Source organism: Somniosus microcephalus, chromosome 26 (genome assembly GCF_052327205.1).
Source record: "Somniosus microcephalus isolate GS21.2 chromosome 26, FLI_Smic_1.0, whole genome shotgun sequence".
Lineage (NCBI taxonomy): Eukaryota > Metazoa > Chordata > Chondrichthyes > Squaliformes > Somniosidae > Somniosus > Somniosus microcephalus.
Genome location: NC_141012.1, coordinates 41468818 through 41540906, shown reverse-complemented (window position 1 = coordinate 41540906; position 72089 = coordinate 41468818). Strand labels below are relative to the sequence as shown.

Sequence of the window (72089 nt, the reverse complement as noted above, 5' to 3'; positions counted from 1 at the left end):
CAACCAGGAGCTTCAAGATAGGGCAACCAGTCTTGGCCCGCGACTACCAAACAGAAAAATGGCAGCCAGGCACGATATGCACACAGCAGGGACCACTAATGTACACAGGGGACGTTGGAGAGAGCATCATGAGACGCCATGCTGACCAGATTCTAGAGTCACAGGAACAAGCCAAACCTGTACCACAAGCATGTGCACCTGATAATGAGCCCGAAGTACAGATTGCGTCTACCTCAGAAGCAGGGGTATTGGAAGCTGACGAACCAACCACTAACAATGAGCCAGAATTGACTCCACCGCCAGAACAGGATACTCGAGAAAGGCACTATCCAGTCCGGATCAGGAAGCCTCCTCAAAGACTGAACTTATAAATGACTATTTCAGTTGATGTATATATTACTGAGAAAATTGTAATTGTAATTGTAATTAGTTATTATTTAGTTGTTAAATGAATGTTATGCACTGTTTATCTAAAAGGGGAGGAATTGTTGTGTATGTACCTTTAAGGGAATAGCTGGTCTTAGACTGCAGTACCGGCAGTGACCACCCCTGTATAAAAGGCCCTAGCAGGCTTCTGTAGTTTCAGTTTCAAGCTGCCTCTTGTTCAGTAAAGTACCTGTTAAACTGTTCTCCCGAAGTCCGTGTATTATTGAGGCACGGACTTTATACATGCGCTGGCGCCTTCTGGCCTGTGCAGCTTCAGGTGGGTGAGCAGCAGTTTGGAGCTCCTGCTGTTGCTCCTGCAGTTGTTGCTGCTGTTGTTCAGGGTTCTGCTGCTGCCGCAGCAGGTCTTCATCTGAATCTGGTGTCCAGGAGGAAAGGAAATAAATGTTTCCCATTCTTCTGGCATATACCTCAGTTGAGGAAGCACTCATTCAAGACGGGGAGAGGGGTTTCCCAGGAGGTCACACTGGAGATGGGTGTCAGGCTCCAAACTTCCAGAACAATGAGTAGGCCTGGTAAAAGTTCCCCCAGACCTGAGACAACAAAGTTCTGCCACCTGCAAATGATGATTTCTGAAAACCCCTTTTTAATGGTGGAGCTGCAGCTGCTAGTAAGCAATCCACTTGTGATGCCGCCAGGATTCATTGGCGTGTTCCAGAGTAGACGTGCAGCATGTGGGAAAAGTGTTAAAATCAGAAAGGCCTCTCAAAATGGGATTATAGAGGCAATTAAGTGGCTGTTAAGGGCCTAAAGGGCCTATCCCGCCTCCAAGAGGAAACAGGGTCAGAAAACATGCATGTGGGAAAATTGCTCGGAGGCAGGATGGGGCCCGCCCGCCTTTTTTTGCGATTTTACCACCTCACATGCCTCCAATCCCGCCTCCTCGGGCCTGGCAAAATCGAGCCCAATGGCTTCGATCTTCCCAATATTTAGTCGGATGAAATTTCTGCTCATCCAGGACTAGATTAAAGGAAGGAGCACAACTTCAAAACGACTTGACAACTATTGGATCTACAGGCGGGGAAGTGGAAGTTGGTGGGTGTTGGGTGATGGCTGGATTGGGATATGGAATGCACCCTCCTGACCATCCAATAACCCACTGACACTCACTGCCTATGCTCGCACATAATGATTAGCTACTTAGGGGGTATTGGTGGCCAGCCTATGCCCTTGGGACCATGACAACAACAACAAAAGCTTATTATATTTATATAGCGCTTTTAACATAATAAAATGTCCCAAGGTGCTTCACAGGCGTGTTGGCAAAAAAAAGCTAAATTTGACACCGAGCCATATAAAGAGAGGAAGTAAGGTCCGGTGGGCTAGGGGAAGGAAGGGAATTGAAAGTGATGTAAGCCCCCAAAGTGTGGACTAAGTGATATACAAAGTCGACAACACTGGCTTGATGTAAGAAAGACAGACCCAATAATTGAAGTAAAAACGGTTTATTCAGGCCTGGGGAGCTATGGCTCTTGCGTCCCAACACAAGGCTCCAACTCCACCGAATCTCTTGAGGTTCACACAGTTATACAAAAATTAAGGCCCTGCCCTAAAGGCGGGGATAAGCTTATTAGCATATACAGAATTATAGTTAAATTGTAATTATAAAACCGTGACATTCCATTCTTCCAGTCGCTTACAAATCTCACATTTTGTTATCAGTTGGTCCTGTTACTTTCTCATGACCCAGGGGCCTCAACTTTATTACTTTACGATCGTCCATTTGCTGTTGTCAGATGGCTTGGTCTTTTTAAGTATTTCTCTAAGATAGTAGATCTTTCCAAAGCGGGCAATCCGCAGACTTTCTGTCTCTCTCTCTTGAATTATTTCTACAGAGCAAAAACACTTTAGTTAGTTAAAAGAATAGAACCCTGTTGAGCTTCACACTTAACAAACCCTTAAGTGCAAAGGTGTCGACTCGCGTGGCCGAACCCATATATCTCTCCCTCTTTCTAAGGGGTTGTTTTGACAGTTTTAATCTCTCAGCAGTTAACCCGTAGTCCTGTTTAAACCTTATCTGGGTTTATACAACTTTTACAGACTTCTATTGTTCAACTCGGAGCACGAATTAACCTATTCCCTCCATTTGGTATATTGGTGTTACAGATGAATCCTGGTTTGTTTTACCTTATTAAATCCAATTTTTAATATCTTACTTCAGTCCCCCCTTTTGACCTTTGGACAATTGCTCCAAACAGGTCAACATGTATTTCCACTTCCTGGTGTCTGCCAGAGCGTGCACTCCCTGGCCTTCTACCAGTTTAGGTTATACATGTATATATATCTTATCAATTTGGAGGCCGACTTCCCCCTCTGTGGTATGGTGGTCTTTCCTTTACGGTGGGCTTTCCTTTATGCACTCCGTCCGGTGTAACCATTCCCGGGGCCCCTTAGACCCTGCACTAATGGTTGAGGCTTTTCTGCTCAAGCCTGTCCCTCATTCCCACGTGGGGTGTGTGACGTGCCAATTCGAGACTGTCATCACACACCAATCCTCATTCACCACCCTCCTTCTGCCACCATCCTTCTGCCACCTCCATCTTACGGTTGGCCGGCCCGGTCTTTATTTACCATGCCCAATTAATCCCATATAATTTCAGGGCTTCCCATCACGCCTTACAATATTTGCCTTGGAGAGGCGGGGGAGTTGTCCATTCTTAACATCGCTACCTGCCCCTCCTCAGGCTCGACTTATTTCACCGCACCAATATCGGCCTTACTCATTCTGTTACAGAGGCACTGGAGAAATAAAAATACACAATATATCAGAATAACAATCAAGAGGAATATCATTATGCCTTGTATCACTGAGGCGCCCACAGTCCCCGACCATCCTGGTCCCCAATTATCAAAATATGAGGAAGTGGGTGAGTTTCCTCTAATGTTGTACTAATGTCTTTCTGTTGTCTTCTTTAAGTCTTCTATTTTGTGATAATACTTTAAAACTTCCTTCGTTTCCTGCCGTAACTTCTGCCAAGCTTCCTCTAACTTAGGAATTGCCTTGGGCTCTGGTATGACATAAGTTTAAGTCTCATATTATCAAATGACCAGGTTTTCCTATCTGTGTAGGTATCTTTAGACCAATACAACGGTTTGGTTGGGGAATGGTATAAGCCATATCTTGATATTCATATTTCTGTTCAATTGTGGTGACACAACAGGTCCCATTGTTCCTTGATGCTACCCAGGTCCGGTGTATCCCCTTGGGTGAACCTCGAGGGTGCAATTGGTAATTTTCGTAAATCCGTACTCGGATGTGTCTCCCTCGGTGGGGCGTGAGTGCACACCCATGCCCTTCCCTTGTGGTGGCACCCGTCCACTACCACCCTCCTTTAGGTTTCATTCTTCTGTTTATTATCTTCATCCCTTTCCCAAAGCGCCTTGGTAGGGACATCATGATATTTAATCCACTTTCCCTTTGTACTTCTCCTATATTAATCACATCGTATCGGAGTTGTCCCCCTTCTGGGAATTGTGGGATGGCCAGTACAAAGCCAATCATCTTAGTCCATGGGGTCAGACAATCACCTGCCCGGTATACTTGTCCCATTTTACATTCCTTACATAGGCTTTTATTTGTGTCAATCCAAGGTTCCAGATCCTTATTAGTAATCCAATCAGGGATCTGTTCATTATTTATTTGCCTCATGTTATGCTGAGCATTCGACAATAGCCATGAGCCCTACGTGGCACATATTAGTTCCTTATCGGTTTGGTGAGAAGCATTATTAAGTCTATCAATAATTGTATTGATTGTTTCTGCATGGGGGGCTACTATCTCTTCCACCCCCGACAATTGCATTATTGTTTGGTTTCCCTGCCAGTGTCAATTGCTGGCTATTTCCAGTAGCTTGTTTTAGTAACTTCTCTATTTTTGCTTGTAATTCTTCTACTCCTTCGTTTACTCCTTCTATGTCCAAGCTATTAACTGTTGCTAACCCGGCCGCATACCCTGCTCCGGTCGTTTCCAATTCTCCCCGTTTCTTACATCTTTGTAAGATAGATTTTTTCTCCTGTGGATCCTCTAATTGTTTTACCCACAGGGAGTTCCAGGTTTGTTTTGTATCTCAAAAGTACTCCTATTAATGGCAAGCTTAGTAACTCTCTGTGCTACACTAAAATACACCTCATCCTGTGTTCTCCTTATTACTAATCCCCCTCGATAATGGCAATACTTATATTTATCCCTAGAATCAAGGCGAGGACGCTCCATCTCATTCCGGACGTCCAATGTTCCTGTAATTACAAAAAGGGGGCTGGTCGTCACCAGCCAGTTAGAATTATTCTGCTCTTATCCATTTTATCAGTTCAAAATGCTGTACATCTGCTGCATTTCTTGTTCTGTGGCTCTGTCCCCAGACATACCTGAAGATGCAAACTATGGCATATAATATTATCATCATACACAGCCTATTATCATCATATATGTAGTAACTCCCCTTCCCATTCTTTATATCTTCTAGTATACTCCTCACTCTGTCAAAAAGGGCACCATCTCTGGTTTACTCATTGTCTTTCTTACATATTTTTAACTGAGTCCAGTGTTTCCACCATCCTTTACCCGTTCCAGACCCATCTACATGAGCACATGTGTCATTATTCATTAATACTTCATAAGGTCCTGACCATCTGGGTGCTAGCCCTGATTTGGCTGGTATTATTTCTGCTATCACTTTGCTGTCTATTGCTAAGACCTCCTTCTGGTCGTCCCGTGTATCCTGTTCTCGATCCCGTATGATCTGTTGGTCTTTGGCCTCATGTCTCTAACTATCTGTCCAGATTTATCTTTGGGTAACAGGACAGCTTCCCAAGCAGTCTCCCTGCCGTTTGAGATGGTGCTGCAATTAGTTTATAAGATAACTTCCATTTATCAAATCCTAATTTTCCTTCTATCACTGTGGGGAAATATTAACTCAACATTAAGAAATTTACATTTATTAATGTCCAATATCTTTAAATTCTATTCAGTAATACTGAAGTTGTTGCTTGGTGAACTCAAACAGCTGTCAGTGGAAAGGGTTAACTCCTTCGCAGGCTTTTGAAGGTGGAGCTAAACATTATTGCGTCACTTCACGCAACCCAAAAAAAATCCCTGACTGAGAGACAGTTGTGGTTTCACACTTTGACTCAACATGAACATTTGGGCTTCATTGGTCAGATTCCCTCTCTCAATTGCTCGTTTAGCTGCCCATCCTCTTGTGTGCTTTAATTTATTATTACGGACTCTTTGGGTAGGAGAGAGGTTCCTACTCATTCCTTGATTATATTCTTGTCTCTTACGGGTCTTCTCCTGGTGTCATATATCCCTGCCTACTCCCGCTATCATGTAATCAGACACCACCCCAAAGGCATTCCGACTATCTATATAGGTTTACACATTTTCCTTTGGCTACCCCCCTTTGATCAAATCCTGTATAGGCTGGGCCATTTCTACTTTGTTTCCCGGGCCTGCCTGTTTGTTTGACTTATAATCTGGGGGCCAGTACACTTCATTTGCTTTAGGGTCGACTAAAGCTCCTACTTCTCGCAGTATATCTATCCCTAGGATTGTTCCTTCGGTGCTCTCGCATACCCACAACTGTGTAGGTATTATTATACATCCAATTTCTAGTAAGACTGTTTCGCTCTTATAAGCCCTGATTCTTCGTCCACCGATTCCTGCTATACTAACTGAAAGTTTCGTTCGGGGCAAGGGTAAGTCTGTCAATGAGATTGTGGCTCCTGTGTCTATTAACATTTTGCACTGTCGGCCCCCTACCAATGCATCAACAAACATCCTCGGATCCCCCTCCCCTCTCTGGCGCGGTCCCTTCCTGCTGCCATCCCTAGAAGCTTGCGAGCAATCAAAGCACGCAGCCAGTCCTAATGCCCCTCCCATCTGTTTTTGGGCATTTGTCTCTTCCCTTGTGTCACTATGTATCCTAGGTCGACTACTTCATCCTTCCCTACCTATACCTTTCTAAGGTTTAACTCTAGTCCCGCCTTCTATAAGGCTTCCAGTACCATAGTCAATTAAATATTGTAGAGGGACCTGCCACTATCAGATATTCTTGCGGAGTGGAGTTATCTTATTCAATTCGGACGACACCAATTTACATCAACCAGAATTTCACTGTGGCCACAATGAAAGTCTGGTTTTAATAGGTTAATTTACCTCATAACTCCAAGGTTAGATCTTAGACTGAAACTTAATCTTTCATTAAACAAACTTTTTGTTGCTCTTCTCAGTTTTTACACTTCAGCTTAACTTAAATTGTAATAGGTTTTTTTCATTCTGAGGGCACAATCTTATTTGCACATTCTTAAACTTCCAAAATCCCCGACAAGACAAAGGGGTTAAATGCTTTTACTTTAACACAGAGAAGTGGGTGGAGCTACAACACACAGCAGACATTTCTTTTTCTTAACGGACAGATTTTCAGACAAAGGAATATTGTAACTGTGATGAAATATTCCATTCATCACTGCCTGTGACTGTGGTTGGTTTCAGGTTCCCCCTTACCATTGTATTGCCTGTGACTGTGGTTGGTTTCAGGTTTCTCCTCACCATTGTATTGTGTATTGGAATGTATGGAATGTGTTGTGTGCAGGGCTCCGCCCATACCTGGCCTCTATGTAAGCCAGCTCAGTCTGGCCTCACAGCCAGTACTGCAGACCTCCAGGGAAGATACCTCTCTCCACTGCGTGTTATCTTCTAAGTTAATAAAAGCCTTGTTTTGTTTCGCTAACATCGAGTCTCGGGATTATTGAGGCACATCAATTTTATTAACTTATTTTTCAACACAATGGATCAACTCCTGAAACTCGAACGTTTGGATTTGGATCAGCATGCTCCGGACGCATCAGCACGCTTCGGACACTGGTTTATGTGTATGGAATTCTTCCTGGACAATTCCGCAGCCGTCAAAGACGCTACGGACGCTGCGAGTATGAAACTCGGAATTCTGCGGAATTGGGTAAGCCACCGGGTTTACCCCCTCATCCAAGACGCCGACACGTACCTGGCCGCCTGTGACATCTTAAAGGCGCATTACCAGCAGCCTACGAATGAGGTGTATGCTAGGCATCTGCTCGCCACTCGCGCACAGCGACCTGGGGAATCGGTGGAGGAGTTCCTAGGCACCCTGAAAATGCTTGGCAAAGACTGCAAGTGCCGAGATGTAAAAGCCGCAGTGTACACCGACGAGCTTGTTCGCGATGCCTTTATCACAGGCCTCAGCTCCACTTACATCCGGCAAAGACTGCTGGAAAAAACGGGATTGGACCTGAAACAGGCTGCGGACACCGCGCGATCCCTGGATGTGGCCCAGAGAAACTCGGACGCCTACTCTTCAGCCCGCGCCGTCCACGCCGCCACGTGTGCACCAAGGGCGCCGCCATCTTGGAAGGCTTCTTCCCCGCCCGGCAGCCCGACACCGTCGGGGCCCCGCTCTCCCCCCAGAAGCCCTACGACAGCCACGACGCGTCGGGGACCCAACTGCTACATCTGCGGGCAGCCAAAGCACACCAGAAACCTGTGCCCGGCGAAAGGCACCACCTGCTTTAAGTGCGGTAAGAAGGGGCACTTTGGGAAGGTGTGCAGAGGGAACCCCGCTGGAAAACCAAAACCCGCCACCGCCGCGTGTGCGCCGTGGGAGCAGCCATCTTGGACGCCATCTTGCCCGACCTCGTGGGGTCCGCCATCTTGTGAGCAGACAGCGCGGACGCCATCTTGTCTCGATCAGGGCCCTACAGTGGCATCGGTCACAGTGGACCAGACCAGGCCCCACCCGCTATCCAAATCAATGGTGGACATCGAGGTAAACGGGTGCGGGGTTAAATGTTTAATTGACAGTGGAAGCACGGAGAGTTTTATCCACCCGGAACTGGCACGACAACTCTCCCTAAAGGTGGTCCCTACTCGGGGTACCATCTCTATGGCTGATAAAACCCAGACATCGACCATTCTGGGTTACTGCACGGTACAATTGTCCGTTAACGGGACTGTATACGATAATTTTAAAGTATTAATCATGAAGAATCTATGCGCGAGCGTGATCTTGGGCCTGGATTTCCAGTGCAACCACCAAAGCATCACGCTCAAGTACGGTGGGTCCCAGCCGCCCCTCACAGTGTGCGGCCTGGCTACCCTGAAGGTAAAGCCGCCTTCGCTATTCGCGAACCTTACCCCTAACTGCCGGCCAATAGCGACCAAAAGCAGGAGGTACAGCTGGGAGGACAGGCGGTTTATCGCAACCGAGGTAGACAGGCTCCTGAAAGAGCGCATTATTGAATGCAGCAATAGCCCGTGGCGCGCCCAAGTGGTGGTGGTAAGGGGTAGCGAGAAGAAACGGATGGTGATCGACTATAGCCAAACGATCAACAGGTACACCCAACTAGACGCCTACCCGCTACCCCGCATATCAGAAATGGTGAACCAAATCACCCAATACTGGGTGTTCTCCACCATCGACCTCAAGTCAGCGTACCACCAGCTCCCTATCAGACCAGAGGACCGCCCGTACACCGCCTTCGAGGCGAACGGACGCCTCTACCAATTCCTCAGAGTCCCCTTTGGGGTGACGAATGGGGTCTCGGTCTTCCAGAGGGAGATGGATCGCATGGTCGATGACCACCACTTGCAGGCAACCTTCCCCTACCTCGACAACGTCACCATCTGCGGTCACAACCAGCAGGATCACGACTCGAACCTCGAGAGGTTCCTGAAAACCGCACAAAAACTCAACCTCACCTACAACGAGGACAAGTGCGTTTTCAACACCACGCGCCTCTGCATACTAGGCAGCGTGGTGGAGAATGGGGAAATCGGACCAGACCCCGACCGATTGCACCCCCTACGGGAGCTGCCCCTGCCCAACACTCCCAAAGCCCTGAAAAGGTGCCTGGGGTTATTTTCTTATTATTCCCAATGGGTCCCCAACTACTCCGACAAAGCCCGCCCCCTCTTGAAAGCATCCTCTTTTCCGCTCTCTGCTGAGGCCCACGCCGCCTTCAAAAGCATTAAGCAGGATATTGAGCGGGCCACGCTACAGGCAGTGGACGAGAACACTCCATTTCAAGTGGAAAGTGATGCGTCTGACTTTGCCTTGGCGGCCACCCTCAACCAGGCGGGGCGGCCCGTAGCTTTCTTCTCGAGGACCCTCCAAGGGCCCGAGATCAGACACTCCTCCGTGGAAAAGGAGGCCCAAGCCATCGTGGAGGCAGTGCGCCACTGGCGCCACTACCTAGCCGGCAAACGCTTCACCCTACTTACCGACCAGCGGTCGGTAGCGTTTATGTTCAATAATAAACAGAGGGGGAAGATCAAAAATGATAAGATTCTTAGGTGGCGGATCGAGCTCTCCACCTTCGAGTATGACATCATTTACCGGCCAGGGGCCCTTAACGAATCCCCAGATGCCCTCTCACGAGGGATGTGTGCCAGCGCCACCGGGGATCGGCTACAGACCCTCCACAACGACCTCTGCCACCCAGGGGTCACGCGGCTGTTCCACTTCATAAAGTCCCGCAACTTACCCTACTCGATTGAAGAAGTTCGGTCTCTGACCAGGAACTGCCGCACTTGCGCTGAGTGCAAGCCTCGGTTCTACCACCCTGATAGAGCCCACTTAATCAAAGCTACACGGCCCTTTGAGCGGCTCAGCTTAGATTTCAAGGGCCCCCTCCCGTCCGTCGACCGCATTGTTTGCTTCCTGAACATTGTGGACGAATACTCCCGGTTCCCATTCGCCTTCCCCTGCCCAGACATGACCAGCGCCACGGTCATTAAATGCCTCAACAGCTTGTTCTGCCTGTTCGGTATGCCGAGCTACATCCACACGGATAGGGGGGCGTCCTTCATGAGTGAAGAGCTACGCCAGTACATGCTGTCCAGGGGTATCGCCACGAGCCGTACCACCAGCTACAACCCCCAGGGTAACGGTCAAGTGGAGCGAGAGAACGGGACAGTATGGAAAGCAGTCACTCTAGCTCTAAGGACCAAGGGCCTCCCTATCTCCCGCTGGCAGGAAGTCCTCTCAGATGTGCTCCATTCGATACGGTCGCTATTGTGTACTGCCACTAATGCCACGCCTCATGAACGAATGTTTAGCTTCCCCCGGAAATCCACCTCAGGCGTATCCATGCCGTCATGGCTCTCCACCCCGGGTCCGGTATTCGTGCGAAGGCATGTGAGGGGCCATAAGACGGACCCTCTCGTGGAGCCAGTGCACCTGCTCCACGCCAACCCCCAATACGCGTATGTCCGGCATGCCGACGGAAGGGAGGACACCGTGTCAATAAAAGACGTCGCCCCAGCCGGTAACGACAACAACCACGGCAATAGCAGCAACAACGACCACAGCAACTCTTACCCACCCACTACTCTTTCATCACCCCCGGAAGAACATCGACCAATGGCACCCCCACCAACTACCCCTTCAACAACCCTGGCGGCACCCCCGGCAGAGACCCAGGAGGCCACCGGGGACACCCAGCCGACACCCGCGACACCACAACAGCCACGCCGGTCGCAGAGGACTACCAAACCCCCGAACAGACTAAATCTATAGAAGGGGTGAATGTGATGAAATATTCCATTCATCACTGCCTGTGACTGTGGTTGGTTTCAGGTTCCCCCTTACCATTGTATTGCCTGTGACTGTGGTTGGTTTCAGGTTTCTCCTCACCATTGTATTGTGTATTGGAATGTATGGAATGTGTTGTGTGTAGGGCTCCGCCCATACCTGGCCTCTATGTAAGCCAGCTCAGTCTGGCCTCACAGCCAGTACTGCAGACCTCCAGGGAAGATACCTCTCTCCACTGCGTGTTATCTTCTAAGTTAATAAAAGCCTTGTTTTGTTTCGCTAACATCGAGTCTCGGGATTATTGAGGCACATCAGTAACCTCTTAAACATTCCTAATCAGGAAAACATCCACACTCTCACATTTTTATACAAACTGTAATTTCAGCATATGCCTAAGGTTCCTTTCACTCAGCAAATCTCGTGTTTTACTTGTCTTGGTACAGGTGCTAATAACTTCCATGTTGGTAAAGCTTTAAGTTTATCTTTTCCTTCCTTTTTAAATCTGTGACTCAACAGCTTTCCCTAGTTTCCAAATCCCTGTTTGTTTGTTTTTTTTTTGCTGGGGTTTCGCCTGCAAATTAGATCTTTTTCCTTCTTTATCTCTCCCTTCTGTTTCAATTCCTTACATTATCTGTTGCCTCTTTATCTTTAGCTCCTCCCCACCAAGCCTTTGGCTCTCTGCACTGTTTCTTTTTATTTTCCAGGAGTCGGGTTATAGAATCCAGGTCCCTTGAGGATTCTTCTTCCACCCTCTTAGTCATAACTAACTGCTATGTTTAATGCTTAATTCACGGTATTGGTGAATTAGGTTTGTACGCTACGTTGTTCGCCCCTATAGTGTCACCTTAGTTAGTTTCTTGCTTTCTGTTAGTCACTTCGTTTCGTTAGACACACACCAACCCTTTAGTTCCGAGGTTTCGGTACTGTGGGGTCTGTAGCTCCCGGCGTCCTACTTGATCCTGGCCGTCACGTGGGACTACTGTCCTCTTAATTCAGGCTCAGGCTAGGTGCTGGGGACAGACCTCACCCTTGTCCGTTCTAACCTCTTTATGACCGTAGGGTTTTATCTCATTCACTCACCACGGTGCACCCATTCATTCAATTGTTGAGATTTCGCCTTCTCACGGATTTTAGGGAACTACCTGCCCCTAACTGAGGTATCACCACCTCACGGTCCTTAGGGAACTACCTGCCCCAAAGGTTGGTAGGGAACTACCTGCCCCTACTGAGGTTTTCCCGCCTCACGGTCCTTAGGGAACTACCTGCCCCAAAGGTTGGTAGGGAACTACCTGCCCCTACCGAGGTTTTCCCGCCTCACGGTCCTTAGGGAACTACCTGCCCCAAAGGTTGGTAGGGAACTACCTGCCCCTACTGAGGTTTTCCTGCCTCACGGTCCTTAGGGAACTACCTGCCCCAAAGGTTGGTAGGGAACTACCTGCCCCTACCCCTACTGCAGTTTACTTTTTAACCGCCTTCAATTAAAGGTGTCTTTCTTTTTATAGTTCTTTTATACGTCGATTCTGACTCAATGTCTCGCCAGCGATTAACCCCTAATTTTACAGGTGGTAATTAAAACATACTCACCCGTCTTAGGTTAACGCTGTCCGAGAGTCTGGTTCAGAACGCACATCCCATCCTCGTCGCCAATTGATGTAAGCCCCCAAAGTGTGGACTAAGTGATATACAAAGTCGACAACACTGGCTTGATGTAAGAAAGACAGACCCAATAATTGAAGTAAAAACGGTTTATTCAGGCCTGGGGAGCTATGGCTCTTGCGTCCCAACACAAGGCTCCAACTCCACCGAATCTCTTGAGGTTCACACAGTTATACAAAAATTAAGGCCCTGCCCTAAAGGCGGGGATAAGCTTATTAGCATATACAGAATTATAGTTAAATTGTAATTATAAAACCGTGACATTCCATTCTTCCAGTCGCTTACAAATCTCACATTTTGTTATCAGTTGGTCCTGTTACTTTCTCATGACCCAGGGGCCTCAACTTTATTACTTTACGATCGTCCATTTGCTGTTGTCAGATGGCTTGGTCTTTTTAAGTATTTCTCTAAGATAGTAGATCTTTCCAAAGCGGGCAATCCGCAGACTTTCTGTCTCTCTCTCTTGAATTATTTCTACAGAGCAAAAACACTTTAGTTAGTTAAAAGAATAGAACCCTGTTGAGCTTCACACTTAACAAACCCTTAAGTGCAAAGGTGTCGACTCGCGTGGCTGAACCCATATATCTCTCCCTCTTTCTAAGGGGTTGTTTTGACAGTTTTAATCTCTCAGCAGTTAACCCGTAGTCCTGTTTAAACCTTATCTGGGTTTATACAACTTTTACAGACTTCTATTGTTCAACTCGGAGCACGAATTAACCTATTCCCTCCATTTGGTATATTGGTGTTACAGATGAATCCTGGTTTGTTTTACCTTATTAAATCCAATTTTTAATATCTTACTTCAAAAGCAGAAGCAGTTCAACAGATGTTGTTGATCTTTTTATCAAAGAAGTCCATGAGCTCCTCACATTTATTGTTGTGGGTGAGGGAGGAGGGGGCAGGGGTGGTGAGGGAGGAGGAGGCAGGGGAGGTGAGGGAGGAGGAGGCAGGGGAGGGATGGTTTGGGAAGATGGTTCGTGGTGGAGAAGAGAAGCCTGGTGTTATTTTTTTCGTCCTGAGTATTAGAATAGTGGGTGGTTTTAGTGATGGACAGCAGGGCCAGGTAGTGCTTTATATGATCTAGCCAAATCTGGTGGTGGATGATTAGACCAGTTGTCCGTCAAAGACATTCAAGTCTGCGTCCATTGGACTTAAGAAAGCGGAGATGAGGGGTATATCAGGAGAAGGACTTTTAAAAAATGGGAAGTGGGCGTCGCTGGCAAGGCCAGCATTTATTGCCCAAAGTGATTATCTGCACGAACATTGTGGTGTCCTTCTGTGCATGCGCACAGTCGGCCCCGCCCCTTTTTGTGCATATGCACCCAATTCTCTTCGGCGCTTGTGCACTGCCACCGGGGCCGCACATGCGCAGTACCCCACAGTTGCGGGAATCGGAGGTGGAGAGAGAGAGAATTGGAGGGGGGAGAGAGAGAAGGTCAGGAACTCAGCGGGGGGGGGCGGATAAAGAGTACAGAGAGCACAGTGGGGATGGGGGAAGAACGTGATCTAGGTCTAAAGAGGTGGGGATGAGAGCAAGAACATGATCCAGATGGTAAGACGGATCATGTTCTTCCAACCCCACCACCTTTACACCCGCACCACGTTCTCCCTCTCCTCCCCCTAGACCTTGGTTGATTTCTCGGAAAGCTCGGTGCGGGTGTGGCAAGTGACATCATTGGACTGGACAAAATCTGGAAGTCATAACACTGCCACTATTCACTTCATCTATATCTATATATATAAAACAGTACGTCTCTCTGTCTGTCTGTCTGTCTCTCTGTCTCTCTGTCTGTCTGTCTGTCTTTCTGTCTGTCTATCCGGCTATACAATCAAAAGTTATAGAGCGTATGTTATATAAAAAAAAAGCTTATCATTAGGGGACTCTCGTAGGCGTATTTACTTTTTCGTCACACAAAAATTGTTATGACAATATACATAAAAGGCTCAAAAATCCTACCTGTCATTAGCGTTGACTGATGTGCTGCTTGACCAATCCTACAGTTCACTCACCTGATGGTTGACCAATCAGTGCGTCACAGGCAGGTCCTAATCCTCCAGTCTCCCTAAACTTTGCCGCCATTTTTTCCATCCCCACAGGGACAGCAACACCAAAACAAACCTCCACATTCCGGCTCCCGATCCCGCTCCCGCCCCGCCGGAGCGGCAGGTAAGTTGGGCTCACTCAGGCCGTGCCTCGCAACCGCTCGGCCCGACACACACAGCGGTCGGGGGAGCGGCAGCGGCCGGCCGTTAGCCACGCGATCCGCGGGGGAGCTCAGCTCGGGTCCGTCTCAGCCCGACAGCCCGGCCGCGCCTCAACCGCTAGGCCCCGCACGGCCGCTATCACAATGGCACCGGGCCGCAGGTGCTAGGCAGGGAGAGGGGAGGGAGGGAGAGGACAGCACAGGGAGACGAGGAGAGGGACAGAGAGGGGGGACACACAGGGGCACAGAGACCGCAAACGGTTTGTCTTTCCGTCTGTCTTTCTGTCTGTCTGTCCGGCTATACAATCAAAAGTTATAGAGCGTACCTACACATATCTTATATCAAAAGAAAGCTTATCATTAGGGGACTCTCATAGGCATATTTACTTTTGGGTCACATAAAAATTGTTCGGACAGTATACAAAAATCCTTCAAAAATCCTCAAAACTCCGCTCATTAGCGGTTGACCAATCCTACCTCTCAGTAGCGTTGAGTGACGTGCTGCTTGACCAATCCTACAGTTCAGTGACCTGATGGTTCACCAATTGGTGTGTCATGGGCGGGACCTAATCCTCCAGTCTCCCTAAACTTCGCCGCCATTTTTTTCATCCCCACAGGGACAGCACCAGCCAAACAAACCCCCACATTGCGACTCCGGGAGCGGCAGGTAAGTTTACACACAGCGGGCAGGCCATCGGCAGCGGCCGGCCGTCAACTGCGTGATCCACGGGGGAGCTCAGCTGGGGTCTGTCTCGGCCCCAGAGCCCGGCCGGGCCTGAAGCGCTAGGCCCTGCACCGCCGGTATCACAACGGCACCGGGCCTCACAGAGGGGACAGACAGGGACAGGGAGATCGTGCACCCCAAAATTGCCCTGGCAACGCCGGGCACCCCCTGCTAGTACCCAATAAACCTGTTAACAATCTGTGACCCATGCACAGTGCCCCATCTATTGGGGGGGTGGGGGCGGAGGGAAGGTCAGGAAATTGGGATTGGAGAAGGTCATGAATCTGAGGGGAAGGAACTTGGATAAGGGGAAGAGGGGAGGAGCTTGGGCAGAAGAAGAAGGAGGAACTTGGGCAAGGGGAGAAGGTCAGAAAGTCGGCGAGTGTAAGGTTTGCAAAATTCTGCAGATTCCCTCAAACCAAGAAGATTACTGTTTTTAAGAATATTGGGCCAAAAAGGGATTTAAAGTTAAAACCCCAGGGTTTTGGTTATTTTAAAAAGACATGTCCAGGCCTGTGCAAGGCTGCGACAAAGGAGTTGGGATAGGCCTCTGTAAAACAAGCAATTTGGGTATTGGCATAGGCCAAACTATCTGGGAATGTTCTGGACTGTCTCAGTCATTCATACATAATGACAATAGGCCTACGGAAGAGCAGTTCCCGCCAAAATTACAGAGCCATCAAGAGTATGCATAACGCAGTACATGCCACTGATCAACAAAAGGGACCCTGGCCCCAGCAGGAAAAGACAAAACTCACTAATCGGACCAAAGATTAAACAGCCATTAAAAGCCAATTTCGGTTTCGATGGACCATCCCGAAACTAGTTTACACCAACTTAAATCAATTAAAAATAGATGGGGCCAGCTCGGAACCCGTTAAAGAATTCAAAACTATTACTGTTAACGAGCCTGCCAGAATTTACAATGGGCCAGAGAAGATTTGTCGGGCAGGTAAGCAAGGCCTCAAACGGTATAATTGGGGCCTGCTTTTTCAGTTAACGGACACATCAGCTTTGGGACAATCAATCGACGGGAGGACAACAGAAAGAGAACGGAAGGAAAGGAGAAAGGAATCGCGGCAACCAAGGGCCCCAAGAAACAAATAACCAAAAATATTACCAGCAACTCGGTAATATTGGGCCACCGCGACTAACAAGAAACCAACCTGGAAGAAACCGAAGATTCACAAGTTTGTTTCCACTCTACAAGTTATCCTGACTTACCCCTGGGTAAGATTTGATGAAAAAGACTCTAAACCCTATACCTAACCAAAGGAAATTGGGTACTTACCCGATAGATCCAATATGCACCTGACTGCATCAGCGGACACGCGATGACTGAAAAGCCAATGCAGGTGAAGTCTTCTACCACGTCCGGGGTACGGCAGGCCCCAACCGCCACACCTAGAGAACCCCGAAATCACGAACCTCTACAACTGTCAAGAAAGTCGTTTGGTGAGCATTTTCCCTGGTCCTCTGGAGTCCAACCTAGTTAGTGTAGTGGGATTGGGAGGGGTGAAGTATTTTGTCTATTGTCATTCGCCCTTGCATATTCCAAAGTGTTCCCCCCCCTTTTAGAGTGATAAGATTGTTGTGTTGTGTATATTTTCTTGTCTCAAATAAAATCCAAGTTTTTTTCACCAACTCAGTTGTCTGTTGCAATTTCATTACAACCCCCAAATAAGTCCAAAGTCTAGAACCAAGGGAGTGGGAGCGATTCGAACCGCTCAGGAGTCAGAGGCAAAGCTGACCACACACACCACCCCTTACACGTGGGAGGGAGAAGGTCAGTAACTCGAACCGGGAGAGGAGGTCAGAAACTTGGGCTGGGTGGGGGGTGGGGTTGAAGGTCAGGAAATTGGGCCGTGGGGGCAGGAACTTGTTGACGGGTGGGAGAAGGATTTAACCCGCGAGGGTGAGCCCTGTCTGTTCCAAGTGAGCTCTGTTCTGTCTGGAGTAGGCAGTCAGAATGGTTCAAATTACACTTTGCAAAGTAACTGATTATGGTGGCTGGGAGGATCTAATTACATATTCCAGAAAAACTGCTGGGTGTGTCTGGTCCTCCAAGGGGAACAATCAGCAAATCAGGACTTGTCATCTAAGGGGACCAATCAGAGCTTTTGGTGTTGCAAATAAACACGTCCTTTATTGCCTATCCCTAATTGCCCTTGAGAAGGTGGTGGTGAGCCGCCTTCTTGAACCGCCATAGTCCTTGTGATGAAGGTACTCCCACAGCGCTGTTAGGGAGTGAGTTTCAGGATTTTACCCAGCGACAATGAAGGAACGGCGATATATTTCCAAGTCAGGATGGTGTGTAACTTGAAGGGGAACTTGGAGGTGGTGGTGTTCCCATGCACCTGCTGCCCTTGTCCTTCTAGGTGGTAGAGGTCGCGGATTTGGGAGGTGCTGCCGAAGAAGCCTTGGCGAGTTGCTGCAGTGCATCTTGTAGATGGTACACACTGCAGCCACGGTATGCCAGTGGTGGAGGGATTGAATGTTTAAGGTGGTGGATGGGGTGACAATCAAGCGGGCTGCTTTGTCCTGGATGGTATCGAGCCTCTTGAGTGTTGTTGGCACTGCACTCATCAGGCAAGTTGAGAGTATTCCATCACACTCCTGACTTGTGCCTTGTACATGGTGGCAAGGCTTTGGCGAGTCAGGAGGTGAGACACTTGCCGCAGAATATCCAGCCTCTGACCCGCTCTTGTTGCCACAGTATTTATGTGGCTGGTTAAGTTTCTGATCAATGGTGACCCCCAGGATGTTGATGGTGGGGGATTCGGCGATGGTAATGCTGTTGAATGTCAAGGGGCAGTGGTTAGACTCTCGCTTGTTGGAGAAAGTCATTGCCTGGCACTTGTGTGGCGCGAATGTTACCTGCCACTTATCAGCCCAAGCCTGAACGTCATCCAGGCCTTGCTGCATGTGGGCATGGACTGCTTCATTTTCTGAGGAGTTGTGAACGGAACTGAACACTGCAATCATCAGTGAACAACCACACTTCTTGACGTAAGAAAACTACTAGGCACTTGGTCTGTGTATTAAACAAGGCTTTAATCAACTGTTTTTCAACATGGAGATCTAGTTGTGTCCTTCACTAGTTCCTGTTAAGGAATGTCCTGAGCAAGCTGGCCCCATGCCCGAGTATTTATTCTCTCTCTGGACAGCGCCACCAGCAGGCCGCCCAGTATTATTTCATAAGTCATTTCCCATGAATGACAAGATTCATGTCACTTCTGACCTTATGATGCAGGGAAGGTCATTGCTGAAGCAGCTGAAGATCGTTGGGCCTATGACACTGCCCTGAGGAATTCCTAAAGCGATGTCCTGGGGCTGAGGTGATTGACTGCCAATAACCACAACCATCTTCCTTTGTGCTAGGTATGACTCCAGCCAGTGGAGAGTTTTCCCCCGATTTCCATTGACTTCAATTTTACTAAAGCTCCTTGATGCCACATTCGGTCAAATGCTGCCTTGATGTCAAGGGCAGTCACTCTCACCTCACCTCTGGAATTTAGCTCCTTTATCCATGTTTGGACCAAGGCTGTAATAAGGTCTGGCGCCAAGTGGTCTTGGCGGAACCTAAACTAAGCATCGGTGAGCAGGTTATTGGTGAGTAAGTGTCACTTGATAGCACTGTCAACGACACTGGCCATCACTTTGCTGATGATTGAGAGTAGACTGATGGAGTGGTAATTGACCGGATTGGATTTGTCCTGCTTTTTGTGGACAGGACATACCTGGGCGGTTTTCCACATTGTCAGGTAGATGCCAGTGTTGTAGCTGTACTGGAACAACTTGGCTAGAGGTGCGGCTAGTTATGGAGCACAAGTCTTCAGCACGACAGCCGAGATGTATCCAGTGCGCTCAGCCATTACTTGATATCACGTAGAGTGAATTGAATTGACTGATTACTGGCTTCTGTGATGGTGGAGGCCTCAGGAGGAGGCCGATATGGACCATCCACTCGGCACTTCTGGCTGAAGATGGTTGCAAACGCTTCAGCCTTGGCTTTTGCATTCGCATGCTGGCCTCTGCCATCATTTAGGATGGAGCTTCCTCCTCCCGTTAGTTGTTTAATGGTTCACCACTATTCACGACTGGATGTGGCAGGACTGCAGAGTTTTGATCTGATCCGTTGATTGTGGGATCGCTTAGCTCTGTCTAAAGCATGCTGCTCCCGCTGTTCAGCATGCATGTAGTCCTGTGTTGCAGCTTCCCCAGATTGGCACCTGTGGTAAACCACTTTTATCGTTCACTATCGTTACACTATAGTTATCACTGTTATATTGTTCTCACTGTTCTCACTGTTGTATCACTATACGAGGTCGCCTCTTGTCACACTGTTATACCTGGGCTGACCATCACTGACTCCGCCCATGGCTCCACCTACCTGCCCAGGTATAAAGGTAGTCGACTGGCTGGTATTCCTCCTTGCTGGATCCGATCACCCATGAGGGTGGGCTCTGTTATTTAGTCAATAAAAACCTATAGTTACTTTCCTAACTCGTCGCTTTTCATTGGACGAATTGATAGGTATATCAATTTTATTGACTAAATTTTAAGATGTCTCATCCAGACGCCCCGCCACAACAGCCACAGCAGCCTTCAGACGCCGAGCCGCAACAATCACAACAGCCGGCTTGGCTGCGAGCCCTCAGACCACCGTACCTGGATCTAAATCCACGGGCAGCGAACGCAGCCCTCGACTTCGATCACTGGCTGGGCTGCTTTGAAGCCTACCTGGAAGAGTCCAACGTGCCTCAGAGATCCAAGCTAAGAGTTCTGAACGCCCAACTGAGCCCTAAAGTATTCGCGCTCATCCGGGACCTTAAAACATACGAGGACGCCATCAACCGGCTGAAAAGACAGTACCAAACCCCGGTAAACCCCATGTATACCAGGCACCTCCTAAGGTCCCGCCCGCAACTGCCAGGGGAGCCGGTGGAGGAATTTTTACGGGTGCTACAAGCACTCGGCAGAGACTGTAACTTTAAAGCAGTAACGGCGGCAGAAAATACGGAAGACAACGTCCGCGATGCCTTCGTGAAAGGCCTACGGTCCGACTACTCACGGCAGCGATTACTGGAAGCAAAGGACCTCGACCTGGCAGCCCTCGCTCTCTCCCTGGAGGTGGCCCATCGGGACCAGGAGGCGTTCTCCAGGTACTGTTCGCGACCCTGGGACTCGGGCCCGAGCCCTACCGCAATACCCTTCACCGCGCCGCCCCCGGGACCTACCTCAGCGTCGGCGTCCCGGACCCAATCGGGACCGCCACCCCCGGTACCGGCTCCGACATCGGACCCCCGCGGCTGCTTTTTCTGCGGCCAGGAGAAACACCCGAGGTCGCGCTGCCCAGCTAGGAACTCCACCTGCTCAACCTGCAGGAAGAAAGGCCACCTTGCTAAGGCCTGCAGAAGTGGATCTTCAGAGGCCAGCAGTGCCTCATGCGAACTGTGGGGGCGGCCATCTTCCTTCAAGGCAACAGAGGCCAGCATCCCCACACGTGAGTCATGGGGGCGGCCATCTTTGATCAAGGCAACCGACCCCAATAGTGCCTCATGTGAGTTATGGGGGCAGCCATTTTGTCCAACCTCGTGGGAGACGCCATTTTACCCACCACGCTCGACTGCCACCGTGCCTCCAGACCTGATGACCGCCTCACCCGCAGACGACAACGACTCGCTCAGCTACACACTAGCCTCCGTCACTCTGGATCAAGCCCGCCCGCATCACCTGTCCAAGTCGATGATGGACATCAAAGTAAACGGCCACGCCACGACCTGCCTGTTCGACAGCGGAAGCACGGAGAGCTTCATCCACCCAGACACGGTGAGCCACTACTCCCTCCCCGTCCTGCCAACGCGCAACCGAATCTCGATGGCATCAAGGTCCCACGCCACGGACATCAGCGGCTACTGTGTTGTGACCCTGTCGGTTAAGGGTACGGAGTATAAAAACTTTAAACTCCTCGTCCTCCCCCAGCTCTGCGCTGCCGTCCTACTAGGGCTGGACTTCCAATCCCACCTCCAAAGTGTCACCCTAGCATACGGTGGACCCCTCCCCCCACTCACAGTCGACAACCAGCGGATGTTAAACCGCCCACCGCGTAACACCTGCAGCCTATCCACCCTCAAGGTCCCGCCACCTTCCCTGTTCGCTAACCTAACCCCCGACTGCAAACCCGTCGCTACCAAGAGCAGGCGGTACAGCACCGGGGACAGGGCCTTCATTAGCTATGAGGTGCGGCGCCTCCTGAAAGAGGGCATCATCGAGGGGAGCAGCAGCCCCTGGCGTGCCCAGGTCGTGGTCGTTAAAACCGGCGATAAAAATCGCTTGGTCATCGACTACAGCCAGACCATAAACAGGTACACCCAGCTGGACGCATACCCCCTTCCCCGCATATCTGACATGGTCAATCAGATTGCACAATACCGAGTATTCTCGACCATCGACCTTAAGTCGGCCTACCACCAACTCCCTATCAGCCCGGAGGACCGCCAGTATACCGCCTTCGAGGCGAACGGGCGCCTCTACCACTTCCTTAGGGTCCCCTTCGGTGTCACCAACGGGGTGTCGGTCTTCCAAAGGGAGATGGACCGGATGGTCGACCAGAACGGACTGCAGGCCACGTTCCCTTATCTAGATAACGTCACCATCTGCGGCCGCGACCGGCAGGACCATGATGTGAATCTGGAGAAATTCCTCCGTACGGCCCAACGGCTGAACCTCACCGACAATAAGGAGAAATGTGTGTTTAACACCTCACGCCTTGCTATCCTCGGCTGTGTAGTAGAGAACGGAGTCATCGGCCCCGACCCCGAAAGAATGCGCCCCCTCATGGAGCTACCCCTCCCCCACTGTCCTAAGGCACTTAAGAGAACCCTGGGACTCTTCGCCTACTATGCCCAATGGGTGCCCAATTATGCGGACAAAGCCAGACCCCTCATGAAGTCCACATCCTTCCCCCTCACGGAGGAGGCGTGCGCGGCCTTCTCCCTCATTAAGGGAGACATAGCCAAGGCCACAATGCACGCAGTGGATGAGTCCATCCCCTTCCAAGTGGAGAGCGATGCATCCGACTTCGCCCTAGCCGCTACCCTTAACCAGGAGGGGAGGCCGGTGGCCTTCTTCTCAAGGACCCTACAGGGCCCTGAGATCCGACACTCGTCGGTCGAGAAGGAAGCCCAGGCGATCGTGGAGGCGGTACGACGCTGGAGGCATTACTTGGCAGGCAAACGATTTACCCTCCTCACCGACCAGCGTTCGGTCGCTTTCATGTTTAATAACAAGCTGAGGGGCAAAATCAAGAATGACAAGATCTTGAGGTGGAGAATCGAGCTATCCACCTACGATTATGAGATCTTGTACCGGCCAGGTAAGCTGAACGAACCCCCTGATGCTCTTTCACGAATTACATGCGCCAGCGCGCATATTGATAGACTTCAGACCCTCCACAACGACCTCTGCCACCCCGGGGTCACCAGACTTTACCATTTCATTAAGGCCCGCAACCTGACCTACTCCATCGAGGAGGTCAGGACCATGACCAGGAACTGCCAGACCTGTGCCGAGTGCAAACCGCACTTCTATAGGCCGGACAAAGCAAGCCTGATCAAGGCCACCCGCCCCTTCGAGCGCCTGAGCATCGACTTTAAGGGGCCCCTACCGTCATCCGACCGTAATGTGTACTTCCTCAACATCGTTGATGAGTACTCCCGTTTCCCCTTTGCCTTCCCCTGCCCAGACATGACCAGTACCACGGTCATTAAATGCCTGAACGAACTCTTCGCCTTGTTCGGGTTCCCGAACTATACATAGGCTCCTCCTTCATGAGCGAGGAACTCCACCAGTTCCTACTAGCGAGAGGTATTGCAGCAAGCAGGACCACCAGCTACAACCCCCGAGGGAACGGCCAGGTGGAAAGAGAGAACGCGACTGTCTGGAAGGCCGTCATCTTAGCCTTAAAGTCTAAGGGCCTCCCAACCTCCCGCTGGCAGGAAGTCCTCCCGACAGCGTTGCATTCCATCCGGTCACTACTTTGCACTGCCATTAACGCCACCCCCCATGAACGAATGTTTGTTTTCCCCAGGAAGTCGACTACGGGAACCACTCTACCAACCTGGCTGACCTCTCCGGGGCCCGTCCTGCTGCGAAAGCACGTGAGGGCCCATAAAACGGACCCCCTGGTCGAGATGGTGAACCTCCTGCACGCCAACCCCCAGTATGCCTACGTGGCTTACCCAGACGGGCGGGAGGATACTGTCTCCTTACGAGACCTCGCACTCTCGGGCACTCCGGAGACACCACCTTTACCCCCCCCCACCACCCCCCCAATTCCAGCCCAGGTAGACGGCATGCCGGAACCCCACGAGCCTTCGCCGACCACGCAGACACCAGCATTAACACCGGATAATGCAACACCGCCGCTGCGACGATCGGAGAGGCTTACGAGGCCTCCGGACAGACTGACATACCAGAACTGGTAGTACACTTCACCCCGCCGGACTCAAATCTAAAGAAGGGGTGAATGTGGTAAACCACTTTTATCGTTCACTATCGTTACACTATAGTTATCACTGTTATATTGTTCTCACTGTTCTCACTGTTGTATCACTATACGAGGTCGCCTCTTGTCACACTGTTATACCTGGGCTGACCATCACTGACTCCGCCCATGGCTCCACCTACCTGCCCAGGTATAAAGGTAGTCGACTGGCTGGTATTCCTCCTTGCTGGATCCGATCACCCATGAGGGTGGGCTCTGTTATTTAGTCAATAAAAACCTATAGTTACTTTCCTAACTCGTCGCTTTTCATTGGACGAATTGATAGGTATATCAGCACCTCATTTTCAGATACACCTGGTACTGTTCCTGGCATACTCTTCTGCACTCCTCATTGAACCAGGGTTGGTCCCCTGGCTTGATGGTAATGGTAGAGTGAGGGATATGCCAGGCCAAGAGGTTACAGATTGTGGTGGAATACAATTCTGCTGCTGCTGATGGCCCACAGCGCCTCATGGATCCCCAGTTTTGAGCTGCCAAATCTGTTCTGAATCTATCCCATTTAGCACAGTGGTAGTGCCGCATTGGAGAGTGTCCTCAGCGTGAAGACGGGATTTCGTCTCCACAAGGACTGTGCGGTGGTCACTGCTACTAATACTGTCATGGACAGACGCATCTGCGGCAGGTAGATTGGTGAGGATGAGGTCAAGTAGGTTTTTCCCTCATGTTGGTTCTCTCACCACCTGCCACAGGCCCAGTCTGGCAGCTATGTCCTTCGGGACTCAGCCAGCTTGGTCAGTAGTGGTGCTACTGAGCTACTCTTGGTGATGGACATTGAAGTTCCCAACCCAGAGTACATTCTGTGCCCTTGCTATCCTCAGTGCTTCTTCCAAGTGGTGTTCAACAGGGAGGTTCACTGATTCATCAGCTGAGGGAGGGTGGTAGGCAGTAATCAGCTGGAGGCTTCCTTGCCCATGCTTGACCTGAAGCTATGAGACTTCATGGGGGCCATAGTCAATGTTGAGGACTCCTGGGGCCACTCCCAGCCGACAGTAGTGTAGGGGGTTTTCGATCGCCGAGGTTTCTCTCTCTCTCGCTCTAGAGGCCTCTCTCTCTTGCACAGTAATTCACCGAGTGGTTCGACCCACTCACCCCTTAGGTTCTATACACTGGACTTTGAGGCAGGAACTACAATGCAGAGAATACTCTATAGACCAAGTTTAATGAAACGAAATGAAATTTTATTGCATAAATGAAAAATTGAATATAAGCCAATAAGGTACATGGGAGGGAAAAACAAATCATAATACAGTACTAACCAATGGCATATTATGCTCTACAAGGTTCATCATGAAATAGGGAAACACACAGAACATCGAGGGACAACTTATTGTTAATTATCCCCTAAAATGCCCACCCCCTAAGCCTAGCTAGATTAGATTATGAGGAGCCAGAAACATGCTCACCAATCCCAGTTAGAAACATAGAGGTTTTGAAGTCTGCATTTTGGTCCTCTCAGGCGTCCTGTCTCCACGTGGTCAGCGGAACGCAGCGGGCTGCGACACACTCTTCTCTCCCTCGAGGTGATGGACTCGGACAGGCTGGATGTTAGCAGGCCTGGATGTCGGTGTGGAGAGAGACCAACTGTTTTACCAGTATCATATGCGTTTCTTCTTGTCTTGTCAGCGTACCGGGGTTGGTCGATGATCTCCCGACAGTTACCCCGGGGCTGGATGCTGACTTGATCTCCCTCTCAAATCTCGATCCTCCGTCGTCTCCACTCGAACTCTGCACCAATGAAGCTGATGCTCCTCAATGGCTACCGAAAAAGGCTGGCTACCGATAGCTATTCCGGGTCCCCAATTATACTTTTCAAAGAGGCCCTTATCTCCCGCCATATCAAGGTTAGTCTTTGTTTAACTTTTGGTGGGCTTGTAACACAGCGGGGTAGTCTTTGTTTTTAAAGTATCTTCGGGATGGCCGGTAACTGCCATCTCTGGTCTGGAATGACCTTGTATTATCTTTAATGTCCCCCTTTGAACTTGAATCTGTTCCCCTTTGTCTGGGTAAACATTTAGATGGCCTTTATCTACAGGCCGATCTGATCGGATCTGCATCCAATCTATATGTATGGGGCTCTGTCTGGTTTTGTTTTCTCCGAAACTGCCTTCCAGAACTTACTGTGGGCTGAATCCACAAAGGCTGTCTGGGGACTGCAGGAACCATTTTAAAATGTCCCAAAAGCTGGTCACGGGGTCTGGCGGCCATTTTGTGTGCCCCTTTTCCTGGGCTTCTTTTAAAACAGTCTTTAAAAACAAGGCCTTTTCTGCCAATAGACCCTTATAGGACAATGTTCAAAATTTTGCGAATCTTACAGTAGGCCACTGTGGCGCCACCCCTGGTGGGTCTGTTCTTCCAGTGGGATGCAACATTCCCAGGGATGGTGATGGAGGAGTCTGGGACATTGACTGAAAGGTATGATTCTGTGAGTATGACTATGTCAGGCTGTTGCTTGACTAGTCTGTGGGACAAGTTCCCAGATGTTGCTGAAGAGGACTTTGCAGGGTCGACTGGGCTGGGTGTGTTGTTGTCATGTCCAGTGCCGAGGTCGATCATCTGGTGTCTCATAGCGTTTTGTTACAACAGTGGCTTGCTGGGCCATTTCAGAGGGCAGCTAAGAGTCAACCACATCGCTGTGGGTCTGAATTCACATATAGGCCAGACCGGGTAAGGAAGGCAGATTTCCTTCCCTAAAGGGCATTAGTGAACCAGATGGGTTTTTACGACAATCCGATAGTTTCATGGTCACCATTACCGATACTAGTTTTTATTCCAGATTTATTTAACTGAATTTAAATTCTCCAGCTGCTGGGATTTGAACTCACGTCTCTGGATCATTAGTCCAAGCCTCCTGGATTACTAGCCCAGTAACAGAACCACTATGCTACCATTCCCGACTAGGCTGAAAGCCTGTAATGATTTTAGTGGGGACAAGGGCATCAAAGGTGGTGGAGAGGGTGTGACTTATAAGTCAGTAGCTGCAGAGATGTCTTTAAGAATTGTAGGCCAAAGGCTAGATCATTGGGAATTAGAAAGTGCAGTGGTAAGGTACTTGAGGGAGAGTTTTTTCAAGGGTGGATACGAAAAGAAGTGAGTTTAGGAGGGGTAAGGGAATATGGGTAGAGAGTGATATAAGGAAAAGGTCGGAGGTTGCCTTATCGGTTTACGGAGGGGATAGCGAGGCTACATGAGATGGTAAGATCGAGGGGTGGCTATGTATATGGGCGGGGGAGTTGATATGAAGGGAGAGATTAAGGGAGGAAAGGAGGGCAATGAACTCAGAGGAGAGGGAGCAAGAAGAGTTGAGGTGGAGGTTGAAATCACCGAGGATGAGAAGTCGTTTGGTACAGAGGCAGAGGGAGGAAGGCAGAGAAGATATCTCATTGGGAAAATTGGTGTGGTATTTGGGTGGGCGGTGCAGAATACGAATTTTAAAAGAAAGACATGAGAGGTGGAACAAGGTGAGATGCTCGAAGGAGGAGAAGTTGCCGGAGGAGTAGGGAGACAGACCAAGGTGTGATTCAGAGATAAGGGCTACACCATGAGTATGGCGGTTTGGGCGTGGAATATGGTAGAAAGTAAGCCACAGGAAGGAATATGACAGGAAGGAATCAGGGAGAGGGGGGGATGCTGAAGATTATTTCTACAGTTGTCCCATACACGATAATATAGGTGGGTAGAACAAATGAAGGACAGAGACAGGATGAGTTACATAGAAACATAGAAGATAGGAGTAGGAGTAGGCCATTCGGCCCTTCGAGCCTGCTCCGCCATTCAATGAGATCATGGCTGATCATCCAAATTCAGTACCCTGTCCCTGCCTTCTCCCCATATCCCTTGATCCCTTTAGCCTTAAGAAATATATCCAACTCTTTCTTGAATATATTTAATGAACTGGCCTCCACCGCCCTCTGGCAGAGAATTCCACAGGTTCACCACTCTCTGGGTGAAGAAATTCCTCCTCATTTCAGTCCTAAATGGCTTACCCCTTATCCTTAGACTATGACCCCTGGTTCTGGACTCCCCGGCCATCATAAACATCCTTCCTGCATCTAGTCTGTCCAGGCCTGATAGAATTTTATAGGTTTCGATGAGATCCCCCCTCAATCTTCTAAACTCCAGTGAGTATAAGCCCAATCGACACAATCTCTCCTCATACGTCATTCCTGCCATCCCAGGTATCAGCCTGGTGAATCTTCGCTGCACTCCTTCCATGGCAAGAACGTCCTTCCTCAGGTAAGGCGACCAAAACTGCACACAGTACTCAAGGTGCGGTCTCACCAAGGCCCTGTACAACTGTAGCAAGACATCCTTGTTCCTGTACTCGAACCCTCTTGCTACGAAGGCCAACATACCATTTGCCTTCTTAACCGCCTGCTGCACCTGCATGCTTACCTTCAGCGACTGGTGCACAAGAACACCCAGGTCTCTTTGCACTTCCCCTTCTCCCAATCTATTGCCATTCAAATAATAATCTGCCTTCCTGTTTTTGCCACCAAAGTGGATAACCTCACATTTATCCACATTATAGTGCATTTGCCATGTTTCTGCCCAATCTGTCCAAATCATACTGGAGTTTCACGACATCCTCCTCACAGCTTACCCTCCCACCCAGCTTTGTGTCGTCTGCAAATTTGGAGATATTACATCCAATTCCCTCGTCCAGATCATTAATATATATTGTGAACAGCTGGGGTCCTAGGACCAATCCTTGTGGTACCCCACTAGTCACTGCCTGCCACTCGGAAAACGACCCGTTTATTCCAACTCTTTGCTTTCTGTCCGCCAACCAGTTCTCTATCCAAGTCAATACCTTGCCCCCAATCCCATGTGCCTTAATTTTGCACGCTAATCTCTTATGTGGGACCTTATCGAAAGCCTTCTGAAAGTCCAAATACACCACATCCACTGGTTCTCCCTTATCTATTTTACCAGTTACATCCTCAAAAAATTCCAGTAGATTAGTCAAGCATGATTTACCTTTTGTAAATCCATGTTGACTTTGTACGATCCTGTCACTGCTTACCAAGTGCTCTGCTATTACATCTTTTATAATAGATTCTAGCATTTTCCCCACTACCGATGTCAGGCTTACCGGTCTATAATTCCCCGCTTTTTCTCGACCACCTTTTTTGAATAGTGGGGTAACATTAGCTACCCTCCAATCCATGGGTACTGTTCCAGAGTCTGAGTTCTGGAAGATGACCAGCAATGCATCTACTATTTCCAGGGCCACTTCCTTAAGTACCCTGGGATGTAGATTATCAGGCCCTGGGGATTTATCAGCCTTTAGTCCCATCAATTTTCCTAACACCATTTCCCTACAAATACTGATTTCTTTCAGTTCCACCCTTTCATCAGGCCCTATGTTCCCCGGCATCTCTGGGAGGTTATTTGTGTCCTCCTTTGTGAAGACAGAACCAAAGTATGAATTTAGTTGGTCTGCCATTTCTTTGTTTCCCATTATAAATTCCCCTGATTCTGACTGTAAGGGACCTACGCTTGACTTCACCAATCTTTTTCTCTTCACATATCTATAAAAGTTTTTACAGTCAGTTTTTATGTTCCCTGATAGCTTACACTCATATTCTATTTTCCCTTTCTTAATTAATCCCTTTGTCCTCCTTTGTTGAATCCTAAACTGCTCCCAATCCTCAGGATTATTGCTTTTTCTAGCCAATTTATGTCATCTCCTTGCTAGTCCATGTGCTTGCTTTACTAGGCCAGAGTGAACTGAGCATGCTCATACTAAACCATGTGACAAGCCATGGGATAATACATCACACTGCTTTCCCCTTAAAAAAAAGGTATGTATTCCCCTCTCAAATACAACAAAACTCTGGTCCCACCTTTCCCAGCATTACATGTACCACATAACAAAAACTCCTGGCTTTTTTCTTTTAAATGAACTACAAATCCAGTTTAATAACAGGTTTGCGGAGCCTTCCTGATCTCCTTACTGAAGGTTTCGGTGTTGAACCAATTTTCAGACACTTTTGTTTTGGTTCTGAACTCAAAGTAGGTACCACCACTCTGTTTCCCCACTTGATATCACCTTGCTCACAGGACAATTCAGTATGAAGGTTATGGAATGGTTTCAATTCTGTGTCCAGACACTGATCGGTCCATCCATTCAAGGTGTTTTCATACACTCTTTTCAGTACTGAGTCCTTTTGAGTCTCATCTACAATCTCAGTTGCATTCACGGGAAAGTCATTGTCAACTGCACCTAGGGTGAAAATCTCACCTTCACTCTCAACACGAGTTTTCATGTGGCAACCTGGACAAAGCATCTGTGATTGTGTTTTGCTTTGAAGTGTGATATTCAATCATGTAATCATATTGTGACAACAACACTGCCCAATGTTGCATTCTGGATGCAGCCATTGCAGGGATGGCAGATTTGGGCCCCAATATTGCTAGGAGCGGTTTGTGATCAGTTATCAGGGTAAAGTTTCTGCTGATCAGGAACTGTTGGAATTTCTTGATTCCAAAGCACTATTGCGAGTGCTTCCTTTTCAATTTGCGCATAATTTCTTTCGCTCTTTGTGAGGGTTCGCGATGCGAACACGATTGGTTTCTCCTGGCCATTATCCATTACGTGGCTTATGACAGCTCCCACACCATAGCTGGACGCATCACACGCTAACTTAAGCTCACGCTCTGTGTCGCAGTGCACAAGTAGAGCATCGCTAGAGAGACTTCTCTTACAAGCATCGTAAGCTTCCTGTTGTGCTTTTGTCCACTTCCACGGGACATCCTTCTTGAGGAGCTCGTGCAATGGAGCTAACATGGTCACTAACTCAGGTAAGAAACGTGCATAGTACTGGACCATTCCAAGGACAGATTTTAACTCAGACACGTTCTGTGGCTTTGGAGCATTGATGACAGCATCAACCTTTTCCTTCACTGGTTGCAAGCCATTTGCATCAACTTTCAGTCCAAGGTACACAACCTTGGACTGCACAAAAGCACATTCACTCCTTTTCAATTTGACATTGTGGGCATTCAACCTTTGAAGAATTATATCTAACACTTCTAGATTTTCTTCCTCGCTGCTTATTGTGATCAGCACATCGCCTTGATTGCATAAGCAATTTGGAACTCCTTGCAAAAGCTTATCCATCCTAGCCTGGAAGGTTTTGGGGGAGGACTTTACACCGTACAGCAGCTTGGTGTATGAGTCCAGTCACTTGTGAGTGTTGATGGTGAGATACTGTTGATTCTCTTTGTCAACATTCAGCTGAGCGTAAGCATGCGACAGGTCAAGTTTGGAGAAAACCTTTAACCCAGAAAGTGCTGCATACAAATCTTGTGATGTAGGTAACGGGTACTGCTCATCATCAACTGCTTGGTTGATAGTAACTTTGTAGTCACCGCACAAGCTTACAGTTTTATTTGCTTTGGGCACTACCACAATCGGGGTAGCCCATTCACTTTTGTCAGTTTTTACAAGCACTCCGTTCTCTCTCAGCTTCGCTAGCTCCTCCTCCACCTGACTTTTCAATGCCTTGCCTTACAATAGGCAGGCTTTGCATTGGACTTGATGTGGAAATGTGTGTCATACCCAGTGATGCCTTCATAACTGTCTGTAAACATGCTTTCGTACTTCTTTAGCATTGTGTCGAGTCGCTTCTTTGAAGCATCTACACTGAAAATGTTTTTCCAGTCTAGTTTTAACTTTCTCAACCAGTCTTTGCCCATGAGGGTTGGCCCGTTGTTGTAGCTCGCTACAATAATAGGCAGCTTTACTGACTGGCCATTGTGTTGAACTGTATATTCCATCTGTCCACATCTCTAGGATTTCTCCGGAGTAGGTTTTTAACTCTACGGTACTCTTTGTAAGTGGTATTTGGTTAAACTTACTCTCATATGTGTCCTTACTCATGATAGAGCAGTCTGCCGCCATGTCGATATACATATCAATATATTGCTTGTTGATCAAAAGTTTTGTATGGAAGTCTTTCTCACAACTGCTAGCATAGTGGCATAGATACTGTAGAAGCCTAGTTCTTTAACATCAGCTGTGTTCACTTTAATATTGTGAACTCCTCCCTTTTATTGTCACTGCTTTGCATTGCCACTAGAATGGTTCTTACTTCCTGCTTTCGATCTAGCTCTGCAAGCTGTTGAAATATGGCCTTGCTCCTGGCAGTGAAAACACTTTGCATTTGTGTTGGCAGGACTGTGGTGAATGATTTCTATTGCAGCGATACCAATTCACTGAACTACTCTCACCAATATGCTTTTGACCCAGTTTCACAGCTTTAGGTTTGGCAGTGGCTTTGTGACTGTAGACCTCAGCTGCACTAGTCACTTGAGTTGGACGGAGCTCCCTAGCATTGTTAGATGCCATCTCCATAGATAGGGCAATTTTGCATGCTATGTCAAACATTAGGTTCGGAGTGTTCAGTAACTTGGGACTGTGTGCGCTCATCCACCAGTCCACACACAAACCGATGTCGCAACGCACGATCCAAAAATGAAAAAGACTTGCATTTATATAGCGCCTTTCACGACCACCAGACGTCTCAAAGCGCTTTACAGTAGTACTTTCTGAAGTGGAGTCATTGTTGCAATGTGAGAAACACGGCAGCCAATTTGCACACAAGGTCCCACAAACAGCAATGTGACAATGACCAGATAATTTGTTTTTGTTATGTTGGTTGAGGGATAAATATTGGCCAGAACACCTCCAAAGTTACAATGCAAAGACAGGTTCTTAAGAGCTACAATGTACTCATTGATGGTTTCACTTTGTTTTTGGTTTCTGGTACCAAACTTATAGCTCTCTGCTATTTCCGACAGCTTTGGGTCAAAATGGTCCTCGAGTTTCTCGACAATGTCTCCAAACGACACACCCTTCGCTTTCCCTGGTGCAAGTTGGTTTGTCAAGGTTCCGTAGACATCTGGCCCGATTTCCATTAGAAAAATTGCTTTCTTCCATTCATTTTAAGCTTGAACATTCTCATCTGCACCTTCGGTCTCAATAATGTTATTGGCCTTTGTAAGGGTAAACCGGGAGAGCTTCTTCTCCCCGAGACGGACCCTCTGATATAAAGGGTCGACGTCCGCCTTATTCCCAATCAATCACTCGGAGTCCGGAGGTTCGTTCAGTAAAGCAACTTTATTTACAAGCCGACAGGGGAGTCACTCATGCTGGGATGAATGCTCTCCAATCGCTAAGATCCCCTGCCTTATATACAGTTTTTTGTTCTAAGTCGTGGCTTACATCATACAGTTGATTTCGGGTGCAAATTCTTGCGACCCGTGTGCACATTTTGACCGTTACATAGTCCTGTGACCCCATATGTTATCTTTACCACATTCCTCAATTGGTAGCTAATAGTTTGTGCACATTATTCAAGTAGCAACTGACAGTTTGACCATTTGACCACATTATTCAATTATTAGCTGACAGTTTGTACACATTATTCAGGTAGCAGCTGACAGTTTGACCATTTGGCCACATTCCAAATCCACCATACTTCCCTATGGGACATTGGATATATGCTCGGTTCCTAAATTCCCTTAATTTAGCCCTTTTAACTCTTTCAGCCTTAAAAAAAATCTCCATCTGCTCAATGTAAGAACTGAATGGTTCGTGAGCTCGGTCATACATGTCAAGGCTTCTGATGAATCCTGTAGGCATGGCCATGATTGTCCCAATCCCATCGGACAGTGACTCAGCACACTACCTGTTTACCTGTGAGAATCAACGCCGCTGTTGCTGTGTATACATACACGCGAAGGTGAAGCACAGACAATTCTGCATCAGCATTAACAGTAAAACATCACAAAAATTCAGTTTGGGTGTCACAAATTCACCTTAAACTTGTCCACTCAAAGGCAAAACACTGTGTCCTTCCATAAGTCCTAAAAAATGGCTTTGGGATCCCATCCTCGTTGCCAAAAATATATGTGGGTAAAACAAGTGAAAGACAGAGACACGATGAGTTGCTTAGTCCATGTGCTTGCTTTATTAGGCCAGAGTAAACTGAGCATGCTGATACTAAATCATGTGATAAACCATGTGATAATACATTACACACACTAATATTCCTAAATAAAAACAGAAAATGCTGGAAATACTCAGCAGATCAGGCAGCATCCGTGGAGAGAGAAACAGAGTTAACGCTTCAAGTCGATGACCCTTCATCAGAACTGGAAAAAGTTAGAGAAGTAACAGATTTTTAAGCAAGTGTAGGGGCAGGGAAGGGGAGGAAAGAACAAAAGGGAAGGTCTGTGATAGGCTGGAAGGCAGGAGAGATTCAATGACAAAAGGGATGATGGTGTGACACAAAAGGAGATGGTAATGGGACAAGTTAAGAAACAATAGACTGTTAAGTCTGTGTGTTCTAGTTGTATTTAAGATTAATTACTGACACAGACTACAAGAATAACGTTTCAACAGGTCTTTACTAGTTGGAGGTCAGGGCTATACTAACAGCAATATCACTACACAGTACTTATATACCGGTGGTCACCACCGGTATTACGTATACAGCAGCCAGAGAAAGTAGTACATCTCTTAAGGTGGAACAGGCTTAAGTTCTCTTAAGGTGGAACAGGTTACATACACCACAATCCTCCCTTTTTAGCTTAACAGTCATATCCCCATTTAACATAACATAACATATATACATATATAACTTCAGGTATAAACAGTTCAAAGGTTCAGTCTCTCAGGAGGCCTTCTGATTCGGGTTGGATAATGCCTTTCAGTGGTCTCTGATTCTTGTTGCTGAGGTGACTCCTCTAGTTGGTTTCCTATGTATTGGACGTCATCATCAGGTACATTCCCTGCCGAGGTAGATGCTTCAGGTTCATTAACGTCTTCCACAGTTGTCTCTGTCGCAACCATGGGTTCAACCCTTGCTCTCGATTCTACCAGTTGATCCGCATGACGCCTTATCACATTGTTACCAATATCTACTGTGTACATCAGAGGTCCTTGTCTGGCCCGAATTGTTCCGGACTGCCATTTTTCGTTTCCATAGTCCCTTGCCAACACTGGTTGTCCTACGTCGAAACTTCGAGTGGTCTTGTTATTAATATGCCGGAACTGTTTGTTTTCCACTTCCTTCCGCACATTTGGTTTTAACAAGTCCAACCTGGACCGCAACCTCCTGTTATAAAACATCATGGCAGGACTTTGGTTAGTTACTGCATGAGCGGCGTTTCGATATGCCATTAGGAAATTGTCCACCTTGTGTTGTAGCGGAATCTGATCATCGTTCATGGCCTTTATTGCCTTTTTGAATGTTTGGACAAATCTCTCGGCCAACCCGTTTGTCGCCGGATGATATGGGGCAGAGGTATAATGTTTCACCCCATTCTTCTTTAAGAATTTTTGGAATTCCGACACGAACTGTGGTCCGTTGTCCGAACATATCTGTAATATAATCTCCGTATCCCGTAGGGGAATATGTTGGAATAACCTTTTGTAATCTTTCTTATTCATGACCGTCAATGCCGATCCAGTGTCCAATTCCATCTTTACTTGGACTCCTGCTATCTGAAGAGTGACCCAAATTGTCTGGAGATCTGCATCCTTACCAACGTTGTGTACTCTTAAGCTACCCAGTTCATTACTGCTGGCATCTGAATCTGACTTCTGTTCGTTCGAACTGTTCTTTGTCACCTTGTGTACCTTTATGTATTTTCCTTGCGGTGACTTTTTGTTGCTGGTCTTCTTTCCTGACCGGCATACTTTAGCTATGTGGCCAAGCCTGCCACACGTTCTGCATTCTTGGTTTTTAAACCAACACTGGTTCTGATCGTGCGTTGTCTTTCCACAACGATAACATTTTACAGTACTCAAAACCAATTGATTTGTACTGAGTTCCGGTGACCGTAGCTGCATTACTGCCATGCCTCTCGCTGCGGCTTCGTGTGATGCTGCCATAGTGACCGCTTTCTCAAGCGTCAGCTCATTCTCCTCGAGCAGTCGCTTTTGTGTATCTTCTTTTAATAATCCACACACAAATTTATCTCTTAGCGCATCTGTTAGTCCCGTTCCAAACTGACAGTACCTTGCTAGCTTACGCAATTCCATTAAATATTCAGCATTGCTTTCATCTTTCAGCTGCTTTCTGCTGTAAAATTTAAATCGTTCCGCTAGCATCAGCGGCGTGGGGTTTAGATGATTTCTCAGGACAGTAACAATCTCCTCGAACGTCTTCTCCGCCGGTTCATCTGGTGATAAAAGGTGTTTCAATTGCCCGTATGTCTTCGCACCCATTAAGTTTAATAAAGTTAGTGCTTTCTCATCATCTGGGATTTTATTTGCTTTACAATAATTTTGTATGCGTTCTACATACGTGGCCCAATCTTCGATGTCGCTATCAAAGGTATTAATGTTCCCATGTTTAGGCATCGTTGCAATTTTTTTAGTGATTTCCCTTTTTCCAAGATGGCGGCTTCCCGCTCTTGTCTTCGTCCTCCGCCTACAAAATGGCGGTTTCCCGCGCTTGGCAGTCTTTCCCGCGCTCGCCTTCTTCACCCGCTGGCTGCAATGGCGTTTGGCGTGCCGCTGCTGCTCCCCTTTCCCAGCGGTTAGTAACTCCCCCGACGCTGTCTCCGCTTCACCGCGGCTCCCTCGGGCATTCGCGCTTCCCCGATGTCGCACCTCGCAGCCCTTCTTGCAGCCCGGTTATTAGCACCGGCTGCGTTCGCCTTCACCGCGGCTCTCGCGCCTTCAGTCGCCCCAGACGCTGTGCCTTTTTGGCCTGAATGCAGCCCGGCCCTTATCACCAGCCGCGATCGATGTCCCCGCGCTGCGCCTTTTGGCCCGAATGCGGCCCGGCCCTTATCTCCGGTCGCGATCGATCTCACCGCCCTTATTCCTCCGTCTTCCCTCCCCGTCTGTACAGCCAACGTGGCCGACTTTCTGCTCGCGTCGCTGACCGGCTTACCCACCACCGAGGTAGAAGGAAGATAGCTGACTGCCGCTGATGGAGGCTTCGAGTTCAGGATATCTTCTGCACTCCGGGTTCTCGATGCCTGCCGCGCGACGTGTCTTCCAGCAGGGTGATGAGGGTGGATGCCTCTCTTCGACGCCCGTTCTGTGGACGAAGCCGCCGTGGATATAAACTGCCGCAGGGTAAGAATCGGACTCGTCGCCACTGTTAAGTCTGTGTGTTCTAGTTGTATTTAAGATTAATTACTGACACAGACTACAAGAATAACGTTTCAACAGGTCTTTACTAGTTGGAGGTCAGGGCTATACTAACAGCAATATCACTACACAGTACTTATATACCGGTGGTCACCACCGGTATTACGTATACAGCAGCCAGAGAAAGTAGTACATCTCTTAAGGTGGAACAGGCTTAAGTTCTCTGAAGGTGGAACAGGTTACATACACCACATAGACGACTCTAGATGAGGTGTTCTCTTTCGCTGAAGCAATAAACAAATAAACTGTAACTTAAAGCATGAAAGGAAACAATAAATTAAAATTTGGTTGCCAGGAGTGATGATGCACTCCAGTCCCTGCGGTGCCCACCGGTTGCAGAAGGCCGGCGGACACCCGTGCTCCATCTCCAGAACCACCTGGGCGCGAAGGTGGGCTAGATGAGGTGTAAATGCCAATGGCAAAACCATCAGCAGCTGCCATATGAGAGAGAAAAAGAAAAAAAATATTCCTAACTTGCCTGGCATCAAGCTCTCCTTAATGTCTCTTAATCTCTCCTGCCTTCCAGCCTATCACAAGCCTTCCATTTTGTTCTTTCATTCCCCTCCCCATTTCCCAGCCCCTACCCTTGCTTAAAAATCTGTTCCATTTCCTGCTTTTTTCCAGTTCTGACGACTGGTCATCAATCTGAAACGTTAACTCTGTTTCTCTCTTCACAGATGCTGCCTGACCCGCTGAGGATCTCCAGCATTTTCAGTTTTTATTTCTCCTTTACCAAGATGGCCGTCGCAATCCTATTGGTCAGCTCAGTGCATTGCGGAGATTGGAGCAGGTCCCGCGAGAGTTGGGGAGAGGTCTCGCGATAGCGAGTGGCGGTTGGGCTTGAATTGCCGGCGGGAGCGGAGAGTGGGCCCGGCCCGTCCCGTCCCGTCAGCGGCACTCTCTCCCCTCCTCATGCCGCTGAAGGCACCGTGCAGGCGGGCCGCGACAGCCCCGGCCCGCGGTGATGGCTACTCGCGCTCCCGCGCGGCCCGGGTGCTGGCCGAGCGGAACCAGGCCGTGGTGCCGGTGGGAGCCTGGGTGGAGAGCGCCAGGGAGCGGCCCGGAGAGCAGAAGCCGGCGTTTGTAAGTACTAGGGGGTGGGGGAGAAATAAAGCGCAAGGTCGCGGGCTGTGGCGGAGCCTGGGGTTTGCAGGAGGGTGCGGGAAACACACAGCAGGTGGCTGTACTCCGGGGGTTTGTAGGGACAATATTGTCAATAATAAAAATGAACGGTTTCTGATCCTAATCATTCACGAACCCGAAACCTTAACCTCTGACATTAACCACTAGCCCTAAGCTGTCAGCCTTCTGAGCCAGCAGGTTTTGGGTTCCAGCACATTGGTTAAGAAGGCAAATGGTATGTTGGCCTTCGTAGCGAGAGGGTTTGAGTACAGGAGCAAGGATGTCTTGCTGCAGTTGTACAGGGCCTTGGTGAGACCACACCTTGAGTATTGTGTGCAGTTTTGGTCGCCTTATCTGAGGAAGGATGTTCTTGCCATGGAGGGAGTGCAGTGAAGATTCACCAAGCTGATACTTGGGATGGTAGGAATGATGTATGAGGAGAGATTGGGTCGATTGGGCTTATACTCGCTGGAGTTTAGAAGAATGAGAGGGGATCTCATTGAAACTTATAAAATTCTAACAAGTCTAGACAGACTAGTGTAAGAAATCACACAACACCAGGTTATAGTCCAACAGCTTTATTTGAAATCACAAGCTTTTGGAGCGCTGCTCCTTCTTCAGGTGAAGTGGAGAAATGCATAAAGACACAGCTTATATAGTCAGAGAATCATGTCAGATGTTTACAGGTAACCTTTCCAACTGCCATTTATCACACCTCGGCAGAGAGATAATCACAGCAGTCAAAGGTGTGAATGGTGTCCAAACAGGTCAGTCAGGGAAACATTACATCAAAGAACAATGAGGTGGGGTCACAAGGGGTCAAATATTGCAGATGCTGGGGTCTGTATGAAAAACAAAAAAACAGACAAAAAACATTTTTTTTGGCTGGAAATCACAGCAGGTCCAGCCGCATCTGTGTAGAGAGAACAAGCCAATGTCGACTCGAGTCTGGATGACCCTGCATCAGGTGGGGTTACATGTAGCGTGACATGAACCCAAGATCTTGGTTAAGGCCGTCCTCATGGGTGCGGAACTTGGCTATCAGTTTCTGCTCGACGATTTTGCGTTGTCGTGTGTCTCGAAGGCCACCTTGGAGAATGCTTACCCGAAGATCGGAGGCTGAATGTCCTTGACTGCTGAAGTGTTCCCCGACTGGGAGGGAACACTGCTGCCTGGTGATTGTTGCGCGGTGTCCGTTCATCCGTTGTCGCAGTGTCTGCATGGTCTCGCCGATGTACCATGCTCCGGGGCATCCTTTCCTGCAACGTATGAGGTAGACAACGTTGGCCGAGTCACATGAGTGTGTACCATGTACCTGGTGGGTGGTGTCCTCACGTGTGATGATGGTATCTGTGTTGAACATGCCCCGGAGCATGGTACATCGGCGAGACCATGCAGACACTGCGACAACGGATGAACGGACACCGCGCAACAATCACCAGGCAGGAGTGTTCCCTCCCAGTCGGGGAACACTTCAGCAGTCAAGGACATTCAGCCTCCGATCTTCAGGTAAGCATTCTCCAAGGTGGCCTTCGAGACACACGACAACGCAAAATCGTCGAGCAGAAACTGATAGCCAAGTTCCGCACCCATGAAGACGGCCTTAACCGAGATCTTGGGTTCATGTCACGCTACATGTAACCCCACCTGATGCAGGGTCATCCAGACTCGAGTCGACATTGGCTTGTTCTCTCTACACAGATGCGGCTGGACCTGCTGTGATTTCCAGCCAAAAAAAATGTTTTTTGTTTTTCATACAGACCCCAGCATCTGCAATATTTGACCCCTTGTGACCCCACCTCATTGTTCTTTGATGTAATGTTTCCCTGACTGACCTGTTTGGACACCATTCACACCTTTGACTGCTGTGATTATCTCTCTGCCGAGGTGTGATAAATGGCAGTTGGAAAGGTTACCTGTAAACATCTGACATGATTCTCTGACTATATAAGCTGTGTCTTTATGCATTTCTCCACTTCACCTGAAGAAGGAGCAGCGCTCCGAAAGCTTGTGATTTCAAATAAAGCTGTTGGACTATAACCTGGTGTTGTGTGATTTCTTACATTTGTCCACCCCAGTCCAACTCCGGCATCTCCACAACATAGACAGACTAGATGCAGGAAGGATGTTCCCGATGGCGGGGGAGTCCAGAACCAGGGGTCACAGTCTAAGGATAAGGGGTAAGCCATTTAGGACTGAGATGAGGAGGAATTTCTTCACCCAGAGAGTGGTGATCCTGTGGAATTCTCTACCACAGAAGGCAGTGGAGGCCAATTCATTAAATATATTCAAGAAGGAGTTAGATATTTTTCTTAAGGCTAAAGGGATCAAGGGATATGGGGAGAAAGCTGGGCCACCAGACTGATCCCCAGTGTCAGGGCTCTGAGTTATGGAGAAACCTGGGCTTTCAAGCCTGCAAAGGAGAGATGGTCTTTCAGAGGTGTACATTTTTTAAAAATTTGTTTGAGATGTGGGTGTCGCTGGCAAACCCAGCATTTATTGCCCTTGAGAAGATGGTGGTGAGCTGCTGCCTTGAAACGCTGCAGTCCATGTGGTGAAGGTACTCCCACAGTGCTGTTAGGTCGGGAGCTCCAGAATTCTGACCCAGCAACGATGAAGGATCGGCGATATACTTCTAAGTCAGGATGGTGTGTGACTGGAGGGGAACTTTGAGGTGGTGGTGTTCCCATGCACCTGCTGCCCTTGTCCTTCTAGGTGGAAGAGGTCGTGGGTTTGGGAGGTGCTGCCGAAGAAGCCTTGGCGAGTTGTTGCAGTGCATCTTGTAGATGGTACACACTGCAGCCACGGTACACCGGTGGTGGAGGGAGTGAATGTTTAAGGTGGTGGATGGGGTGCCAATCGAGCAGGCTGCTTTGTCTTGGATGGTGTCGAGCTTCTTGTGTTGTTGGAGCTGCGCTCGTCCAGGCAAGTGGAGAGTATTCCATCACACTCCTGACTTGTGCCTTGTAGATGGTGGAAAGACTTTGGGGAGTGAGGAGGTGAGACACTCGCTGCAGAATACCTAACCTCTGACCTGCTCTTGTTGCCACAGTATTTATGTGGCTGGTCCAGTTAAGTTTCTGGTCAATGGTGACCTCCAGGATGTTGATGGTGGGGGATTTGGCAATGGTAATGCCATTGAATGTCAAGGGCAGTGGTTAGACTCTTGCTTGTTGGAGATATGGTGTGGAGATGCCGGAGTTGGACTGGGGTGGACAAATGTAAGAAGTCACACAACACCAGGTTATAGTCCAACAGCTTTATTTGAAATCACAAGCTTTCGGAGCGCTGCTCCTTCGTCACCTGACGAAGGAGCAGCGCTCCGAAAGCTTGTGATTTCAAATAAAGCTGTTGGACTATAACCTGGTGTTGTGTGACTTCTTACATTTGTTGGAGATCGTCATTGCCTGGCACTTCTGTGGCACGAATGTTATCTGCCACTTAGCCCAAGCCCAAACGTCGCCCAAGTCTTGTTGCATGCGGGCATGGACTGCTTCATTATCTGAGGAGTTGTGAATGACACTGAACACTGTACAGTCATCAGCGAACATACCCATTTCTGACCTTATGCTGGAGGGAATGTCATTGACTAAGCAGCTGAAGATGGTTAGCCTTAGGACACTGCCCTGAGGAACTCCTGCAGCGATGTCCTGGGGCTATGATGATTGACCTTCAACCACCACAACCATCTTCCTTTGTGCTAGGTATGACTCCAGCCAGTGGAGAGTTTTCCCCCCTGATTCGCATTGACTTCAGTTTTACTGGGGCACCTTGATGCCACACTCAGTCAAATGCTGCCTTGTTGTCAAGGGCAGTCACTCTCTCCTCTGGAATTCAGCTCCTTTGTCCATGTTTGGACCAAGGCGCTAATGAGGTTGGTAGCCGAATGTTCTTGGCGAAACCCAAACTGGGCATCAGTGAGCAGGCTATTGGTGAGTAAGTGCCGCTTGATAGCACTGTCGATGACACCTTCCATCACTTTGCTGATGATTGAGAGTAGACTGATGTGGCGGTAATTGGCTGGATTGGATTTGTCCTGCTTTTTGTGGACAGGACATACCTGGGCAGTTTTCCACATTGTCGGATAGATGCCAGTGTTGTAGCTGTACTGGAACAGCTTGGCTAGAGGCACTATTAAGGGAATGGTGACAACAGTACAAGGAAATGTAGATTTAGAATAGTAAAAGGTAAATTTAGGTCTATCAGGAAGCACTTTTTACACACAGTGATTAACACATGGAACAGGCTCCCAGATAACCGTACAAAAGCAAAATACTGCAGATGCAATAGTGGAGACAGAAAAACTGCAATTAAATACATTTAGTATCATTCTGAATGGAGGAATTAAGATGGGCTGAATGGCCGCCTTCATCTGTAGTGATCCTGTGGAGTGATGTGCAACTACAATCTGCTTAATTTGAAGCCCGTTTCTTGCGTGAAAAAATTTAAATCAGCCAGCAATGTGGAGAGTTTCATTGAAACCTCTTGTGCGCCACCATTGGGGCATGGCTCCAGCCCCCTTGTCCCATTCTCTGGAATTCCCACCCTAAATCCCTCTGCTTCTCCACCGCTCTCCTTAACGCCCACCTCTATTGGTCAGCCCTCCTAATATCTTCATTGACTCAGCATCCTTTATTTTTATTATGCCGTTGTGAAATGCCTTGGGACATTTATCTATGTTAAAAGTGCTAGTTGTTGAAATGACTTGCTATACTGCTGCACGGTATAAGCTATGCGATACAAATTCCAGTCATTTCATGAAATGGTCTGTGGTTGTGCGTTGCTTCCTGCTAACAGCACATTCGGCAACAAAATTGTCAACTCCGTTTGGCAAAGAGAGAAGTTCCATCAGGACTATTAGCTTAGTTGTACTTCTGGTCTAACCGGGTGCAGTTGTCTTTAAACTGATGTGTCCCTGAGGATATTTCCTGTCCCAACTTCCAAAAGACTATGCTAATAGCCCAAAGGCCAGCAGTGCTATTATGTTAGAAATTGTCCTTTTAATATTACTATGTACTCAAAGTCAGAAATATTAAAAAATGAAGGCTGCCAGTGGGCCATTCCTGCTCATCTTTCCAGTGAAACGTTTCAAGATGAAGGCCCACCACCTTCTCGAGGGTAACTAGGGATGGACCATAAATATCGGCCTGGATAGTGACGCCAATATCCCAAGAATGAAGACAAAAAAAATTGCAGGATTGTTATCACAGATGGACGGAAATCTGATACCTCAGTCTCACTTGGATTCCGCTAGCTATCCCACTTTGAAAAGCTGTGAACTGGGGCTCCACCATCCCGATAAATTGACGGGGCTAATATTTTACACAGATTTGTCAATATTGGGAAAATGTTAAGTGAAGATTTGATTTTTTTAAATAAGTGGAAATCTAATATCTGCAGTTTATTTTTTTAAGAATTTGATAGACATTTTAAGCTAAAATAGAGTTTTTTGGGGGATGTTTTACAAGTTACTTAGTGAACTGTCAACATCTGGGTCAGTGATGCTATTTTGAATGGTTGAGAGTGACATCACATACATTTAAGCTGCTATTTTTAGATTAGTATGTCAAAATAGGTCCCATTTTAAAATCAAACTGAGTGATCCAATATGAATGAGTAAACTGATTCACATGATTGGTGACACGATAGTCACATTTAGTTCCTGTGCTACAAGTATTTGTGTTTTTGGAAATAAACACACTAAAACTGGCTGAAAACCATATTGCAGTAGTTCAAAATACAGATATTGCATCTATTGTAGTCCACACTTCCCGGTGATGAGTTTTTAGAGAAGGCTGTTTCTGGTTGTTGGGAATTCAACATACGAGGACTTTGATAACTTGAGCCTTATGAGATAATTGTTGTTTTGAATGAAGTGCTTTTCTTGTGAATAATTTTGAATCTGCTGCGCCACAGAGGGAGCTTTCATGCTAAAGCTTAAATTTTGGGTGACTTTCCAGCAAACACAACATGAAACATCTTGTCCGTAAAGGTTTGGCATGTGAGTTTATGCTTATCGAGCTGGGACCGTGAGATTGGCCGTGTATTGGATGTAAATTTGATTACCTTTTCCTTCCATCCTTGGAAACTCATCTGGAAATTTTGCAGTTTAGAGCAGTTCTCAGATATGTATCTATGATGAGCTGATTTGAGTTGGTCAGTCCTCATTAAGCTAGCCATAGACATTGTGTTCTTTTACCCACTACAATACAGCCACTCGAATCACTCTCTCTTTTATTTGTATCTTCCTAATTCAGATTTGGCCTTCTAAATGTTTTTTTTCCTGACAGGATCTTGCAGAATATTGACCTTTAGCCATGGAGGTGATTATTGCCTTGCCCAGTTCAATTTTCTTACTTTAATAGAATTGTTACTGCTGCAGGCTGTTTCTAGGAGTAGGCCATTCAGCCCCTCGAGCCTGTTGTGCCATTCAATTAGATCATGGCTGATCTGTGATCTAACTCCATATACCCGCCTTTGGCCCATATCCCTTAATACCTTTGATTAACAAAAAGCTATCGATCTCCGATTTAACATTTACAGTTGATCTAGCATCAATCGTCATTTGCGGAAGAGAGTTCCAAACTCCTACTGCTCTTTGTGTGTAGAAGTGTTTCCTAATTTCACTCCTGAAAGGTCTGGCTCTAATTTTTAGACTATGCCCCCAAGTCCTAGAATCCTCAATCAGTGAAAATAGTTTCTATCTACCCTATCTGTTCCCCTTAATAGCCTGAAAACTTTGATCAGATCACTCCTTAACCTTCTAAATTCCAGGGAATACAACCCTACTTTGTGTAATCTTTCCTCATAACTTAACCCTTAAAGTCCAGGTATCATTCTGGTAAACCCACACTGCACTCCCTCCAAGGCCAATATAAGGTGTGGTGCCCAGAACTGCTCACAGTGCTCCAGGTGTGGTCTAACCAGGGTTTTGTATAGCTGCAGCATAACTTCTACCCCCTTGTACTCCAGTCCTCTAGATATAAAGACCAGCATTCCATTAGCCTTTTTGATTATTTTCTGTACCTGTTCATGACATTTTAATGATCTATGTACCTGAACCCCCAAGTCTCTTTGGACCGCCACTGTTTCTAGCTTTTCACCATTTAGAAAGTACCCGGTTCTATCCTTTTTAGGTCCAAAGTAGACGACCTCGCATTGGCCTACATTGAAATCCATTTGCCACAGTTTTGCCCATTCACTTAATCTATCAATTTTAGTAATCTTTGTAATTTTATGCTTTCATCTACACTGCCTACAACACCGCATATCTTTGTGTCATCGGCAAATTTGGATATATGACTTTCTATCCCATCATCTAAGTCGTTAATAAATACTGTGAATAGTTGAGCCCCCAACACAGATCCCTGCGGGACACCACTAGTCACATCCTGCCAATTAGAGTACCTGCCCATTACCCCTACTCTGTCTCCTGCCGCTCAGCCAATTTCCTAACCAGGTCAATAATTTGCCCTCAATTCCATGGGCTTCTACTGTAGATAACTGTCTCTTGTGAGGGACTTTATCAAATGCCTTCTGGACGTCCATATAAATAACATCCATAGACTTTCCCCTGTCCACTACTTTAGTCACCTCTGCAAAAAATTCAATCAGGTTTGTCAGGCATGACCTACCTTTTATAAATCTCTCATCAACTGAACATTTTTGAGGTGTTCAGTCACCCTATCCTTAACTATGGAGTCTAGCAATTCCCCCACAAGAGGTTTGGCTACCTGGTCTCTTTACTCTTGATCATTCTGTCTCTGATACCAGAATTCTTTTGCAATTGTATGTTGTATTGAGCCTCTGCTTTTGTATTTTTAATGGCCAACTTTCAGAAGTATTAACTGAACATTAGTCTCGTACACTGCAAGCAGCTTATGGATATAAAAAGAACAACTTATTTTTATAACGGTTCTATCATAACACCAAATGTTAGCATCTGTCCAGCAAATAAGTTATTTTATTTTGGAAGAGGAAATTGTAGGGACATAGATTTCTCTCTTTTTTTTGCCTATAATTGAAATGATCTGCTATAGTTTCAATAAATAACAATAAAATTAGATCAGGAATGTAGCCTTTTATTGATGATACATCTTAAATTTAAAGTTCAGTCTCCATTGGGTGTGATATTTACAAGTTGGACTATTTGGTTGTGTAATGTAAACATTTACTATGCACAAATTTCTAATGTGACTTGAGACCCCTCCTCCCCACTGTCCTCTAGGTAAAAGATATATCTTAAATCTCCACTTTAGCTTTATCAGACAAATAGAGGGCATGTCTGTGTGAGACTGACCAGCTAACTCATGAATGATGAAGTCATGGACGGCAATATTTACCACACTGCATGGCTGACTGTGGTATTTTATTTATAATCTAAGATTTTCTTCCTTCTCCAGCCCTCCCAGTTTTCTCCCCATCTTTCCTGAAAATGCTGATGTACTGGGGTACAGGAAACTTTGGTTTATCCGGAGGTTAACTGTCCGGAATGCTCGAGCCACCGGCAAAAATCAGGAGCCATTTCATTAGGTTTTTTTTCTTTTCGTTGCTTTTTTTTCACCAGTCAGGCTCTGTAAGGTCTCGCTGAAGCTAAGCTACAGAGACGCTTGCAAGGTACGGCCGACTGTTTAGAAGCTGCAACAGGGTTTGTTGCCAGATACGGAGCTCAAAATCTCCGTATGTTTCAACATTAGCGCTGGTTTGTCCGGCAGTTTTGATGGGACGGCAACAGCTCGGTCCCGTCGGTGCCGGATAGCACAAAGTTTCCTGTACTGTGGAATCCACTTGTAATGCTCAATTTCTAAATGTCAAACCTGCATTCCATTAAAAGCTGTATTTGTATAGCTGCTTGTAGTACTTATGACATGTTGATTGTGTTGCTTAAAATGCACTTTAAAAAAAATTTACTACTTGAGCTTCACTGCCGCCGGAAATTTCTTGGAGCCTAAAGTGATCTTTGCAATGCTCCAGGGAATGCTCTTTCACAGAGACTGCCGCCTATATACAGTGGTTCCTAAGGGGACGCTCTGGCTACTGATGACCGTTGTCGTCTCTCAGGTGTACCTTTACCAAAGAGGGCTTTGATTTCATTTAACTGCACAGTTCTCAACTTTAAATAGTGTATATTTTCAATCTATATATTAATCGTATTGTGACTCAAACCGCCCTCCGAGACTTGAGCTCAGTTAGAGTGCTCTGTTCGATGTAGTTAGATAAAGTGCTCATTTTGGCTGATTGCCAAATCGACACGATATCCAAATACAGGAAACTTTGGTTTATCCGGAGGTTGTATGTCCGGAAACCTCGATCTACCGGCAGAAATCAGGAGCCGTTTTGTTAGGGTTTTTTTCTTCTCGTGGCTTTTTTTTTCAACAGTCAGGCTCTGCAAAGTCTCTCTGAAGCTGTTGCTAAGCTACAGAGATGCTTCTAAGGTACGGCCAGCGACTGTTTAGAAGCTGTTGCTAAGCAATAGTGTTTGTTGCCAGATACGGAGCTGCAAACCTCCATATGCTTCAACATTAACGCTGGTATGTCTGGCAGTTTTGATAGATCGGCAACAGCTCGGTCCCGTCGGTGCCGGATATCTCAAAGTTTCCTGTACCATCTCCCTTGGCTCTTTATGTGCAAGCCTAGACAGTCAGAAGGCTATTCAACTGGGGGCATCACAGTCAAGCCAGATCCTGTTTTTTCTTCTTGTTCACATATCTGTGTTTTTCAGGAGTCACTGGTAACAATGAGGAGTTGGACCCTGGATGATTTTCCCTCCTCTATCTAGCCCAGATTGAGTCCAATTGTAGCACTTGTGCTGCTGAGATCCGCTAACATCTCAGATTGCAGATCAAGCCTGAGGCGTACCTGGTCTGTGGAGGTAGTTTCACATTAGATGGTGCAATCACCCAGTGAGCTGCCATAGGATCAAAGTTTTAAAATCATCCATACCATTATTTGCAATATTATTGTGATCCAGTTGCAGTATTCCTACAGTGAAAAGCTTAGTAGGGAAATAGCAATGCTTTACCTGTATTTTGCAGTGATTTATTTGTAGGAATGATCTGGGGAACATCTTTAATGCTGAATATTCAAAAGTAAACTTTGGCATACTTGAATTTTTTTTTTAGAAATTTGCTAAATCAGCAACTTGCATTTATATACAGTCTACAATATATCTTGGAAAAAATGCTCATTGTACTTCCTTCAAAGGGCGAAAACACTGACTATGTAGAAATGCAGTCATTTTCAAAATAAGAAATGCAATGTCCCAGAGCTCTGAATGCATATATTTCTAAAGCTTCTGTTGTGTGTGGAACTGGGGCAGTAATAGCTTTGGGGAACTGAATGGTTACCCACGTCAATTCCTCGCTGTCCTGTTCCTGCTTGTTGCTATAACGGGCTCTGGACTTCTTGATGTACTAACTTTAAAAAAAAAATTAATTCTGAAATCCCATTTTAACCTCTGAAGAATTGGTGTGTTTTCAGCATGGGCTTGGAAGAACCTTGCTCAAAAGCCCACATGTACAGGAAACTTCCGTTTAACCGGAGGTTAAATGTCCGGAAAGCTCTATCTACCGACAAAATTCAGGAGCCGTTTCCTATAAGTTTTTTTTTACTTCTCGTTGCTTTTTTTTTCCAGTCAGGCTCTGCAAGGTCTAGCTGAAGCTGTTGCTTAGCTACAGAGACGCTTTTAAGCTGCGGCCGACTGTTTTGAAGCTGTTGCTAAGCAACAGGGTTTGTTGATTCACACGGAGCTCAAAAGCTCCGTATGTTTTAACATTAGCGCTGGTTTCTACGGCAGTTTTGATGTTACGGCACCAGCTCGGTCCCGTCGGTGCTGGATACCAGAAAGTTTCCTGTACTAGGCTAGCCCTTTACAAGTGCCAAATAAGATTTTTTTTTCATGTAAATAAGTTTTTGAATTCCAGCAGTCAGAGACATAAATTTGCACTTGCAGTTCTTGAGTAAAATGGAGCCCTGAAATCATTGATTTATTCCTGCATTATTTAGAGTGACGCCTCCACCCAGTTGTTTGCTGCTTTAGAAAATTAGATTCAGCATTAAAAGTGCTGTCCCAGTATATCGCTGTTTTTCCTAACCCTAATTTCAAGAATTTTTCACCCAAATACTGCAGCTGTGAGCTGATTGCTTCTGTGCGCCTTTTTAAAGAAAAGCATTTTTACGCAAATTCCCATATCACTTTCAACATTGCACCACTGTGTGACCATAATCTCTCATTTTCTTTGAAATATTTAAAGTTTTGCTACTAGCCATTGAAAGAGCTTGGGTCTGTGCTTGTAATAACTGCAGTGGAATTGACTTTCTTTCAGCAGTATTCCGTTTAAGGTAATCTCTTTATCTTTAGATTTCAGCTCTTGAAGTGGATGAGCAACTAAAGGAAATCCATAGGGCAAAAGTGGAGCATTTGAAGCATTTTCAAGATGAGGTGAAGCACCGTGTGAGCGAGTATGCCCGAATACGCAAAAAGCAGCAACAGCAGCGATCTTGTGAAGCAGTAAGGAACTGTAAAAGAACTTATTAAACAGATACACATTCCTCCTTAATATGCACCTTATGGTACTCTGTCTTTCGATATTTAGTGGATTAAAAACAGTATCTGCCTAAATCTGACTCGATTTATAAGTTAGATTTTTTGCAATTTTTAGCTTGTACTATTTCTCTCATTAGTCATTGGAGATATAATTTGGATGTAGCCATTATCTTGCACGTGTTTCCCTGCAGTTCTTTCCAGGGAGTATTAATTGCTCTTAAACAAGAATGTCTTGCTGTAGCTCTCAACTTTTATGGGGCTGTTCCTGTACAGCACTAACCGTTTCGCTACATTTCTCCAATGATGGAGGGAATGAACTCTGGTATGAAGCAGACTGTTAATCCATTGAATTGTTTGTGATAAAACACTAGCTATACTTTATCTTTATACTGTTTGCTATCACAATGCATGCATAGTCGTCTTTTGGATTCAAAGAAATAAAATGTTGTAAAGGCTGACCTGCAACTATTGTTTCTTTAGCCTGCTTTGTAAATGTGGTAAAGTATTGTACAAGTGTCATCTAGAGACGTTGGTACTGCATTAACCTTTACCATTCTGACAGGCTGCCTATCTTGGATTCTTTTGTAGGTCAAATTATATCAACCTTTTACTTGATAATTTAACACATAGAAACATAGACTGTTACAGGGCAGCAATATGTTAAATCTGTCAATGTTTTTCTTCATGTTTTTCAAGCAAGTGATGCCCTTTAAAAAGAATTGGTGGACTCCACTCCAACAATGGGGTGTGGTGCAGAATTCCACGTTCTGACCACAGACTGTGTGTAAAGACATTTTTTCCAATGTTTCCTTTTAATTCTTTTTATGATTATCTCCACTTATCACCAGTGACCATAATTCGGTGAGATTTAAGGTGGTCATGGAAAAAGACAAAGACGGCCCGGAAATAAGGGTTCTAAATTGGGGGAAGGCTGATTTTAATATGATAAGGCAGGATCTGGCCAAAGTGGACTGGGAGCAGCTACTTATAGGAAAATCCACATCAAGACAGTGGGAGACTTTCAGAAGGGAAATAGCGAGAGTACAACGCCAACATGTTCCTGTAAAGGTCAAGGGTGGGACCAACAAGCAAAGGGAACCTTGGATGACAAGGGATATACAAAAATGCATTAGAAATAAAAGGGGGGCTTTTGGCAGTTACAAAAGACTAAGGACGGAAGAAGCCCTAGAAGAGTATAAAAAGTGCAGGGGCATACTTAAAAAAGAAATTAGGAGGGCGAGGAGGGGCCATGAAATAACACTGGCGAGCAAAATAAAGGAAAATCCTAAGATGTTTTATAAGTATATTAAGGGCAAGAGGATAACCAGGGAAAGGGTAGGGCCCATTAGGGACCAAAGTGGCAATCTGTGTGTAGAGCCAGAGGATGTAGGCGGGGTTTTAAATGAATTTTTTGCATCTGTGTTCACTATGGAGAAAGACGATGCAGACATAGAAATCGGGCAAGGGGACTGTGACATACTTGAACATATTAGCATCGAGAGGGAGGAGGTGCTAGCGGTTTTAGCAGGCCAAAAAGTGGATAAATCCCCAGGCCCGGACGAGATGTATCCCAGGCTGCTGTGGGAGGTAAAGGAGGAGATTGCAGGGGCTCTGACACAAATTTTCAGAACCTCTCTGGCCACAGGGGATGTACCAGAGGACTGGAGAACAGCTAATGTAGTACCATTATACAAGAAGGGTAGCAGGGATAAACCAGGGAATTACAGGCCAGTGAGCCTAACATCTGTGGTAGGGAAATTATTGGAAAAAATTCTGAGGGACAAAATTAGTCTCCACTTGGAGAGGCAAGGATTAATCGGGGCTAGTCAGCATGGCTTTGTCAAGGGTAAATCATGTCTGACAAATCTGATTGAATTTTTCGAGGGGGTGACTAGGGGGGTGGATGAGGGAAATGCTGTGGATGTGGTTTACATGGACTTCAGTAAAGCTTTTGACAAAGTCCCGCATAGGAGACTGGTCAAGAAGGTAAGAGCCCATGGGATCCAGGGTGCCTTGGCGCGTTGGATCCTAAACTGGCTGAGTGGCAGGGGGCAGAGGGTGATGGTCGAAGGTTGCTTTTGTGACTGGAAGCCTGTGTCCAGTGGGGTACCTCAGGGATCGGTGCTGGGTCCCTTGTTGTTTGTGATCTACATAAATGATTTGGATGAGAATGTAAAAGGTATGATCAGTAAGTTCGCAGATGACACGAAAATTGGTGGGGTGGTAAATTGCGAGGAGGAAAGCCTCAGGCTACAGGACGATATAAACGGGGTTGGTCAGATGGGCGGAAAAGTGGCAAATGGAATTTAACCCTGAAAAGTGCGAGGTGATGCATTTTGGACGGACAAATAAGGTAAGGGAATACACAATGAGTGGTAGGACCCTAGGAAGTACAGAGGGTCAGAGGGACCTTGGTGTACATGTACATAGATCTCTGAAGGCAGCGGAACAGGTAGACAAGGTGGTTAAAAAGGCATATGGGATACTTGCCTTCATTAGCCGAGGCATAGAATATAAGAGCAGGGAGGTTATGATGGAGCTGTACAAAACGCTGGTGAGGCCACAGCTGGAGTACTGTGTGCAGCTCTGGTCGCCTCACTATAGGAAGGATGTGATTGCTTTGGAGAGGGTGCAGAGAAGATTCACCAGGATGTTACCTGGGATGGAGCGCCTCAGCTATGAAGAAAGACTAAACCGGCTGGGGTTGTTTTCCTTGGAGCAAAGAAGACTGAGGGGGGACCTGATTGAGGTGTACAAAATGATGAGGGGCATAGATAGGGTAGATAAAGAGGAACTTTTCCCCTTAGTAGGGGGGTCAATAACAAGGGGGCATAGATTCAGGGTAAGGGGCAGGAGATTTAGAGGGGATTTGAGGAGGAACTTTTTCACCCAGAGGGTGGTTGGAATCTGGAACTCACTGCCTGAAAGGGTGGTAGAGGCAGGAACCCTCAACATTCAAGAAGCATTTGGATGAGCACTTGAAATGCCATTGCATACAAGGCTATGGACCAAATGCTGGAAAATGGGATTAGACAGGACAGGGATGGATGGGCGGCGCGGACACGATGGGCCGAAGGGCCTCTTTCTGTGCTGTAAAACTCTATGACTCTAAGTCCACTTATGCCACTGGCAAAGTATGAGTTCTTGTACTGTGGCCCAGCTTTAGAGTCTCCGAGCAGGATGTGCACATGTATCTTAACTACCTGCTAGAGAATGAGCGGCTATGGTAGCATGTAGCAAGGCTCACTCTGCTCCTGTGCCATCAAGCTTATTTTCTCTACACGCATAGACCCTCCATTGATGGACTCAGCAGTGTTCAGTATCCTGGAAGTAACTTAAACATGAACAACCCTTAAGGTTTAAAAAAAATACAGACCCACACTAATGTGTATAAAAATAGTTTCGGAGCAAAGTGCAGCACCGAACTAATTTGACTGAGAGCTTTTCCTGGTTGAGATTACACTACGCTGAGTCGATCCAATTCTGTTTTAACAGCCGCTGTCTTACTGGCATATTACATATTGCCGAGCTGTTGGAACATTGCCATGAGAAAAAATGATGGGTGTGTTATATAAATCCAGTATCGTGGCATAATTTCTGTCATACTATTTTCATTGCTGTGTTAAGTATTCTAGTGCATCAATACCAGAGGAAAAAAAACATGTTAACCATGCTGCAACTCATCACATTGAGACATCAGACACCAATTCCTGTTCACACAATGCTTTGCTGCAAATGTCCCATTGGTTGGGATTTCTTGAATATGTGGTGCAAGTCAGGATAGCCACAATGCTCCATGTATTGCACGTTAAGTGGTGTGCTGTACTATGACTCTTGCATGAAGATCAGATTTTCAGTTTGATCAAAAGTCAAAAATAGCAAATGTAAGATTATAAGCTGTTTTGCACTCTACTTTAAGTACACTGTAGAGGCATAATAGTCTAGTTGTACATACCACTTTACCTACCTTCTTATTGCTGTTTCTGTTTAGGTTGAAAGGGATGACCGTGTGATCAAACAATCCTCTGCTTCAGCTGAACATCTCACTCCAAATCAAAACACTTGCATGTTTCGTGGTAGTAATGAGGGGTTTGCTATTTTTAGCCCAAGCTCAAGGTGGGTGTATGCTCAGGGGCTAGGCAATGACGAGGAGGAAGACGGAGATGTATTCAGCGACCAAGCCCGGAAGGTGAGCATATCCCAGAGATACTTAAAACAGCAGCTGGTATTTCTTCAAAGCTATTTCATCTTCAGATCAAAGCAACAGTTTGAGACCAGCACTTCTAGTGACAAGATGGAAAATTGCACATCATGAAATCCTACTATGTCAATGTGCCAGATTGGAACTAGAATTTCAAACTAGTGCAATGAGTATGCGTCCTTCCATTACCCAGCACTAAAATGTAATTACTTTTATGAGCATAAAATCCATAAAAAATTGAGTTCCAAGTCTAGCACAGTGTTTCACTATTTCTTCAATAATTCTGTCTGAGCCTACTACTAATTGCAGATGCTCCACAGAAATAGTCTGCCGTATTTCTCCATGCATCTGTGCAATAGTATCTAAGTGTGTGTAATTTATGTAAGGTTTGGTCCCTTGGACAAAGAGACTGGAGGGTGTTTTCCAATGTAAGAGCTTTATTAAGAAGTTACTATATAAGTAATAAAGATGGTAAAATACAAGAGTACAATTATAATATATTAAATAAGACGTTGAGATACAACCTGGCAAAGCTTAACACTGACAAGATTTCGAGGCGATCACCCTTGAAGGGACCTGTGATAACACTTGAGTGGTCCAGTCTTGCTCCAAGAACGTTCTAACATGTATATAAGTTGAGACTTAAATTATATTATAATCACCCATTAATTCTTGCAGGACCATGAGCCACTTCCTACCTTTTGGGCTCGCACATCAATCATTCTTTCTGTCTCATGCCACAGGAAGGCAGAAACACAGTCAACTAACGGTTTCCCATGTCATGACCCTATAAACATAAGATAGTAATTGAGACATGGTGTCATTACTTGGACTTGGGCAGCACGGTGGCATAGTGGTTAGCACTGTTGCCTCAGTGCCAGGGACCCGGGTTCGAATCCGGCCTCGGGTGACTGTCTGTGTGGAGTTTGCACATTCTCCCCGTGTTTGCGTGGGTTTCCTCCGGGTGCTCCGGTTTCCTCCCACAGTCCAAAGATGTGCGGGTTAGGTTGATTGGCTATGGTAAATTGACCCTTAGTGTTAGGGGGATTAAATACGTGGGGTTACGGGGATAGGGTGGGCTATGTGTTGGTATAGGGGTTACGGGGATCGGGTGGGATATGTGTCGGTGCAGGCTTGATGGGCCGAAATGGCCTCTATCTGCACTGTGGGGTTTCTGTTTCTGTTTCTGTTTCATCGAGGACCCACTATTATAACCAGGTTTAAGCAATCTTTAGCTGAAGATTGACAATATTCAGTAGCAAGCCTGTAAACTGCTTTTCTTGCACTAAGGGAGTGCATCACAACTGTTCTGAAATGCATTTCACAAAATGTCACAAAGAAGTTGTATAAAAATGCTTTGTGAGTATGAAGGGAAATTTATATTTGATCTGAGAAATGGGTCTGCTATGACTTGTCCCATTTCATTCTTTGAATTATTAAATCATGCTTCATCTCTGAACGGATTTCCCCCATCTTGTACACTTGAGTCTGATTTCTGTGCTGAGTTCCATTGTAGAAACGGTAGCTAAAGCCCATTCTAATATTCAAATGGTAAGCACCACTGAATAATTCATGAAATACATGCTATTATGTTAATTGCTTGTCTACAGTAGCAGGTAGTATCTTTGTGAAACAAGGACTGCAGCAAGAACAGCATAAAATCTTGCCTTTAGCAGTGAAACAATAATGCTGAAGTTTAGATTTTCTTTGTGTGAAAGACCTGGAGTTCCAAGTTACAACCGCTGCAAGCGAACACCAGGATCACTTTCACTAGTGATCCGTTTCTTTTGTTCAGTGATTCATCCACTGAATCTTGGCCTTTTGACTACATTTAGATTACATTGCCTGCCAAATATTAACTATTATGTGTGCATATTAATCCATGTGACAATTGAGTCATTGACGTGGTTTATCTGAAAATGTATTCTGAATAGGATTAGCCTTTTTTATACTAAACAAATTGGCTCATTTTGTATTCAGTGAATTAGAGTAACTTGCAGGCATCCCACTAGATTTCCAAATGTTCTGTAGTTTCAATGACCGAAAACTAAATTTAACAGGAAATATTTGACCAGTGCCTTGTTAGATGACCTATAACTGAAAGTATATTTGAGGAAACGAGTCTAAGCCAGAAAATACATAACTATTTGATCCTGTGTTGTAATATATGTCAATAACAAGCTAATTTATATTACTCCACTGAAATGAAAGACCATGAAACTTGTCGGAAAAACCCAACTGGTTCACTAATATCCTTTTAGGGAAGGCAATCTGCTGTCCGTACCTGGTCTGGTCGATATGTGACTCCAGACCCACACCAATGTGAATGTGCAGTAATTTAAATTGCATTCCACCCTTTTTAAAAGAAACTGCAAGGCATATATATTTTATCCTTTTTTTTTTTTAAAGCGTTTATCTCCACTCGCCAAATGAAAACACATACAGGTGACTTTCTCTCTCCAGGTATTTGCTTGCCAGTTGATCTGTGACGAGGAATTGTAGAAGAAGGGACTGGTTAGTTTATTTTGTGTCTCCATTTCTGGACAGCCATGTGCGTCTCAATGGATCCCCTTGATGGATCAACTGAGCTTGGAAATGTGCTCTGCAGGGATCTATAGGCACATCTGTAGAACGGTAGCATAGTGCTTATGTTACTGGATCCGTAACCCAGAGGCCTGGACGAATAATCCGGAGACGTGAGTTCAAATCCCACCACAGCCGCTGGGGAAATTTAAAATTCAGTTAATTAAATAAATCTGGAATTAAAAAGCTAGTATCGGTAATGGTGACCATGATTGTCGTAAAAACCCAACTGGTTCACTAATGTTCTTCAGGGAAGGAAACCTGGCCTGGCTTATATGTGACTCCAGACCCACAATGTGGTTGCCTCTGAAATGACATGCCAAGCCACTCGGTTGTGCTAAAGTCAGCACTGTGGGAGTACCTTCACCACAAGGACTGCAGCAGTTCAAGGTGGCGGCTCACCACCACCTTCTCGAGGGCAATTGGGGATGGGCAATAAATGCCGGTCTTGCCAGCGACGCCCACATCCCGTGAACGAATAAAAGATCAAATCCCATCAAGTGAGGATAACTCAGAACTCGAAGTGTTGCTTGTGAGCTATGTTTATATTTGTGTGTACTTCAGTGCAAAAATCATTCTTTGGAGCCTAGTACTAACAATTCTGGTTTCTTTAGCTCAGCAAAGTTACAAAACAGGCTCGGCAAAGGCTTGCATCATGTCAGACAGTACCAGAAGTGGACTTGTGCTCAGCACTTCCAGGAGGAATCTGGAGGGTAGCTCCAACAAGAGATGTGAGTTATGTTTCTATTGGTAATGTAACTGGTCTTAAAGTCTGAGAAATCAAAAATCTACTGTTAGGGCAGGCAGAAATTGTTTCTGAACTGATTTGGTAGTTGTGATTTCCTACCCCCATCTCTCAATCTGAGTTTTTATGCTTCTCTTTATCATTAAGAAAAATCCAGAAAGATTCCATTCTGTTTTACCAATCTCGGACTGCTAATTTAGTGATAAATTGGGTAGTTATGTATTGTGACCTGTGTCCACAAGGAGCCAGTCTGCCCTAATCTCATTTCACTTAAGACCTCCACAGTAGGGAAATAGACTTTCAATTCCATCAATCTTAGTTGATTTCACAGCTGAAAGAACAGCGTTCTTACGGTAATATTTAGAGCTCAAGCATCCATTTTTGTGTGGGTAAAAACAAATCAAGTGATCAAAAATCTAGTGTACACATTTGCTCCCCTTTCTAAGTTCTACAATGATGTACACCTATGAAAGTTTTTTTTCAAAAACATACCCAGGAGAAATAGGGGAGTAGTTTCAATACATTTTGTGCATTGCTACTGGAATATTTTAGTGAACATTTGCTCAAGCATCCATTCATCTCCATAAGTTCTAGTAATTGAATGTCGTGTGTTTCCATTAAGCAGCAGCTTTAGTTGTACATTAAAAGCTCTTTTGCATTTCTATTGATATTTAGTGGAGGTCAATCGGATGCTGCAAAATGGTGGTCTTGGTTGATGATGGTCTCCAATGCTTTAAGTCACACAAGTGCTGGAAGCTGCACTATATACACTGCAATTCTGATTACTTTCTGAGAAAATAACACAGTACTTGATCAAAATTAGAATGCATTGCAGGACTATATTGCTGAATATTTTGACTATGATTTAAAATATGGTGTGAGTAAAGATTTGACTCCTTGACCCCTGACAGTAAAATGCTGTAATGGGAGACCAATAGCGTGGCGTTACAAGCAAACTTTTTGAAGTCAATGCATAATAAAATTTTGTTTATTTAGTTAGGAATCAAAGTATTAAGCCATTTAATTTTTAACGTGAAATTATTTTAACTGTCCATTTGAAATGAAAATAAATTTAGTATTTACATAATGTGTTACAGCAAAATCTATCAAAGTCACATGACTCAACTACATCATGTGATTGAACTAACCCCACTTTTCCGTTATGAAACTGCAGGGTTGTCTTAACTTTCAAACCAGGTTTAGCTAAAAACCTGAAATCAATGGTTGGAATTCAGTCTGCATTCAAACAGGAATGTGTTCTGCGACTTGATTTTTTTTTTTTTTTTTTTTTAAACAAATTTTTCGTCCCACCTCCTGGCTCAAAGTGTCCCAGTAGCATTTCCAAGTGGCTAGTTATGTGCGAGTCTAGACAGTGAATGTTAGTAGGCTATTTGATCACAGCACAACTCAACCTTGTTCTTCTACAATATCCACACCATGCACTTTTCAACAGGGATTACTGGATGTAGCACTCAGTGACATTTTCTCTTATTTATAGGGAAATTGTAAGAGTGTTATTTAAAAAAGTAAGAAGTCACACAACACCAGGTTATAGTCCAACAGCTTTATTTGAAATCACAAGCTTTCGGAGCGCTGCTCCTTCGTCAGGTGACTTCACCTGACGAAGGAGCAGCGCTCCAAAAACCTGTGATTTCAAATAAAGCTGTTGGACTATAACCTGGTGTTGTGTGACTTCTTACATTTGTCCACCCCAGTCCAACACCGGCATCTCCACATCATTTAAAGTGCTTTTGATTTTTATTACAAATAGCACAATGCCCTGGAATGAGAATCTTGGCTGTTTTCCTCCTCATACCTCTCTTTTCCCCCCCCCCCCCCCCCCCAACCCTGATTTCAGAGGTACTGAGATATTTCACACAAATGTGTGGGTGAGTGGGATTGAAGATTATATGTATAGACCTAGGAATAATCGAGTTGTGAATGGAACACTTGTAGGTCCAGTCTAGCTGGAAGCATGACACTGTTATCTACAAAGTAACCAGTCAGGGTTGAATTAAATGAGTTGTAGTACATAACGTCCTGGAGACTGCGTCAGAGGCCCAGTTAGAGAAAAATTTCAGTGTTGCTATCTATGAATTCTTGCATGTAGCTATTCGTGTCCTGTGGTAAATTGCACATGGACTTTCGAAGAAAGGTGTCGATATACTTTCTTGTGTTCTATTATTACTGGCTACTACTTATCATAATGACTTAGCTTTGTTAACTTCTGTGGTGTTCCTGGTTCATAACGTACACTGAACTGTGACCTTCCTCATGTCCTTCCATTTTACAAACTGTTCTACAAGGAGTGCACCACACAGCTTGCTCACATAATTATAAACAGTGTTAAAATTTCATCATCTAAAAAAATTCAGTGAATTGAGACATTACAGCCGATGATTTCTTAGCAATGGGACACTGTTATATCGGTTACACTGCTGCAGCTCCAGATACTGGTTTTCCATGCTGATTCGTTAGCTGCTTCCAAGTTCTTTATAAATTATGTGGCGTTAAGAATCTTGTAAGGGGGTTGAAAAGACAGCAGGTTGGCCTTCTAGCCAAGTCAGTGATTCAGGGTACTTTCTCCTTTTCCAGAACCAATTATCCAGAAAAGAGGCACAACTAAACAGCGCGGATGATTTCACGTGTTTGGAAGGCCAGCATGACCTGCCTGCAGAGTTGCAGGAACAGCCGCAGAAATTGATGGGTGGGAAACATGTTACTTTTCAGCCTGAACTAGAACATGAAAAGGTTAGACTTCGGTTTCCACATTATTGTTCTAAACTGTGCTGTAGCAAGCAGCGAAGCAGAATCCATCTACAGGAAACTCTTTTTTTTTTTAATCTGGGACCGGCGTGGTGCCGGTTTATCAAAAAGTCCAGATTACAGAGAGTTATAGTTTAAAAGGTACGAGAGCTCCGTACACAGCAACAAATCCAAGCTTCCCTGTTGCTTAGCAACAGGTGCAAGAAGCCTGACCACAAACCAAGCGTCCCTGTTGCTTAGCAACAAGTGCAGGACCCCCCGATTACACAGCCAAGAATCAAGAAACGGCCATTAATATGAAGAAAAACTTAACTGAACCTACTCCTGAATTTTGCCGGTTAACCGAGATTTCTGGTTGTTTAGGTGCCGGTAAATCGAGAGTTTCCTGTAAATACTGGATTTAAAATCAATTTAACATTTTAATAGGTGCACAATACTGTTTCTTTAAAACCACTTGCAGATTTAACATTCTAGTATCAAACTGAATCTAAATCTAATTTTTCACCTCTGCTAGTTTAAGTTTCTTCTTAAACAAAATTCTTGCAGCATCTCGAGCTTAATATCTTGAATTCTGCTGGGTAGGTTGACCTTCTCTGTCATCTTCTAATGTCACTTTAAGGGATGATGAAGTGTTGGAACTGCCGTCCCCTGGCTTATATACCTCCCATGTAACCCTCTTGCATGAAATTAGTGCAACATCCCACCACTTGACTGATTTTAACGACGTCACCAACATCAGTTCACCCATGTGATCTTGGCTAAGATGACTATGTACCAATATTTTAGTAAAAACTGATTTTGAGCTTCAATAAGTATCCAGTATGTCTGTGTTGGCATACTGGTCACTTCTGGGACCTGGGATCTAATTCAGCCCAGACTAATGGGAATGAAAGTCTGTCAGCTGGCTGCATTGATCGACGTGAAATGGGTTCCGGCAATGTTCGTCCTGTTACTAATGCAAATTGGCCCACAGCATAAAACTGGTATTAATTCAGATAGGAACAGGAGGAGGCCATTCATCCCTCAAGCCTGTTCTGCCATTCAGTGAGATCATGGCTGATCTGCGACCTAACTCCATGTACCTGCCTTTGGCCTAGATCCCTTCATACCTTTTGTTAACAAAAAGCTATCAACCTCAGATAGGATTCAGCGCCTGTTGGTTCTGGGTTAGCACTGTCACTCCTGTAGGCCACAGAATGGGAAATGGAATTATTACGTTGGTATGTTGGAGCTGCTTTTGGGTTGAGGTACATTTTTGAGATATTGTATAAGGAGCTTTACACTGCTTCTGCGCTAAAGCCGATGCGGAAATTCTTAATGCGCTCAATGAGTTCAGAAAGTGGAAACTTGTTCAATTCACCTTGTTAAACAGAATTTGTATAGTTTTCAAGTATCTTCCAATGGTTGGGCATAAGTGACAATTTCTTATCTGACTGTTTACAAATAGGCAGAGATGCTGATCATGAGTAGACAGTGACTCCAAAACAAATTAATCAGTTTAACAAACATGCTTGTATTTGAACCAGATTTCTTAATTGACTTCCTATCCCTATATAGTGGTTTCCTTAATTTTGCTACCTTACACCATCACACTCAGAAACTTCTCCAAGTCAGTTCTCCGTCGATGGTGTCGTCGGCACTTTCCTACTTATAGAAAACTTTCAAAAAATGTGTCTTGATTTTTGAGAGCGTGTGGTACCTAAACCCTAAAAGCGATGGATGCTAATTATCATAGTTTGCACTATTCAAACAATAAGCTGCCGATAAGTTTTATGAAACCTTCACATGCAGGTTGAGATATTAACAAACCTATTAGTATTGGATATAAAAATACTTGTGTTAAAAAAAATTTGCTGGTGATTTGTTTAAAATTAACTGAAATGATTTCATGGAATCTTTTTGAAACTAATCCTGTCACAACCTGATTGAAGCATAAAAATCTTGGCCTTTTGTTGACAACTCAGTCCTTTTTTTGTACTAATATTTCAAATGATCCAGTAATTTGAATTAAGTAATGTAAATAACAGCAAAATAGGAATTTAATGCTAAAAATTTCAGTTAGATAATTTATGACTAACAACTTTTAAATTAAAAGAATTGGAAAGTAAGCAGAATTGAAGATGCATATCCCGAAAAAGGTTTAAAATGTGTACACAAATGAATCAAATTTGTATGAATTTCTAACCTTGTATTATTAATTGAGTTTCTCACTGTAAACTGTGATCTAATTCTCTGTGTATATAAATTGTTATTTCAGCCCTGTAGTCGACTTTATCGCGAGCCCTACCCCACAGGTTCCTGCCTAGGGTTCAGTACTGACTATAAGGCAGCACTCATTCTGCGGCCTGGTGTGGACCAGGAAGAGAGTAAGAAACAGGTAAGTTCTTTCCACTTTGAGATGAGTTAAACAAAATCTCTGGGGTGATGACCACAGATATTCTTGGTCCATCTCATACATCAGTTTGACTTTTTTATGGAAGGGGAAGAAGGAAGGTTGCATTTACTATTGGGAGGGTGGATGGTGGGGGGGGAGGAAAGCAAAAATCTGTTGTTGCCTCTACTGGGCCATTCTTGTATACCTTCTAATAGCTTGCACCCTGTTGACTTGAGAGTGGAAGGTATATGACAAGTACAAAATTTCAACTGCAGAAAAATTTGGCGTAGGGTACAGGAAACTTTTTTTTATCCGGGACCAACGTGGTGCCGGTTCATCAAAAATTCCGGATAACCGAAAGCTATAGTAAAAGATACGGAGCTGAGAGCTCCATATAAAGCAACAAACCCTGTTGCTTAGCAACAGGTTCAGAACAATGGCCAAAAGTTCCAAGCGTCTCTGTAGCTTAGCAACAGCTGCAGCCACACCCTTGCACAGCAACAGATGGAGGAAGGCAAGTAATAAAACTTACCTGAACCTACTCCTGGATTTTGCCGGTTAACCGAGATTTCCGGTTATTTAGGTGCCGGTAAATTGAAAGGTTCCTGTATTTGGATTTTTATTGCAGTTGTGTAGGGGACAGCCTCCTGAAGTTTGCTTTTTTTTTTCTTGTATGACGTATACATACATGAAGTTTTTAGCAAATATTTAAGTGCTCACTTGATGGCTGAGAGTTCATCCAGTGAGTAGCTAAGCAGAGAATGGTCCCTGCTTCAATCCTCACTCTGCTGAGTTAGTTAATCTGAGCCTAGGTGGTGGTAGGGCTACTACAATTGTTCAATTGGCAATCTTGGAGCTAGACAAGGATCAGAGCTCCAGTTTCTGATTGTATCCAGTGACCCTAGCTGGAAGTGCATGTGTAAACAGCCAGTGAGGACTCCGCTCAGCTGAAATAGGCTGTTGGAATTGACTGGAATTTTTTTCTTTACTAAATAAAACAAATCCAAGAAAAAGAAACCAGGTTACAAGCTGACTAGAAGTTGATCTGTTCTGCATAAGCTGCCAAAACACCAGCTGTCATTTGTTTAAGTAAATAATGTTGAGCCACCTCAGTGCTGCAGATGCTTTCTATTCATGAAAATGGCCTGAGAACCTGTTTAATATGCTGGCACGTTACACTTTGAAAAGGGCAACCATTTGCAGCAGTCCTGGTTTTGTCTTGTAACCAAGCTTCATGTACCCTGCAGATAATTAGAGTACTAGAAAATACAAATATATTTCTGGATTGATCTTTTTCCCCCCAGCGTGGTAACCAATATTTGATGTACCGTCGCCTATTCATGGACATTGAACGAGAGCAGGTGAAAGAACAACGGCGCCAGCAAGAGCATGAGAAGAGGATAGCGAAGTGAGTGATGCATTTAGTTGAGGGAGTGCTGAAACTCGGCAACTTCATTGCTGCTTCAACTTGGAAAACTGAATCCAGTGCTGGTCATGCTGCTATAGTCATTAGAATTTGCCACTGAACATTTGACTCCTGCTAAGGGCTATTTATGTTAATGAATTTGTCACAACCAGGTACTGCAGTCCATAAAAGAAAGTCTTGCATTTATAAAGCATTTTATTACGTTGTCGAAATGTCTCACCAATTTCTTCACACAGTGAATGATTTGGGAAAACAAAAAATGATGACGGATCTTAGACTTGTAGGACGTGCAGAATTACCCCTCGCCCCGTCCAACGGGTTAGAGAGTTCGGACTTGAGACTTCTGAGAAATTACACCAGACACACGTGTTCTGCCTTTAACCTTTTATTGTCCCTAAGACCGATTCAAAACCCCAACCACTATTTGAACAGTGCACCAATAATATTACAAGAAATCATACATACAGCCACCCACAGATGATCAGTCCAGTGTTGATTGTAGGCCACTTCCTTTCGACTACAGTAGCTCTTCGAGTTGAGATGATCAGCCAGGCCCCTCCTTCCGACTGCAGTACCGATATTTTTAGTCACTTTTTTAATAGTTTTTCTTGCCTTTTTCAGGCAATCAATCATTCAGAGATTGTGCGATGTTCCTTTAATGTTCGACCTAAGTTGTTTGAGCTGTCAAACTTTCACACTCGTATCTTGTGTGGTTACCCATTCATTCACTCAAGTTTACAGAAGTGGCAGTAAACCACTTGGTCACATTTCACGTGCACCCTGTATTTCGGAACTCCAAAGGCTTGACTCCTCCCCTTTAGCCACCAAAAGTTGTTCTACAACCTTATGGCCTATTCGTTGACACGAAGTCTGCAAATCTAAGGGGGTTTGTTTATCTCTGTTGTCTATGACTATCCCCCATTTGTTCTATCAGTGTCTACTAGCTTCCAAATCCAACAGTTTCTTTTGAAAGCTCACCAAATGTTTGCTGCCTTTTAGTAAAGCACATTCCATGCCCATTTATCAGTGAAAGTCAATCTGTTACATTCACAAACTTTATTTCACTTCGAAAAACCTTTTGGCCTAGCAAAGCATTTTAATATATACCAAAATTAAAAATTAATGGGTCTGTGTTTACTTACAGACTGTGTGCAGTGCCTGTAAATACCATGAGTTTCACACTGGCTCACCTTATTCATGCTCATTATACCCACCCCTACCTTTAGTCTTTGTCTTAATCTCAAATCTGTACCCATGTTTCTTTAAATTTTTTATTCAGAATTAAGGAGGAGAAGGAAAAACTAAGGGAAGCGGAAGAGAAAAGGATGATTGAGCTAACTCATCAGAGAGAGCGAGTGATTGAAAGTGGAAGGATTGCTCAGTTGAAGGAAGAGGAAAAACAGAAGAGAGCAGATAAAGACAAAGCCCAACGAAACCGAGAGAGTACCAGGTATGCTGCATATTCTGGTTTTCACAGGGCATAGGGTGTTTTATAGGTCTGCAGAGAAGGGATGGAAATAAACCCTGTGGTAAAATTAATCTTCACATCGTACCTCTGTATTAATGCAAGATATACACTTTGTATATAGTTTGAAAGAAATATTTCTGATGGTGCCTTGCGAGGTGTTCTTGTCAGAGAACTGATTTTGGAGATATCCAGGCCTGCCTAATCAGTTCAATGACCGTCACAGTACAAGGAAAGGGTGAATCAGAGTGTCCTGAAGTCTGCTAATGTTGTACAGGAAACTTTCGATTTACCGGCACCTAAATAACCGGAAATCTCGGTTAACCGGCAAAATTCAGGAGTAGGTTCAGATAACTTTTATTACTTGCCTTCCTCCATCTGTTGCTGTGCAAGGGTGTGGCTGCAGCTGTTGCTAAGCTACAGAGACGCTTGCAACTTGTGGCCATTGTTCTGAACCAGGGTTTGTTGCTTTATACGGAGCTCTCAGCTCCGTATCTTTTACTATAGCTTTCGGTTATCTGGAATTTTTGATGAACCGGCACGTCGGTCCCGTCCGTGCCGGATTTAAAAAAAAAGTTTCCTGTAGTCTTATTGATTTCTCTTTATATTGTAGTAATGGTAACCTTTAGCTTTTGCCTGTTGTGAGGAAGTACAAGTCAATTTAGATGCAGTAACCACTGAACTGTTGAATAAAGACTGACCATAAAGCAATGGTCAGTTCGGACAACAAACCTAATTAAAATACATTCCAGTGAATACTGCAGAGAACTTCAATCAGTTGATAAGTTCTGCAGAAGTAAAACATCTGTGACTACATCATCCTTTTCAGAAGCAGGAGATTGGTATAGAATAGTATATATTTATAGTTAGAAGTTTCGCTCGTTAATATAGCAACAAGAGCAAAACTATTGCTAAGATAACAATGTAGGGGAGTTGTACCGGTCTACAGAAAAATAACTCTTCTAAACTAAAGGGGGCAAGGGTAGAAGCTTATTAAAATTCACTTGCTATGGAGTTGTATTTGGTAATGCAGAAACGTGTGGATTGTCATGTAGAAGTGGTAACAAAAAGGTATAAAAAGTGAGTGTTGAAACAGAGACTTGATTCAAAGGTCTGCAGCCTGCTTACTGAGCTCAGAACTATAACACGTAGAGTCCTCCGACTAAACATGCACGGTTTTTATCTAAGTACTGCTATTAAGTGTATGGTTAATTTCTGTATACCTAATAAATCTGTGACATCTGATAATCAATGTTGTGATTCCTATTGATGTGAGGAGTCAATTACAAGAACACACACTTACCCTTCTAACAGTGGTTCCAATATGTTCATGAAATTTGGGACTAATGGGCTTTGCCTCAAGGTAGTATGAGACCTGTTGAATTCACGTTGGTCTTGTGTATCAGCTGTTGAGAATCGGCCTCCACTTTTATTCGCTTATCAAGAATTCACTGAACTAGCGGTGAAAATGTTCTCCTATGCACACTCGAGTACTTTTTAATTGTATTGCGGTGTTTCATGCTGTTACTTTAAGCTTGCTGGTGGGGGGGGGGGGGGGGGGGTGGGTCTGTGTATAAGCATGGTTGTGGTGCTGGAAAGAGGCTTTAATTAATGAGAGTTGGTGGTTAAAATTCTCTTCGTGAAAAATTTATATAGTGGTTTTAAAGAGTTTTTTCAATATCTTCTCTTGTATAGCTGAAATAAAAACAGAAAACAGAAGCTCAACAGGCCTGTCAACATCTGAAAATTGAAGGAATCAAATAGTGTTTCAGATAGTGACCCTTCAGGGTATTCACCCAAAACATTGTTTTTTTATCAATTTTAAATGCTGACTGACCTGCTATATCGTTCCAGTGTTCTGTGTTGTTTTCAGCTTTATCGCTCCTGTGCATCTGTGAGGAGAGGCTGAGCAACTGATCAGTTATCTACTGATAAACTGTTCATAGCTCTGATGACTGCTGAGCAGCACTGCTCATCTGTTCAACGCTGTTCACTGGCCCTGAATTAATGAGATGATGGCAGTAGGGTAGAAAACTCCGGTTTCAGCCAAAACTGATTCGTACAATTGAATATATAGTTGAGTTTTGGGCAAGTTTGAGTTGAGCACTGTATCCATATGATCACTAATAATGGATTACAGTTTTTCTTTTGGCTGAGTGAATCTAGCTGCTTCTACTCAGCTTTTTTTCCATCTTTAATTTATTGCAGATATATAGAAGCCTTAAGAGCACAGATGATGGAGAAGATTAAATTGCAAAATACAGATCTGCCGCCACTCTGCTGTTGTGGAACCGATTTCTGGGACTCCCATCCAGACAAGTGCGCAAACAACTGTGTCTTCTATAAAAACCCTAAAGGTACACAAACTGGACGATGACACCTATTGGAACAATATTTCTTTCTTCTAAATACTTGGTATAGAACAGTGGATACTTGCGAGTGATCTCAAAAGTTATCTGATCAAAGGTTTGTGAGACCGATGGATGCTGAACCTTGCACAATATACAAAATATTGGAATGTCTGGATGCAATATGTAATTTATATTAGTAAAAGTATCAGATTAATTCCCCACCCCCATTTTCTTAACAGTTACATGTTGAAAGGTTGGCTTAGGGGGTCTACCTTTTCAAGGTTTATAAGGTGCCTAAATTGCCTCTTTGGACCATCACACCTTCCCTGGTCCAAATTATATTAATAGTTAACAAACCAAATCAATCACAACAAGATCATAGTATGCACTGCGTGAACTGTAACTTAACTCCTTGCCGGAGTCATGAAAGATGAAGTTGCACACAGAACTATTAACTAGCACTACTTTATTTAACAACATTTATGATGATGCAACACCAGCACAAAGCTAAGCATTAATGACTACAGTAAAATAATTGGATATTTTAAAAATCAATCAGAAGAACTTCAGTTGATAAATACACAATAGTAACTTAAGCATTGTAGCAATAACTGCGATAATAGTGATATTCGATAATCAAGATTACAGTTTGGTTTAGCAAGGTTAGTTTTACAATCCTTGTTTAAACATATTGGTAAACTTCCAGTATTGAGGCAGTCCCTTTTACGACCCGAGAGGAAGTTTCACAACGCCAGCTGTAGTACGTTGGCTGCTGCCCTGGTGAGCAGTTGTGCCTTTCTCTGGGATACTCCAGGTTCACCTCTAGAGACAGTAGTAGGTGGTTATTGCTGTCGTCTCCTCCTAGCTTCAGCAGGCTAATTTTCTACTATTATACTGCACTTGTCTGAGTTCAGAAACTTAAGCTATTAACCAAAAGTTGTGATACATTTTTTAAACTTTACACCAGTTCAAACAAACAATTAACCTTCTGAAGCTGTCAAATTTTGCCATTAAACTGTTCCTTAGCTTTTGGAGATCTTAAAATTGCTGTAATTTCTGAATCCTTTGTGCTCAAGATTCCCCAGCAATCAACGATTGATCCTTTTCGCTTTCACAGAATCCCTCTGTGTCCGGAGGGTTTGTTTTCCTACGGGGTTCATGAGAAACTTCACACTTTTATTGCGATGACAGACATTTGCACCCTAAAATTAGATTACAGCTTTTAAAAGTGCTTGTAAAATGTGTCATCTTGATTGTCCTTGTTGGGTGCTAGAAAAGCTGCTTTGTAGAGGCACTGGCTATCAGTGTGATCCATGCCCTCAGTGCATGATTAACAGGGTTGCCCATTATTGCAGGCTAATAGAGCAATAATGTATCGTTGATTACTGGGACATTCTAAGTCAAGTATGCATTCTGCACAATTTTGGGTTCAGTTTCAGACATCTGAGTCCAGTAAGTGCCTACAAAAGGATAGCTGTATAATCAAGCTGATCTAAAGGACAGGTTTCACTATATTTGTGCACATTTTTGTCTCCTTCCACTTCCCCCCCCCAACCCACAGTGTATGCCAGAGCTCTGCAGTCTGTGTTATCTTCATGCGATGCTTGGGACGGACACTATAGAAATCGTACCTCAATGAAGAAAATCGCATCAGTGCATTTGCATTCAGCCAGGAAATAATTCACCTGCTCTGGGAAGCTGGATTTACTCGGGCAGTAAATCTTCACTGAAAAGACTCGAGAGATGTGGTCAGAAAATGTATGAGTGCCTTTTTAATAAGTGTTGTGTTTGATAAATTATTTTATTGTGCTTTTATTTAATTGTAGGAGAAATTGATTTTTTTTAATATTTAATCATTTTTCTGAATTCTCCAATTGAAGAGAATAGGTTTGGTAAAATTGAAAAATATCTCCAAAGGAGATCGTTTTAAAGAAGAAAAAAAATGGTGATTTATAAATTGGCTAAATCTAGGTTTTAATAAAGGACAACTTAACTTTCAAATGCAAGGGTCATTATTTCAAGTCGTCCAGTTTCCTATTACTTCAGTTCATTTCCTTTTTGTTTTTTTCCTATTCTCACTGGGTGCTGTAAATGGAGCCCCTCATGGGGAGCTGTCTTTGTTCAAATCAAATCAAATCAACTTTTATTGTCATTGTTAGTGCACAAGTGCAGTACAACGAAATGTAGGCTTGCGGCTCCCGAGAGTGTACATTTAGATTAAGACATTTAAACATTCAACATACATTTGGCTTGTAATACATTAACATAAACATAACCATAATAAAGTGCATTGGCAGATGTGCAGGCTTTAGAGTTTATTTGTGGAGTTCAGTAGGATGACAGCCCTGGGAAAGAAGCTGTTCCTAAATCTGGTCGTACGGGTGCGAATGCATCTGTAGCGTCTCCCAGATGGCGGGAGGGTGAACAGACTGTGGCTGGGGTGGGTAGGGTCTTTGATGATGGTCCGTGACCTCCGTAGACAGCGTTTCTGGTATATGTGCTCTATGGTCGGTAGCCGGGTGCCGGTAATGCGTTGGGCAGTTTTGACTACCCGCTGCAGGGCTTTCCGGTCATAGTAGCCACAGCTGCCATACCATACTGTGATACAGTTTGTCAGGATGCTCTCTATTGTGCAGCGGTAAAAGTTAGAGAGGATCAGGGGTGACCGGTTACATCCCTTCAGCCTCCTTAGGAAATATAGGCGCTGCTGGGCCTTCTTCACCAGAGAGGAGGTATTGAGGGACCAGGAGAGGTCTTCTGTGATGTGGACTCCGAGGAACTTAAAGCTGTCCACCCTTTCCACCACAGCCCCATTGATGTGGATGGGGGTGTGACTTCCGCCTTTAGACTTCCTGAAGTCCACAATGATTTCTTTGGTTTTCTTGATGTTCAGGGCCAGGTTGTTATCGGCACACCACTTCACGAGATGCTGGACCTCCTCCCTGTAGGCTGACTCATCGTTGTTGGTGATCTGGCCTACTGTGGTATCATCCGCAAACTTGATGATGGTGTTAGAACCATGAACAGCCACACAATCGTGGGTGAAGAGGGAGTAGAGGAGGGGGCTCAGCACACATCCTTGTGGGGCCCCCGTGTTCATGGTCAGGGGGGTGGGGGGGAGGTGTGGTTACCTAATTTGACAGACTGGGGTCTGTTTGTTAGGAAGTCCAGGGTCCAGTTGCAGAGGGAAGTGTTCAGGCCAAGAGTTTGGTGGCCAGCTTGTTGGGGACGATAGTGTTGAGGGAAGATGTGCTGATAATTAACTAAGACCAGGTATCCCCAGGTAAATTTAATCTCCTCACAGGCTGTCCCAGAGTAAATATCAGCCTAATAATTTTGCCAGGGGGAGGACGTGGGTAAGGGAGAGGGAAGGTATCATTCTGCTTTTTATATACACGGCAGTTGTCGCCCTCCTGCAGTTTCCTCACTGCAAGGTCCACACACACTCTTAGCCTTACTGCTACACTGTAAATTTGTAAAAGAACCCTGTGCCCTTGTCAACAACAGCTAAGCTATTAATAAAGCAACCTAACTAATGGTGTGAAATCTTCTGGGTGATCAAATCTAGGATAACAAAGGGCAAATTAAACTGTCCACTGCTCTTTCATTTTTTTTGTATGGTGCTGTTTTTTATTTATATTTGTTTTATTTATATGTGAAAAGATTTTTTCGTGAGGTCTACCAGTTACATTACTAAAATGTCCTTTTCCTGGACTGTCTCAGTCTGACCAATAAATAAAATGAGAATAATTTGAGTAAAGCATAGATCTGTATTTTGATTTGTGCTGCTGGTTTCATTTTATGTGCAATAACTTGTCTAAGATGTGACAATTTGTGATTTACATATATCAATGCAATTCATTGACTTCAATAAAATCATTTTTTAAATATCTCTCCAGTTGTGGAGAATATTTACAGTAATATCTCTGCTAATTGAAAATAAGCTTATGTATTATCAGAAGATTGCTGCTTCGATCTTGTATTCACATTTTCAGTGTATAAAGTCTTCCTGCTTAAATGGAGGCATTTGCAATTTTAAAAAAATGCAGGAATGGAGTCTGCTACAATTCAAACACTGACTTTGTCCCCAATCCCCCTCTCCCAAACGATGAAAGCATAATCAAACTGCCAAGGAAAGTGTGAAGTGTAAGTATGTAGTGCTAAAGACAAAG

The 72089-nt window shown here is 45.3% G+C and overlaps 1 protein-coding gene across 2 annotated transcripts; it reads left to right on the top strand.

Moving 5' to 3' along the window:
- The first annotated feature begins 38166 nt into the window (after positions 1 to 38166).
- On the top strand, positions 38167 to 71809 carry ccdc15 (coiled-coil domain containing 15). Of its 2 annotated transcripts, XM_085968094.1 has the most exons (10): positions 38168 to 38422; positions 49821 to 49970; positions 53998 to 54195; positions 57405 to 57521; positions 60131 to 60286; positions 62559 to 62678; positions 63980 to 64083; positions 65381 to 65551; positions 67775 to 67923; positions 69479 to 71809. In XM_085968094.1, exons 1-10 carry the CDS (start codon positions 38252 to 38254, stop codon positions 69595 to 69597), a joined length of 1455 nt encoding a protein of 484 aa, XP_085824220.1. In that variant the 5' UTR covers positions 38168 to 38251; the 3' UTR covers positions 69598 to 71809. The 2 variants fall into 2 exon arrangements, with proteins under 2 accessions (XP_085824221.1, XP_085824220.1); XM_085968095.1 differs by lacking the exon at positions 60131 to 60286 and having other exon boundaries at positions 38167 to 38422.
- The last annotated feature ends 280 nt before the right edge of the window (positions 71810 to 72089 follow it).

Excerpts from the sequence above, each read along its gene's own strand:
- ccdc15 (XM_085968094.1), top strand. The coding sequence starts at position 38,252 with ATGCCGCTGAAGGCACCGTGCAGGCGGGCCGCGACAGCCCCGGCCCGC. Across the intron at positions 49,971-53,997 it reads AGCAGCGATCTTGTGAAGCA|GTTGAAAGGGATGACCGTGT; the intron begins GTAAGGAACTGT and ends GTTTCTGTTTAG. Across the intron at positions 67,924-69,478 it reads CTTCTATAAAAACCCTAAAG|TGTATGCCAGAGCTCTGCAG; the intron begins GTACACAAACTG and ends CCCAACCCACAG.